Below are 72,089 nucleotides of genomic sequence, written 5' to 3'. Positions count from 1 at the left end.
TGTTTGCTCAGTTAGTGCAGTTGATTGATTAAGATACGAAATCAGATACAAAAACTTACTTTCTCTGAATAAACATACCTTTTTTCGCCGAATTCTGAATTTCTGACCCCAAAAATATAAGGGGTAGCCACAGTATGGAAAAAATGGTCCTAATAGTTTGATCAGGAGGGCGGCTACAAGTTTGGATCCCTTATTATTAATTTTATTTTGTGCGTATTACACCAAAAATCGAGAACTTGTATAAGAACTGCACAAATTTTGCACACAATTATAATATTCATTTATCGAAAGATAATTCCATACAAAAAACGTAGTCAATATTTATTATTTTTTATTAGTTAATTTAATAATAGTCGGAAATTTTTTAATTGCAAAGTATACAATTTTGACTCAATGTTAAAGAATATAATTTTGAATGACAAACTGCAAAATGTGAGTGAAATCGGTTGAATAGTTCCTGAAAAATCCACTTTCCAAGAAAAAAATTTTTAAAACTCTTATTTCTCTTAAACTATTCGACTGATTTCGCTCAAATTTTGTGGATCGCTCTTTAACGATAATTTATGATAACACATTCGTGTTATATATATAAAAAATAATACCAAGTTGCAAAACGGTTTCGAAATTTAGACACCGATTCAAATAAGTTTATTTTAAAATTTGGTGTAGTAAGGTAATATCATAGAATTATTTAATAATAAAGAAGCAACTCTTTTAATTGTTAACTTAAGTTCGAAAACAATCATAATCATGTACTTAATAATAGCATTTAAGGTATTTGCCAGTAATATTTATTCTTATTATTGTAAACAATACCTGGCAAATACCTTTAGTTTCGGTATTGAAAAATGGACTTCTAATAGCCAAAATAGCAATACCTTATTGGAGAACAATGCTTCTTTGCAATATATATATATATATGTATGTATAAAATAATACCAATTGCAAAAAGGTTTATAAATTTAGACACCGACTCAAAAAACTTTATTTTAAAATGTAGTGTAGTAAGGTAATATTTTAGAATTATTTAATAATAAAGAAGCAACTCTTTTAATTTTTAACTCTTAGTTCGAAAACAATCAAAATCATGTACTTAATAATAGCATTAAAGGTAATCAAAAATAACCTATGTATTAACTAAATAGGGGGCTTAGTATTTTGGTATTAAATCATGCTTTATATATTATGTATTATGCTTTAATCTTCGTTTAACAGTAATCTCTATTTTTGACTATACGACTATTAACGTTCAACTCCGTAGCTTTGTAATTTTAAACCCAATCCAGAAGACAAGGGAACTCTTTTATCAAGATTTGGGAAAAATTTGCCTTCTTGGAGAACTTTTTGATGAAACTAACTCACATTTGCGTTACATGGAAAGAAAGACCACGAGAACCTCCCACGGTTAGCCTGACGGCAAGGGGTCTCTAACCCATGATCCATCTACCACTGAGAACATTTCACAACTGCATTGTGGTCGGTGCAAGCCAGTTATCGCTGACATTCGAACCTCATTGGAAAGCGACCGCTTATCCTTTGAGCCATCAAGGCTCTATATCATATTTATGAAATCTCAGAAATCTTTATTCATTTTAATTTTAAAATATTTAGTTTAGTTACCATTTTTTTTCATTTACAGAAAATCAGCAAAAGCATAAAAAAATATTTTTGACTCACCTTTAGTTGCAACTTTCAATTTAGTAAGCACTTCCTTCGCCAAGCCAGCATTTGCTATTATCAACTGGGACCATTTGGATGACGATAATATTTTCATTGAATTTTTCAGGATGAAGTTCGCAACATAGGATTTCCACTCCTCTTGATTTTCTTTGTCAGCAATCAATAACAATTTACAAGCATTTTCCACAGACAAAACAAACTTTAGATATTTCAAGCATTTCTTTACCAATGGCTCAACCTGAAATTTTTTTGCAACAAATAACAAGCTTATGGCTTTTTCTTCGTCCATTTCACTGATTTTACCAGTATATATGTATTCTACTAAAGACTTCAAAGTTTTGGTTTCAACATCAGGAATGTCTACAATATCATCTGGTATGACAATAGTCTCGACTACTTTCTGAGCAGTGGACAATGGTCTATGACTGGACCCCTCTATGTAATATGGTCTGCCTTTCTCAAACACTTCCCTGAATACTGGTGATCTGATTGCCAGAATTGCTTTGTGGGCAGGTATTATTTCATTATTAACACGCAATTTAACGTCAGCAAAGGTTTTGTCCATCAACAAATTATAAAGGTCTCGGTGCAAATGTGAAATACAATCAGTAACGAAAACTACGTCTGAGTGTGCGTTTGGAATAAAATGAGGCTCGTTATCACAACTTTTCGATTCACTGTTCTTGGTCCAACATCCATTTTTATAATCAGGATTTTCATTATCAACTCCATCAGGGATCGATGGAGGATGATAGTCACTATGTTTTAATTCACTGCTCTTGGTCAAGTGTCCACTTTTATCCTCAACTACATTAGGGTTAGCATTCTGGAGCAATTGGAGAGGGTCGTCACCGCTTTTCAATTTCAAATTCTTGTTCTCTTCCAGATTTTTACAATAATTTAATTTATTAGATTGATTATGCTTAAAATGAAAATTTACTCTTATTTCTCCTCGTTCGAAGCATTCGGCTTTGTTAAGATGTCGTTTCGAAAAAAAAGGTGCTACAGGCAATGTTTCGGTGCATTTACTAATGGTATACCAACTGGTTTTTTCAAATACTTTCTTATTACTGGCATTAGTCAGGATTACAGTGCACCGGAATTTGTGTTCCCAGCTATCGTTAATATTGGATGAAAATTCAATTTGAATTCTGTCAGTAGTATACTTAAAACTTATTCTTAAATCTAACGGTATGGTTCCGACATTTATACGCTCCATTGCTGTCCAGTTTTTAAAGTCAGTAAACTGAAAATTCCAGTTAAATGACTCGCTATACCCAGTTATCCTTGTTTCAGCTTCACAATTTATGAACGCAAAATCGCTCGACAACAGTAAAAATCCAGCTTGTGCATATGCCAAGTGACATCGTAGAGTTAAATTTTTTTCAGTACATTTGGATTCTTCGTTTATTAGCTCTTTGATATCAATTAAATTATAATTCATTGTAGTTGTTGATTTTTCTAAATTAAGAGTAAAATCCTCTGATGATTTTAAAATTGTGCCCATGGAATTAATCAGTTCAAACCGATACTTCAAATCTGTATTCTTATTCATTGCTTCGTAGTCAAGCAGGGCAAGAAAACAGAAGATGTAATTTTTTTTCTCGTGAACATTTAATACCCACTCACTGTCTCCTAAACTTTCAGCTTTAAATGTGGGACACATATAGGAAAAGTCCTTCTCAAACTTACATCCTTTAATAGTCCAATTAATTAAAAAATATCCATTGTTTCGTGCTGCCATTTTCCACATTTAAGTAAATTTAAAGACTGATAATGAAAAGCGAGTTTCAAACAATGATTTATCACTAACACTCCATACACCAATTCTTCTGCTTTTCATTTGTTTGAAAGTCCATCACGTGGTTAACGTCTACGTCATTATCTTTTACTTTCTTGTTATCTTGTATGTAACGTCACATTATTTTGCTTCAGATGTTTTTTAGTAGTGGTTGAGACTTTTCAAAGCCGAAGATGCAAAACGATTTCCTTTTAATTACTCTCATTTATTTTTAAGAGTTGAGTATTATTTCTATTTCTATATTAATATTTTTGGGGTTAAGAAGATTTTTCTTGTAAATAAAACTCTGTGAGCTCATGAATTTCAGTATGTAAAAAATAATCATATCTTTGGGAAAATAATGGATACATAAAACCTTGCACATATTTTTGTTTAAATTATACCAGATACATTTTGCGTATACATGGAATAAGGAGTTAAATGGTAGAGAATCGATAAAAAAAGATATCGAAATTGATTTTGTGGAAGAAAAAAAAAGAATAATACGCTTGTAAAATTACACATTTAAAAAAAAAATAGAGACAAGTCACTAATATAGAATCAAAAACTATATCTATAACACAAATTGAAATATGTTCAACATGTTAATAATCAAAACATGTTAATAGATGAATAGATAGCATAATATTTTCAGATAAATCAAAATCTAAAAACATATTATTTTGAAGGTGTTAAATTTTCTAATGTCCCTCATAATGTATGTTAGCATGGATTAAGGTGTATAAGATCACCCTTAATATGTATTTCTAGCATCGTTATCAAAACTGAGAAGAAAAAGTGCACAAATTGGGGTAAAAATTAATATTTAACCATTGAATTAACAAAATCGCTATTAAAAATGACAAATTACAGGGGTACAGTAAGGGGTAAGTACAAATTACAGTAAGGGGTAGCCCAGGGCTCGAAAAACAGCCCGTCCGCCTGTCCTCGGCGGTCAAAAATTCCCCGAGGACAACGAATTTCTCGAATGCGACGTCCGAGAGGACGGCTATTTTTCTGTTAATTGACATTCCAGATAACTTGCCTTTGTCCTTTAAATTATTTCATAAAAGAAATAAATTATTTCATAAACGAAATACTAAGTTACTATTAGTAACCTAGTATTTCTTTTATTACTGTATAATGTAATTCTAGTATTTGTAATCCTAGTAACTACTAATTCATTGTGAAATTTATATAAATGCTTGTAATAAATAAGAGAAAATAATATTTTTATTTATTTAGAAACGAAGGGTTAGTTTCAAAGTAGGACGGGTACATTGTTGGACGAGCCGTCCTCGGAAACGGGTAAAATTTCTGAGTTTTTTCGAGCCCTGGGGTAGCCACAGTATGGAAAAGATGGTCCTAATAGTTTGATCAGGAGGGCGGCTACAAGTTTGGATCCCTTATAGTTAATTTTATTTTGTGCGTATTACACCAAAAATCCAGAACTTGTATAAGAGTAGACTGTAAAAATTTTGCACACAATTAAAATATTCATTTATCGAAAGATAATTCCATACAAAAAACGTAGTAAATATTTATTTATAATTATATATTAATTTTTTATTAGTTATTTTAATAATAGTTGGAAATTTTTGAATTGCAAAGTATACAATTTTGACTCAATTTTACTGAATATAATTTTGAATGACAAACTGCAAAATGTGAGTGAAATCGATTGAATAGTTCCTGAAAAATCCAATTTCCAAGAAAAAAAATTTTAAAACTCTATTTCTCTTAAACTATTCGACTGATTTCGCTCAAATTTTGTCGATCGCTCTTTAACGATAATTTATGATAACACATTCGTGTTATATATATATAAAAAATAATACCAAGTTGCAAAACGGTTTCGAAATTTAGACACCGATTCAAATAATTTTATTTTAAAATTTAGTGTAGTAGGGTAATATCATAGAATTATTTAATAATAAAGAAGCAACTCTTTTAAATTTTAACTCTTAGTTCGAAAACAATCATAATTATGTACTTATAATAGCATTTAAGGTATTTTCCAGTAAAATTTATTCTTATTATGGTATGAATAAATATTGCTGGCAAATATCTTTAGTTTCGGCATTGAAAAATGGACTTCTAATAGCCAAAATAACAAAACCTTATTGGAGAACAATGCTTCTTTGCAATAACTCATAAATATTTAATATAAAATATTTAAAACAATTATAATTTTTATTTTTCCATGTATAAAACATCCAGCTTTTTTCAATGTTTTCCATTGTAAAAACACAGTAAATTTATAATCTTCGGTTGCGAGAAATATAGACAAATCTGTCTAATCTATCGAAAAGTATTGCATTTTTCAAAGCAATGCACAGCAGTTGATGTCCAGCTAATAGAAAGAATCCGGTCCATAATCAATGCATCTGATTATGATTGTCATCCTAATATCAGCGATTTCCATCATTCTGTCCCACTTAAAATATCACAGATTCTGAATGTGAAAGTAAACACTAAATCGCCATATAATTCTGTTTCACTTTCACAACCCGTAACATAGTTAGAGTCCGGGTACATCTGCATTCACTTTCCAACCCGCAGTGCACAAAAAAAATATAAAAACCGCCCTGAATAACTTTTGATCTAATGATCGGAACTTCACGTTTCAAAACTTAATGCTAAAGGTTCGAAGGGGTAATTTCCAATATGCTAATTAATGTTTCAAAACGATATTTTAAGTTATGAAATCAGACATATAAACGTACTTTCTCTGCACACTTTTGTTTCGAAAGATTCAGATTTCTGCTCCCCTAAAATATAGAGGGTAGCCGCAATCTGGGAAATATGACCCAAATAGTTTGGTCAGGAGAGAGGTTCAAAGTTTGGACCCCCCTTAATACTGATTTCATTTTATGTGTATTTATTATATCTAGAGAACTTTTTAAACTAATTAAAAAAAATTGTGCTCACAATTATTAAATCCGATTATCGAAAGATAATTATAACTTTTAGTAAATATTTGTTATATTTTATTATTTCATTTAAAAGTCGAAAAACTTTTAAATTGCAAGGAATACAATTTTTTGGCAAAGTACAAAAATTTTATCGAAATCGGTTAAATAGTTCCTGAGAAATCAAATTTTTAAAAAATCATTTTTTTTCTGCTTATTCCGAGAAATTACGTTTTTGTGTCTGATTTCGTAGCTTAAAATATCTTCTTCACTAATTAATTAGCCAATCTGGGGTTACCCCTTTCAAACCTTTAAGATTTAATCCTAGAACGTAATGATCCGATCATTAGATCAAAAGCTATTCAATGTGGTCAGTTTTTTACTTTGCGAACACAGCACTGTTAATGTGTCATCCGCCTAGGTTGACACTTCCTGCAATAACTAGTTACTATTTAGTAACTTGTTACTATTAAATAATAAACTTTAGTCTCAATGCAGGTACTATAAATTAATTAATAAACCTGCATAGAGACGTAATCTGAATCTCAGACAAAGGTGTGTTTATTAAATGAAATTACGTTTGTTTGTCTGATTTCATAACTCAAAATATCGTCTGTACTAATCATTTAGCATACTTGAGATCGCCGTTTTGAATAATTAAGACTGAGTTCTAGAACATGAAGATCCGATCGTTAGATCAAAAGTAATTCACGGTAGTACGCTCTTTATTTTGCGCTCTGTACATGAGAATTTTTTCGTTTTGTATTCCGACACTTTCTGTTCCGGTCTATCAGTGTTGCGAAAAAGAATTTTTTCCCGCTCCCCCCTTTCTGCAACATGTTATCAAACATTAATTTATCGTTTAACTGGTGTATTGTCATTCAAAAAAATGAAACACTTTTTATCTAATTGTTTTCACAATGGTGGGACGGATAACAAATTAAACAAGTTCATATTAAGGGATATTTCTTATTCGTTCACCAGAACTTTCAAACATTCCGCTATCCTAACCCTGCTAAGCAATTACATCAACTATCAACAATACTTTTGCACACTTTTTTCAGTGACAGAATGGATTTTAAAAATATGGATAATTTATTCTCCTAAGAAGATAATTGATATTTGCCTGCACAGCCAACTGAACCAACTACGGGAATCGTGGTACTGAGCCGTTATCATTGGTTGACAGCCAAGATAAATCTTTGGGTCTAATACCAGTTTTAGTTCGATTAAGGTTAAAATCCGAGATCAAACCTAATTTTAAAATCACTTAAAATCAAATTCTCAGTTTTAAAATCCCATTAAGATTATTTTAAAGATTAGTCTATAGTTTTAATTACAGTCGTGACAGCTAATTAAATAAGAAAAACTATTTTTTTTTTTTGTAAAAAAACTTTCATAATTTTTTACTTATATATTAAGTATAGTAAATAGGCCTTAAAAACTTTTTTTCAGATTTAGTGGTCCACAAAAATAAAGAATAATGAATCGCTGACCTATTTTCTATAGAATGCAAGCGATTTTTGCCGCAATGGATTTTTTCTGCTAGAAACAACACATGTTAAATCTGAGAGAGTTCATTGTAAAATACGTTTAAAAATAATAAAAAGGTTTTTCTGAATATGTAGTGTATTACTATGAATGTGATTACAGTGATCCATGCGCTTTAATAGAAATATATAGTTTTCATTAGTCATATAAATCAATTATTCCTCGAAAAAACCACTCATAATAACCACTTTCATAATATGCGGAAACTGAAATGGAAAATTCTACAATGAGAAAACTTCATTAACTTCAAAAGTTAAGTTGGGAGCAGTCGACATGTTTCGAACATTCGAAAAAAACCCTCCAAAACGTGAATGATGAAGAAATAACAGAATTGAAGAAAGAAACGAAAGTTTAAATAAAATTCAAAAATGATTATATAATGGTAAAATTGCAAAACTAAATAAGAAAAAAATGCAGTAACCGTTCGGAGCGGTTGCGGCCAAAAGATTTTATTTTCAGGGACGATTTAAAAAAAATTATTGCAATTCTCTAAAAGACTCTATAATCATTGATAACTAAATTTTTGAACAGTTATAATTAGGATGGGATAACCTGGTTGGTAGGGCATTGGGCCCGTGTCCAAATGTTCGTGGGTTCGATCCCCGCCGATCGAAGATGCAATAAATGGTGACTGATAAACGTTAAATCTGCCGAGTCGCGAAGTCCTCCATGTTCCCATAAAAAGCAATACTACTGGGGTTTCTGATCCATGAGTTACCTTGTTTTCTGGATTGGTCCAAAATTTCAAGACTACGGAGTTAAACATTAGTAGTCATAAATCCGAAATTGGGTACGACGGCTAGAAAACCAAATATAAAACAGTTATAATTATGTATTCTGAGCTCATAAAATGTTAGTGAAAGAAATGGAGAAATCGGCTCGATAGAAGCCTTCAACGTAAAATGTACGGGAACAAATCGCTCTATCAACTGCACATTATTAACCAATAATTACTTGACTAACCAGAGGGCTCATTACTTAGATGTTTTTCCTCAATCTTAATAAAATGATGGCAATAAATTTTATCATGAAGATATTAAAATTCTCTTCTGAATTTACTAAAATAATGTCGTTTTTTTTCTTTTTGATTGATTCACACATATAGATAAACTGTTCGAAATTTTTCAGGGAAAATGGTTAAATAACAATCTATTTAAATGTTATTTCACCATATTTAAACAGGACAGTCAAACAACCATTAATAAGATGGTACTCAAACTATTTATAGTGAGAAAAAATTATTTATTAACTGCTTTCTCCTAATACAGTTTAACAACCGGAACTTTGTCGCAGCAGCCTAAAGCTCTAATGAAGACGCTGTTTCTTGTAACTGCATTATAGCCGAGAGGATTAATCTGTTAGTCTTATAACCTAACGAACTTGGGTTCGAATCTCAGCATTAACACCTCAATGTTTCCTTCATTCCCTTCAACGTATGAAGAGTTTCTACTGTCCTGCTTTCCCTAATTTTTGACCCTGGGCTGTTAGAATGCAATACTCTCATTTACGCAAAGATAGTAGCATCACAAAGCTGCCAAACTATCTGCAATATCCAGTTAATTTTTTTAACGATTTTGAAATAATGCTAGTTATAAAGGGTAAAAAAACCGTATAGTTATTTATTCATAGTTTTTTAATCATGCTTATTACCTTTACGGTTTCAAAACCATAAGGGTTCACTGTAAGCTGTACTGTTAATTGGATAGACAGAGAGCTGCCGGATATTTTAGCAATATTTTAAAACGAAAATTCTAACGGTTTGGATGTTTTTCGAGAGTTATCAACATGAAAGTGTTATTCCAAGTCTCAGAGAGTAGCTAGTTAGCCAGGAAAAAAGTCGCTTCAAATTTTACAATGCATTTAATAATCCGTACTTTAATTCTGCTATATTTTAACACGTCGTGCTCAAAAATTACAATAAAAGCGTGTAAAAGCGATTAATTTAAATAAAAACTAAACGCTTGATATACAACGATTTGAGTCTTCTGAATGAATCTTCACGTCCAAAATTCTTACTAATTTAGCAAGCTTTCTACAGTCATCTGAATATAATGCCTCTTTGGAAATCATAGGTCGCATAATGTAGGCTACTTTCCTTTATACTTTCCAACATAAATCTTTCACTTATACTGTCGTAGTGGTCCAGGGAAGCATTGGATTCTAAGCATATCATTGGAGCATTCGCCTCCCAATGAGATGCCCAAGTTCGAATCTCAGCGGTGGCTGGTTGATACGAACTCTTCTCCCGACTCGTACTGACCACAGTACTGACGTAAAATATCGTCAGTAGTAGACGGATCAAGTGTTAGAATTTCCTTGTCGTCAGGTTAACCGTAGGAGGTTTTCGTGGTTGCCCTCTCCATGCAATGCGGGTTAGATCCATCAAAAAGTCCTGCACCAAGTCACCTAGTTTGTTCCTTTTTTTGATTCAGAATTCACTTGACTTCTGGGTTGACTCAAAATTACAAGGATACGTAGTTGAACACTGATAGGCGTAAACTCAAAATTAGGTTGGCTGTTCAACGCAGGTTATGAAATAAAATACAAACGGGTGTAACCACATGTCAATTACTTCCAATGATTTTTTTCTTAAATTTTCATTTTCAGGTCCTCTTCAACATCTTCCAACCATCTTCTTCTCAGTTTTCCACTTGGCCTAATTTAACCAAATTTTTTATTAAACACCTTTTTTTCTTAGCTATATCAATTTTCCACTGAGTATGACCCAACGACCTACATCTCCTTCGTACAAGTCGTGTTTTTTTTAATACTTGAGGTTTAAAATATATAAATAACCATCCTACAGATATAAGGAAAAAATATAATAATTCAATTTATTACTTCTATTCACAGATATTAAAAAGAAATAATTTTTCAGACAACAGCACAATGAATTTATTAATTTCAACCAAATTTTATACCATAATTGCGTCGTAACTTAATCAAAATTTATTGGATACATAGTACAGTGTATACATGGGAAATTCCATCTGTTTTATAAAACAATTTCCATCTTACAAGGTAAATTCTCTTCAGTGTATTAAACCTAAAATATGAAATAAGACAGTTATAGCCCAGATAAATTACGGCAAATAAAAGTAATAAAAATTCTTGTTGTCGTTTTAATACGCGACAAAAGCATAAAAATAAACGAAATAAACCTGCGAATTCAGATAACTTTAGAAATGCTAATTTGATGACGTAACCCGCATCGATGATGGAGAATTGCGCTAATGGTTTTCTAAAACATGGTGGACTGCACTGCTAACATCTTAACCCCCTTGAGATGGGGTGGTGTACTGCACTCAGTGTAACTCTTATGACCATATTACTTCAATTATAACTCTTATTACTTCAATTATGCAGTGATACAATTTCTGATAGAAACATTGCCAATATTTTGTGCCAGAAGCTAGTGTGCTGTGGAGAGGGGGGATACGTCAATTAGTGTTCCTCCTTTTTTTGGTAATTTTCACTTAAAATTAGTTTTTTTTTAACATGTTGTAAGTTTTGATATTTCTGTAATTTTAAAATGCGAACTATATTTAAACTATGAAAAAAGAAAAACGATTTTTTGTACGTTTTAAGGTGACAAAGAGCGTTTAAAGTTCTGAAAATCGGTCTTAATTTTATTTAGACTGATGCAATTCTTTCAAGAATATTGGTTAAAAAGTTTTGCCAACTTATCATCCTAAATTAGTTAAAAAGTAAAAGTTCTGGATGCAGCAACAAATTTTAATTAAACTGTAAAATCATTACCTTAACACTTAAAACTTTGATTTTAATGAATTTTAAACCAGTCTATACTAGCCAAACTTCTACTGTATATTAGTTTTTTAAAAAATGATTTTCACGTAAAATGTTTTTTACCGTTAACACACTAAAAAGTTATTGATTACAACTCTGACCAGAAGCCCTGGTTAGAAAACATTATTTTACTCCAAAATCGTATATATTTGATTTAAATTGGATATTTTTCTTTAAATAAAATTTATCGGATTTTTAAAAATTTACCATTCAAAGCATCTGATAAAAAATTTTAGTAATACTATTGTTTAAAAGAAATGGAACTAGAATATTTAATGTTTCATTCTAAAATGGATAAAATTATTATATTATTACAAACTAATCACTGAGTTAAAAAAAAAAAAAATCATGATTATATTTTTCAGGCTCAACTTTGTAATGATTGTTAAAAGTCGGGAGGCAGTTTCTCAACTAGATACCTAATGAAAATTTATTAGTTTTGATAAGAAAACATAACTGATAAGATCGCCTTTCCAGTTTGAGGAGGTCTTGATACACTATAAATACTTATTCAATAAGATATAAAAGCACTGCATGTTAATTAGCAAAAAAGTATATAGGTGTAATTGAAATATGTTTTAAGCCAGAAAATTATTTTAATATATTGAATGAAAAACTACTTAAAAGCTTCATATCACACTTATTCACGTACAGTCAATTTTGAAACGTAATAATTTACCTGCACTTTCAATATTTCTTAGTAAAGAAATTCTCGTTATCAATAAAATCGGACTTAACCCCTTAACGATCAGTTAATTTTCACGAAATGGTCATAAAAGTGCCTAATTTGCCAAATACAAGTATTTGATTAGTCCTGACGTCTCATTAAAAACAAACTAACTATCTACAATTACCTTAAAAATAGCTTGGTACTACCATCTGGTGTGTAAAATGAGAAATAAAATGTTTTCCGGGCAAAAGAAATGAACTAGTTTTATTCTTATTGGTGCGTTACTACTGAACACTCCAGCTCGGAAATTTCAAGGGGGTGAGAAATAGAGGGCGAAACCTCACCCCGTCATTTTCTCTAGAGCGAGAAGGAAGGGATTAAAGAAATAGCTGTCAAAAGAATGTATTTATTTAATTGTATAGAAATAGTTTTTTCAATTAATATTTTTTCATCATTTTATTGAAATTATTGATTTATTTAAAAGAAAATCACTTTTGAATTGCATTTATGCATTTTTTACTGAAATATTGAAGGGGATAATATAGTAATTTCAATGCATATGCCTTTTATTATTTTGTAGTTAGAAAAATCACTTCTTTAATAAACATACATTATCAATTAAATTAGACTTTTAAAAATTCTTACCTTAAAGAATGTATTTATTAATTATACTGCATCAAAATATTTAAAATTTATATTAATATTTTTTTTCTAAATTAATTCATAATTAATGCTATAAAAACTATGTTCGTTTAAGTTAATGTTTTTTTAAAGGAAATTACATCTGATTTAAATTAGTGATTTAGTTAAAAAAAATTCAAATGATTTAAATTACGATTTTAATCATGACTAAAATCAAGTGATTTAAATTATGCCAACACTAACAGTAAGCGATCAGAAACTTAGTAATCCAGTAAACTTTTTCTATTTAATTTATGATGTTTTTAAAGAAAAACATTAAAATTGAATCACTTCGTCCATTTTTTTCATTTGAAATGATTTTTAACTAATTCTTTCTGTTTTGCTTTTTGTAACTTTGTAGTAAAAATTTTATTTTCAATATATTCTGAAAATTAATTTCAGGATGCTTAGAATCAAATATTTATTACAAAGTTACAATGAACAAAGAAGAAAGAATTAAAAAATTATTTCAAACGAGAAAAAAAGGAAAAATAAACAAAATAGTTCAACTTTATATTAATGTTTTCCTTAAAAGCTTCATAAATTAAATGTAAGATTTACATTTAAAATAAAAAAGCATACATATAAAAGAATATATTTTCTGAGGCATAGCTATACATCCATATACATACATATACAAAATTGTTAAAAAAAAATCTTTCTTAAGGCTGCTAAATCTAACTGACCGACTTCTATAAATTAGACAAAGATTTATACAAACAATCATATTTATATAAAAATATTTAAGCTAATGATTTTACTCTCATAAAATCTATGCATTTTGCCCTAAAATTATCATTAAATAAAAATGTTGAAAATGTTTTTAAAATGATAAGTAGTGAGTTACCGTATAAAAAACCCTCTTCTTATTAAAAAATAAAAAATTCAGAAGGAAAGTATCTATTAACTAATGGCATAACTAATGTCCTATGCTAAATTAGAAAAAAAATCGCGAAATAAAAATATCTATAAATAAGTGAGGGAAAAAATAATAAAAGAAAAAAAGCAAGTTCTTATGGCAGTTTTTAAACTGGCTGAGAATAGTTCGTTTAATGCTTAAATAAATCAATTTTAACTGTATTTTATTCTAATTGTAAATCTAATCCTGATTACAATACCTCAAATTTAATAACTTTAGCATAATATATTTTGATACATTTCTCGGTCAAGTAGAAATCGGTTGCCAAAATAGGGCTTGACTTTTATAAATTGCACCCCTTACATGTCAATGAGAAGAGAGACCTACATAGAGGCGTAACCAGCTGGAAGGGCAATCAGCATACTGTTAGGGGTGAAAGTTATAATTCAGGCAATTACTGAGCGCAATCCACCACTGTTGATCATGGATATTATTTGGCCAAGGTTGAACAAGATTGTTAACTTAGATGGTACTTTTCCAGCAGTCTCGTTCTACTCAAATGGACTATCGAAAAACCAAAGTGGCTCCGCATATATTGGTAACGCAATCTATAAAAATAATGGTTGAAGCTGTTTCACGCCACTAAGTGAATGCATCTGATTATGTCTGAACCAAGCCAGTTTATGAAATCAGATATTTGATTTGAAATATAAAGTATCATTTATCATGCTTGAAAATGATTGGTTTCTTTCAATTCAGATTTAAAAGTCAAAGAATTTAAAATGTTACCTATTAGCATTTTTTTAAATTTTTCAGATGCGATTAATAATGAGTATTTTCTTCTCGATTATCTATTTATATATTTCTCTTGTGTGAAACACTAAACTCCAGTGTTTCTCTATTTATTAGCAACACTGTAGTAATTATTCATTTCGTTTTATTTGTTAAAATATAAAGTATCATTTATCATGTATTAAAATGATTAGTTTCTTTCAATTTAACTTTAAAAGATTTCCCAGAAGAATTCAAAACTTTACCTATTACCATTTTCAAAACTTTTCATATGGCTTAATAATATATATTAACAATGCAATAATGTTTTCTAAGGTATCTTTACATCTCTATCTTTTATTTATATGGCATTATATCTCTTATGTGATCAGGTATTTCCCTACTTACTGAGAACACAATAGTAATTATTCATTTTGTTCTGCTGTCCTAAGTAATAATTTAAATAGTGTTGAAATATTAACAACATGTTAAGCATTTATTTAGAGTGATTTTGTTAGGTTGTCTTAAGTAATAGTTTAAATAGTGTTGACTAATTAGTTATACAGTATGTATTGATTCAAAAAAAATTCTATTTTTATAGAAATAAAATCTTAGTTACGAAGTAATTATCTAGATTTATTTCTTTATTTATTAATATGATCGAAATAATTTTGAGTTGCAAGGAATACAGTTATTAAAGGGAAAAAAAATTACATTAAATCTATCGAATGGTTATCGAGAAATCAATTTTGTTGTTGTTTAGACTAATTGGTCTAGTCAGCAGGCTAGACCAGATCCATGCGTCCACGGTCAGAAAATCCAAAACAGGAGGATGTCTTTGTCTCAAATCTTCTCTCTCAAGTCCCAGGCAAAAATTAATCTTTAAATATAGGACTCTTTTTTATTGAAAAAAGTATTTCTTCTCCACTTTTCTTTAAAAGATAAATGAAATGTCCTTGATTATCGTGATTTTACGATATTTATATTTTCTCATAAAAAATTTAAAAAATAAGTATACTTTTAATAATAAAGAAAAAAAGTGCCAGTCACTGATAGTTCACTATACTTTCTCTGAAGAAAAAAAATGAAAAAAAAATATAATTTTTCAATCTTTTATTATTTTTTAAGTTGTATTTTTTTTATTAGCCAACTTTTTGTATCTTAGGATTAAAAAAAAAGCTGGCATTTCAAAATTTACATTTTAATTTAAAATTAATTTTAGAATAAATGTTGCAAGCTGAATTATAAGCAGTATTACTAATGTGATAAAAGTTAATAAAACAACTATGTAACACAATCTGTAATACTTAATTTAATAAGTGGCTCTATGACAAACTTTTTCAAAAGTGTGATAAGGAATGATCGAATTTTTTCAAAAATGTGTTAAGGGTTGATCAAACTTTTTCAAAAGTGTGATGAATTTTTTTCAAAAGTGTGTGCATTACTTGTTTGATAATAAGGGCTAATAAAACAATTATACAACATAATCTGAAATACTTACATGTTTGGTTCTGTCGTCAAACTTCTTCGAAACTTTGATAAGGACGTCTGTTGCTAGAGTGTTATTTGTTTTTAATAACTGGAGCCACTCTGGTGAAGTTAAAATAGTTGTGGAGTTTTCAACTATGTAACCTATCGCTAATGGTTTCAAATAATCATTATTCATCATATCAGCTAACAACAGTACTTTACAGGCATTTGTAACAGACAGAACAGACTTCAAATAAGCAGAACATTTTTCTATCAGAGGAACTACTTGATACTTATCGGCAACAACCAGCAGATTCGTTGCGGTTTCTTCATCCATCGTATCTACTGTACTAGTATATATGTAATCAAGGAACGATTTTAAAGTTTTTGCATCCACATCGATTATATCCACGATACCTGATTTACCCTCTACCATGTCTTGATCAAACATGGCTGAGAACACGGGTGAACGGGCAGCCAGTATGTTTTTGTGGGCAGAAAAAAAATCATCATCAGCACGCAATTTGACGTCAGCAAATTTTTTATCCACCAGCAAACTGTGGAGGTCCTGTTGTAAATATGACAGACCATCAGCTTGTGGTGCGTCTTTGATACTGCAATCCTGATCAGAAGAAGAGCTTGTTAAAACAGCATTTGTTACCGTTTCGGTATCTTCGTATATATAACTTGCTGGACTGCAAAAGTAGACATCAGAAAATACAAAATTGAAAGTTAGCGGAAAGCTCCCTAGTTTTTGTAACTGCTCTACTGAGAATAAATGAGGAAATACTGCAAAACCTTCTTTTGTTGAGATAAATATCCTACTCTTCTTCGTATCTGCTACGTTTACTAATGTTGCGTGACATGTAAATCTCAATTCCCTATTTTCTTTATAATTTGAGAATTTAATTTGCAAATTATAGTCAACGGATTCGAATGTCACTTTTAATGGCTTGTCTGAAATGCAGATATCTCTACTTTCTGACCAGCCTAGAAAGTGAGGCATTTCAAAGGTCCATTCAAGTTCTGAATTTTTATGTAATTCAGTTTCAATTTCACAACCCGTGGCATAATCCACATCATCCAAACATCGAGGAAACAGATCAAGGTCCCATTCTATTAGGCACTGAAAAACTAGTGTATCTTCTGACCAATATGACATTTTCTGCAACAAGTCGCAAGATTTGATCATGATACAAGATTCCAGCAAATTGGATGTTAGAGTATCATTTAAAACTTTAGAGCTTCTAAAAATAATGTTATTATTAGGGTTCAGCAAAAAGAATTGGTAATTAAAAGGAACGTTTGACTTTTTTAAAGTGTGCTGTGGACGCAACTCGCACCTGACTCCACCGTCACCTAATTTGGGGTTAAGACACATAGAAAAAATTTTCCAATTAAAACCTCCAGCTACAAATGCAGAACTGTATATTATTGCGTTGTTCTCAAAATATGACGCTGCATTATACTTTCTAAATTTCCAAGTTACGAAAAATGTCTGCTTTTTCTGTTCAGACATAATTTTATTAACTCTGACATCGACAATACGTTTCCCAAGAGTGGTGATAAAACGAACTATAACTGTGTGAAACTGTTATCAGATGATTTTATCTTTAAACCAAGTTAGTCACGTTATAGAAGATAAAAATATGAACGTAGCTTGAAATAGGAAGGAAGAAAGTAAAAGAAACTCCTTATCAAATTTTTGTAATCAAACTCAAAAGAACATGATAAAGTTTCGTATTTTATTCAACTGTTTTTTTTTCTTTTTAATTTCAGAAAATTAACATTTAAAGTCAATAAAAAGCTTATATCTACACTACAAAAAAGTAGTGCATCTTATCCCCAAAAATGGTGACGGTTAATTTACACTAAGCAGTGTATTGAAACAACATAGATAACTCTTGGTTCTTGGCACTTCATTACATCAATCAATACATCACATTACTTCATTATAATGGTGGCAACCACTACACATTAAAACGGTGTATTTAAGCAACATAGATAACTCTTGGTTCCTGGCGTTGCATTACGTCAAGCACTTCATTGCATCAATCAATGCATTAGATTACTTCATTACAATGGGCGCAACTACTATACACTAAAACGGTGTATTTAAACGACATAGATAACTCTTGGTTCTTGGTGTTGCATTACGTCAAGTACTTCATTACGTCAAGAATTTCATTACATCAAGCGACTGTGGGAAAGAATCTGGAAACGCCAAGAATGAAGAGTAATTCCTGGTGCAGTGAAACGCTAAGAATGTTCTTTTACAAACTTGGTGTAAAATTACTGTCTTTATTCTTGATATTCATTAACATTAAAGTTTATAGTTACTGTAAAATATGATACACAAGAGAATCAGCAAATTTATTTTAACTAACATTATAAAATCGAATCATTAATTTAGGATACATATAATATCTAATTCGTAGCTTAAAATTAGTTTGTTTGACAAGCAAACACACAACACATAGGAAATAGTAGGATGAATTCGAACTAGGCTTAATAAAATCGAAGAGCATATCAAAAATCAAAAAGTCCTTTTATGCAGTTGACAGATTTAGGTAAGTCTTCATATTAGAACATAATTATCTCTATTTAACTACAAAAATTATTTTGTGCCTGTCATAATTCACTTCTGAATCTGTGAAAAGTTAAGAAGCGCGCAAGGCAGCTATGTCGAATCCGACGGTTATGCTTATTTAAATGAATATGAAATTTTTAAAGTAATTGTTACAAGTTCGTGACGACTATGTTGAAATTGATATGGAATAATAAAATATCGAAATTTGAAATAGCAAAGAAAAAAATTATCAACAGTTAAAGGATGAACCGAGTACAGCCTTCGGCAAATCATAAAAATTAAGGGGCAAATTTCAAACACTAGTTAACTTCGCCAAAATAAGACGTCAATGGTTTGGTTATTAACTGTTTTTTTATCACAAAGGTGCTTTTCTTTAAGGTTTATGCACCCTAATATATGGGCGAAAAACAATTTTGAGAAGTAATAACTTTTTTTTAACTAAGACAAAACAATCTAGCTACCCAGTAACGGTTTTCGAATTTTGTGCCATGGTGTTTTACGTCGTAAGTGCAATAGTATTATAGACAGAACTACTAAAAATAAATTAATACGTGTCAAGATTGAAAAATAAAAAGACTACTTATCATACTAATGATTTTTATTTATGGATAAAACTATAAAATGAAATAAAAATATAGTTTTAAAACGATTACAGAAAAATTATGTATAATTTTGCATAACAATGAGTCTGCGTGAAGCATGTAATCAGTGCCGGCGGGAGATGTTTTACCGTTTCTGATACTGAAAACGGCCCTTTTACTCAATTTAGGATATAAAAATCTGAATTTTAAAAATACTAAATTACTAATAGTCCTCGTATTATGTCTCTGGTGTAGTCATAACCCTGTAGAAAATAGCTTTTTATTCTTTAAATTAAAATTTTTCTACCAAACAATTATAAAATTTATATCATCCATGAATGTTGATTTAAGAAGCATAGGATGAAGATAAAAAACAATTTCAAGCAGTTAGCAAATTCAGTGACAGAATAATTGAGAATTTCACCTCAAGTATTCGAGAATAAGTATCTCTTCTTAAGTAATATTTTAAATTAGCATCATCTTTCATGACATACAAAGATACAAGCCTAAACATATCTGACGCAAACAGTTTTATAAACTCTTCAAAATAAACTATTTTTCCTGTTTCATTTTCGAAGGAAATTATTGCCAAAGAATTTAATCTTTTTTGTGTAAGTGTAGATCCTAAATATGTTTTTATAGTTTTTAAATTGTTAAAAAAGAACGTTCACCACTTGCTGCAGAGGGAAGGCTTGTTAACAAAATTCTTAAACTCATCTCCAAGTTTGAAAAAATATCGCTTAAGCTGTTTTGATGTATGAACTTTATGATATGAATTGGATATATAAGAACGAAAGAATCGGATAATGTAGTTGTGTTCATGTTGAACTAATATTTCAAAGGTATTTTCCTTTTAATATACGCCATTTTGCTAAAAATTATTTTGTTAAAAATTATTTTAAAAAAATGAAAAATTGTTGTCGTCGACTGTTGTAACACAATTTATAGGATTAAATTTTTATGAATTTATAATCTCATTCTCTGATTCGATCATTCTCTAAAATGTCTTTCAATGTTTCGTCCATAAGCAAATACCCTGCTATTTATTACTGACTCGTTAATACACCGTTCCTTTACTCACCCGAAAAGAAATTTACACGGTCTGTTGTGTTATCATAATGTCAGGGAAGTGAAGTGAAGTGAAGAACTATGTACAGGCAAGTTTGAGACGGTATGACACTCAGTCTTCCTTTTACAATTTTTTTAAATTTTTGATTTTTTCCATTTATTTTCAAAACCCCATCAGTAATTGATTTTGTAAATTAACGAAACTTGAATGATGAATAACTGTTTTTCTTAGATAGAACTAATTGCACATAACTGCAAATTTGAAAAATTGTCCTTTGAGAAAGAGCCGTGTTTGGAAGAGTTTATCTTTAACACAGAAAAAAGGAACATCTGTGTTCCATGCTGTTTTTCTCAACCACAAATTATTAAAATACTAAATATAATATCTGTTCTCTAAATTTGTTCTAAATTAATACAAAATAATAAATAAAGTTTGTAAGTTTAATGAAAAATCAGCGTAAAGGGTTAAGGATATTGATTAATCAATCATGGAAAATAATTCATCAAAAAATCTAACAATTTGATGTACATATTTTTGTCATGATGAGTTGATACTTACAAAGGAAGATATAATTATTAATCTATTTTCATAACAATATATTTTTCCATATTACCAGCGTTTTATTAAGACTTTGCAGAAAGCACCTGTTTTGAGCTGGAGTCTGTGGTGAATTCGACTTCCAAAAGGAGAAATATTTTTTGGAGATTTTTTTTTGAACTGGTAGAAAACTAAAATAGAAATTCAAAAACAAATTGAGCTCCTTTTTTAAACTTTTATCAGAATTCTACTATTTGTCTTTCTGACTCTTTGTGTATCTGTTTAAATTATTTATATCTAATGGTTGCAAAATATTCCTTTAATTCTGAATTAAAAATGCAAAAATGCTAATACATTACTTTTGCTCCTAGTTGGAAAAATATTTTCTGTAACTACAGAAAATCTTTTGAATAGAACTTTATTTATGTCGGACTAGAACTGCACAATGGACTATTGGTGATGGTCTGGGAAACATCCCTGTGGATGATCCGAAGACACTGCCATCATAATTTTTGATCATTTGCAGAGAGGATGCCTCTCTCGCTTTGGTGACCCTAAGACCTGCACGTGAACTCCAGAACTTCACAACAAAACAATTTAATGAGGGCCGATTGCGTACACCTTTGGTCCCTTCGAAAGCTGACCAAAAGTGGTCATCTTCAGTAAGTGAAATGGCCTCAGTGATCTACCGGGAACCATGTCAAACCGTCGATTCCCTGTGGAATTCATGGCATTTGGAAGGTATGTCTAAGGCTCTTGAATTTAGAGAATCCTTTTTCACACTGGCAGATCTCCTCCACATATGCTAAAAAAAAGGACCTTTCCCCCTGCATGAGATTCAGGCGCTTCCGGTCACCGTCTAGAGAAAAGGAGAACGTGCTTGGTGAGTATTTTTGCGGAAGAATATATTTCACCAATCAGGTTCTCATTCACCCTCGACGGTGATTGGAGATGCGTGAATCGCATGCGGAGCGTTGCTTCAATTAGTTCCTGACTTTGAGAGCCGTGGTAGCCCAGTAGTTAGAGAATCAGATTCCAGCAGAGGGTAGTTGGCGTTCGATCCTCGACTACTTTAAAACCCATCGAGTACATGTGACACACATACTCGATGTCTGTGGACTCAAAAGTACTGTGGTCGGTTACCTTACAATACCATGGGTATAAGAATCAGGAGGAAATCCCCTTTCATATCTATGTTTAAATTGAAGAAGTGGACTTACAAATGAGATCTCCTTTGCCGAGGATCAAAATTGTGATAGCATGTCTTCGGATCATCCTCAGGGATGTTTTCCAGACCGTCTCCAATAGCCAATTGTGCAACTCTATAAGGCGGCGTAAATAAAGTACCAACATAAGATAGGTTGAACTCCGACCCACCCCAGGGGGGTATACGGAGATAAAAGTAAAATTATTACAATAAAATTTCTCTAAAAACTAAAATTACAGTAAAATTTTGCCAAATGACAGTGGTGGTGATCAGTTAAAAGTGGATTAACTATAACACTTGACAATTAAAAACATGTTTTAAAGGCAATGAAATCCAATAGCGCCGGTGTATATGTCAAGAATTAAATGATTATAATAATAAGGAAACAAGAGATAAAAAAATCTCAAAACTAAAATCAAAGAAAGCTAAAAGTCCAAAGAGTAAATGTCTAAAAGTAAAAGTCTGACTAGAAGTCGATGAAGCCTAAAATCAAAAGTAGATAAAAATTCAGAATGTAAGGCTAGAAGTCGATTAGTAAAAATTAACGATGACATGCTCTATTGTTGGTTCATGACTGGGGTCAGTTGATCTGGGGCTAAAATGTCCTCGAGCGTCTGTTCAATAATTTGAGTCACAATTTTCCTGCAGGTCAACATAGCAAAGATTTGATGTTCCTCTTCGCAGTTATTCATGTCGGTTCCACGAAGTGCCCGGAATCTCGGACAGTGCTTAATTAGATGTTCAATGTCCTGTCTCACTCCACAGTAATTGCATGAAGCTGATTTTCTGAAATATTTTTGTTGATAGGTCCCGAACACTCCGTGGCCAGTAAGGAGCTGGTTTAAATAAAAATTAGCCTGCAGGCGCTTTATGCTTGGGTCTTTAAAAAATTTATAGGTTTGTCTTCCCTTGTCATTAGACCTCCAGTCATCTCTACAGCGGTTAAAAGTGATGTTCTTAATGTAAGATTTAATTTCGCATTTTTCACCCGAGATCTCAAAATCAATCTGGCCAAGCTTAGTGGCTTCCTTAGCAACCCAGTTGGTCTCTTCATTCCCTTCAATGCCTGAGTGTGCTTTAATCCAATTTATATTATAGTTACCACTCCACATGGCTTTGGTGTCTTCTATAAGTTTGAGGTATTTACGTGGGTCCTCCAGGCTTATGAGTGAAGTAAGGGAATCTGTGTAAATGCTTGCTATTGGAGAACCTGGTTTTTAAGCCATTGGAGCGCTGTCTGTATCGCAAGGAGCTCAGACAGATAAATACTGCAGTTGTTATTTAAACGCGCCGAGATGGTATTAATGGTTTTGCCATTTATCTTCATTACAACACCATATGCAGTTTTATTTATAACTCTACCATTGTTCTGAGTTTGAATTCTCGACCCGTCTGTGAAGATTTCAATGCCATGGTTAGTTGGAAGAAATTTCCACCAGGGCAACGCGAGAGAGTTTGAGGGATGACCCGGTTTGGGAGGTAGTAAGAGGTGATCAGGAAAGTACATATGATTTTCAAGCCAATTGATGTCTTCTATCCTCCATTTCCAGATATGTAGATCTCGTCAATGATTTTATAGTACATTGGTTTTACCCCGGCCAGTATCTGGAGTGCATCAGTTTTGACAGTCCTATAAGATTTAGTAATGGTAATAAGCGGAATTCTTTGAATTGATTTTAGTTTCTCTCTTATTTTGACTGTGTTTCTAAACCAGACACAGGCCGCATAGATGATGATTCTCTCGGTTACCTGGAGGTAGATCTTTTTTAGAACATGATGGTTGAGACCCCAGGTAACTCTAGCAATCCTCTTTAATTTGTGATTGAACATTTGTACACGATCCTTAACTTCGTCAAGATGGGGAATCCAGGTGAGTTGTAGATCCAAGATAACACCTAGATACTTTAGTGTTTTCACATTCTTTATATTTGCGTTATCCGGAAGATCCATCTTGACACAAGGAAGTCCAGCAATTCTTTTGTTAGATTTCGGAAAAGTGATTAATTTGGGTTTTTCCTAGCTAAAGTTGAGTTGCTGGATTTCAGCCCAGTTCAAGATCGTGCCGAGAATTTGTGTAGCCAGAGAGTCAAAATGATACAAGATGGTACGCCTCAAAAGTAAAAACATGTCATCAGCGAAAATGATAAGTTTAAAATCAGTAGAATTAAAGTTATCAAAACGGTTAAAATATTCCTCGTTAAAGATATTAAAAACTTGATTAATAAGGATCAGCCATAAAATGGGCCCGAGGGAAGAATCCTGCGGAACACCAACGTTAAAAGCTCTTCGAGTTAAAATGTGACCAGCACTGTTTAAGTACCAACATAAATAGTACCAACATAAATACAGTTAGTGATTTTGAGCTTTATGCCTGGAAGTCGCAGTGCTAAAAGATTATAGATATTAAGAAGGAGAAGAGAAAAAAATTGGTAAGTAAATTCCTTTATTATAGCTTGTTTTCGGGAAAATTGAGATATCAACGACCACGATTTCTTTAACAGTTCTTTAACATATATAAGACTATTTTTAAACCGAAGAAAAAATGAGGATAAATAGTTTTGTAATTAAGAATAAATAAAATCAGTTATAGATGAAATAGCTTTACTACCAATTTTCTCTCTTTTCTATCTTAATTTTTGTCCTCAAAAATATGGATACAGGGTCAGCCTCTTATTACGGCTCACGAGGACCTTGATTTTCTTTACTTTCTCATCATTATCTCCAAAGCCTGTATGTGGCCTTTAGACCTGAGTCGGGGATCCAACGCCTCTGTTATCAATTTGTAGCCAATAGTGTTACAAATTATTATTAAAGCGAGAGAAAAAATACTAACGAAGTCATTGAATCCCTACTGAAAAAGATGGAAAAGCAAACATTAAAGACTTTTTGATTTCCAGCCAAAAAAGAGGATTTTTTTAGGGATTATTAAAAACACTTTCACATTTTCAATAGGCAATCTGTTTTTGGTGTTTTCATCATTTCTTCCTCACTAGTGATTCGGCAGATTTCTAATGCATTTCACTTTTTTCGTTGAATTATTAATGTGAAACTTTTATGGCATACTTTTTTATTTCAATTTCAACAAGATTTAATAACTTGTATTAGTTAAAATGTACACAAAGTGACAATTTAAATGTTTATATACCTGATTTTTTAAAATCTATATACAATTCAGTTTATAACAAATACTTTTAACAAAGTTTAACAAATGTATGTATTTGTTTTCGAAATAACAGTATTTTACAAAAATGAACATAATACAACTGATCTTTTCTTTTGATATAATTTATGTAGTTTGCAAATTGGGATGATTATATCTTCCACTTAATAATCCAGTTATAAAAATTACCTACCAGCAAATAATCTTCAGACAAAATATTCATTTCATAAATTCAAACCTGAAATACGGAAAAGAAAGTTAGAAAATTAAGTTTCGTAAGAAATATAGTATCAGAAATTGGTGTGGATAATTGCTTGTTTTCGGTTAGGCCTACTGAAGTTTTGTTATTGCTTATTTGTTATTTGCTTACAGTAGAAAAACGTTTGAGGACAAAAAACAGTTTTTTCCCAGCTTCTACATAGCCACTCGAATATTTCATTGTAAATAGAATAGATGTCGCAAGGTTGCGGTATTTCCCGAAATTCCAAACTTTTTTTTTCTTCGTCATCATGGTATCTGCAATTCTTGATTTTTTTCAAGCCAGTATATTTTCACTTTTTACTGAAACTTACTACGATTTTTGTTTTATAACGTTTGTTGAACAGCTCACCCATTTTAAAGTGTACGACTATCAATGTTCTACTGAAAGTCCTAGTAATTTTGAACCAAATCCAGAAGACAAGGGAACTCCTGGATCAAGTTTTGGGAGGAATTTGCATTTTTGGAGGACTTTTGGATGAAACCAACCAGTATTTGCGTTAAATCGAAAGAAAAACAGCGAAAACCTCCTATGGTGAGTCTGGTGGCAAGGAGACTCTAACTCATGATCCGTCTACCACTGCGGATATTTTATATCAGCACGGTGGTCTGTGCTGGCCGGGAGCAGAATTCATATTGAACAGCCATCATTGGGATTCGAACCTAGTCCCCTCAATAAGAGGCGAGCGCTCCTGGGCCATCGCGGCTCTGAGATGCAATACTGTAGAAAAAAGGGAAGATTTTCCATAACAATAATAAAAAAGAGGGGAAAAGTGTGGTGAACGGAAAAACACTTAACCTTGAGATGCCATTATCTATTTATCTATCATTATCTATAGAGTATCTATAGAGACGATGAAGAAAAACGCTTGTATGCAGTTGGATATATTGTTAATGTTTACTGCAACTTTTCTTACGTAAAGTAATTATTTTACTTAATTTGAACTGCTTAAAAAATTGTTGGGGCAATTTTTATTACATAACAACCAAAATTAGAAAAAAATATCACAATAAGTTTGCCTTTTTAAACATGTTAAAAGATATTTTTTTCAAACATTAACAAAAAATGGCACTATTTTGCAATGTGAAACTACATTTCTTATTGTTTCCTATCTTAAGTAAACGAAAATCATATTTAATCAACATGATTCTTTGAATATTAGTCGAGACTAGGGGGATTTTATCTTTTACTTGCTATGTATGCCAACTCATAGAATTGATTTCAAATTATTTTCGGACTGGTTTACATTTAGTTTATCCAATATACATTAGACCACACGAAATACGTATGATATATACACCAGCTATTAATACTATATTAGCTAATCTTTTGTTGGGCATAGTATGCTATAACTGAACCGTAACTGTTATATAAGAAGTTGCAGTAGTTGTGTATTCCCAGTTATGTATTCTTACGATTCCTATTGTCATGTTATTATTTGGTCCGCTGACATCTCTTCCTATTAAAATTCCCTGTTTCTCCCGAATCTCTCTTTCTTTTATATTTTAATATTCAAAAATTCAAAGATTTAAATTTCTCACATTAATTAATTTTTTTCTCTTCAACATAAAATTAATAAAAGTCATTACGTTATTGTTTTCCTGTAAAAATTTTTAAATCCCAAATTTAAAAGTATAAATATATATTTTTTAAAGTATTCTACAGATATCCTTTTCTGTAATATATATTTTTCTTCTTTAATATTCTTCTTCTCTGATCTTTCATATCTTTCACTCAGGTATAATCGCGTTATAGATTTTAATTGTTTTCTAAATTAAGTGCTTAGAACTAAGAGAGTTGTTTATTTATTATAACATAATTCTGTGATTTTACCATATCATGCTATATTTTAAGATTAACTTATTTGAATCGGTGTCTTCAGCTATTCTTTGGTGTACGTTAGTATGTTAATATGTTATTATAAATTACAGTTAAAGAGCTTTGTTAAATGTTTAAGAAAGTAGATTTATACGAGATCTTTCATACGTTTTACCAACCAAATTTGTTTAAAAATAAATATTTTATTTTATTTGGGAGCGAGGTAATAATAGTTTTATTTATTTAATTCACTACTTCTTTGTTCAAAATAAAAATTATATAGTTATATTCTGAAAAAACATTCGTTCGTGGGTCAGAATTAAGTTAAAAGCAAAACTACTCAGTATGTCAAGTTAACCATGTCCACATTTAAGTTAATCATTTATTTTTTCATACTGATTACTTACGAATGCATTTGTGACTTGCCCGTATCGGAAAAAGTTAGAGAAATAAATGTTAGATGTAACTATATTTATAAATAGTACATTTATTTTAAGCAAATAATTTCAACTTTCGTTAAATAAATCTGTTTTATGCTAAGGAACAACANAATTTATATATTACGAATTTATTTGACGATTTTTGATTTATTTCACGAAATTTTTGCTTTATTAATGTTATTAGTTACTCATTGAAAAATGAGTCTGAGTCGTGCTGTTACGTTTCAAGATTTTATACTATAGCACATTTCTAATAGGTTTAACGAATTACATGTCATTTATTTGAATTCAAATTTATTTTAATGACTTAGTATTTACAAAGTAAGGTAAAAAAAAGTTTAAGAACAAAAAAAATTTAAGAAAGCAGACAGCTGTTTCGGATGCTCAAAGGGTAACCTTCATCAGTGCAACAGGATTTTTAAGTGCAACAGGTTCATCAGTGCAACAGTTCATCAGTGCAACAGGATATTCTAAGAGAGTTGTTTATTTATTATAACGTAATTCTGTGATTTTACCATATCACGCTATATTTTAAGATTAACTTATTTGAATCGGTGTCTTCAACAGCTATTCGTTGGTGTACGTTAATATGTTATTATAAATTACAGTTAAAGAGCTTTGTTAAATGTTTAAGAAAGTAGATTTATACGAGATCTTTCATACGTTTTACCAATCAAATTTGTTTAAAAATAAATATTTCATTTTATTTTGGAGCGAGGTAATAATAGTTTTAGTTATTTAATTCACTATTTTTGAAGTCACATTTTTAATCACATTTTTTGAAATATTTCAAAAAATCAGCTTCATGCAATTACTGTGGAGTGAGACAGGGCATTGATCATCTAATTAAGCACTGTCCAAGATTCCGGGCACTTCGTGGAACCCACATGAATAACTGCGAAGAGGAACATCTATTCTTTGCTATATTGGCCTGGAGGAAAATTGTGACTCAAATTATTAAACAAACCCTCGAGGACATTTTAGCCCCAGATCAACTGACCCCAGTCACGAACCAACAATAGAGCATGTCATCGTTAATTTTTACTAATCAACTTACATTTTGATTTTTTATCTACTTTTGATTTTAGACTTCATAGACTTCCAGTCAGACTTTTACTTTTAGACATTTACTATTTGAACTTTCAGCTTTCATTGATTTTAGTTTTGAGATTTTTTTTTATCTCTTGTTTCCTTATTATTATAATCATTTAATTCTCGACATTTACACCAGTGCTATTGGGTTTCATTACCTTTAACACATGTTTTTAATTGTCAAGTGTTATTGTTAATCCACTTTTCACTGATCACCACCACTGTCATTTGGCAAAATTTTACTGTAATTTTAGTTTTTAGAGAAATTTTACTGTAATAATTTTACTTTTATCTCCGTATACCCCCCTGGGGTGGGTCGGAGTTCAACCTATCTTATTTAATTCACTACTTTGTTGGAAATAAAAATTATATAGTTATATTCTGAAAAAACATCCGTTAGTGGGTCAGAATTAAGGTAAAAGCAAAACTACTCAGTATGTCAAGTCAGCCATGTCCACATTTAAGTTAATCATTTATTTTTGCATCCTGATTATTTACGAATGCATTTGTGACTTGCCCGTATCGAAAAAGTTAGAGAAATAAATGTTAGATGTAACTATATTTATAAATAGTACATTTATTTTAAGCAAATAATTTCAACTTTCGTTAAATAAATCTGTTTTATGCTAAGGAACAACAGTTATTGTGAAGCATTCCTCAGGTTTGATGAACAGGGAGCTTAGCCCTCTAGTAAGTAAATATTAGTTCGCAAAACTTTTATGACAATATTATTTAAGTGTAATTAAGGATTAGAAAATTTAAGTGCTACAATTATAATAAATTGTTAGCGATTTTTTTGTAATCATTAATAACAATATTTCCAAACCCTGTTCGCAATCTCTCTTACCACAAGCAAAAAAAGGAGCTTTTTTTGCTTTTATTACAACTGCTGTGTAAAACTTGTGCTTGATACATTAAAAACATTAAAATAAAACATTTAAAAAAAACATTATTATGGAGGCAGTGGTGCAAATTCCTAGTGCATTTTTCGTTTGTAGTCAAAGAGGGATTACTGCAGATATTTGAAGCAAAATCTTGATTTATTACCAAACCTCTTTAATGTTAAATATAACAATATCAGCAAAGTAAAATATCAAAGTAAAGGTGAGTTTTTATAAGGCAGATCTATATTTTATGTGACAATTTTCGGGATTATTAACGGTTAAACTGAGGGACAAGAGGGCAAACAAACTACCCCCCCCCACACACACACACACCCTAACGCTAAGAATTTTAAATTACTAGTGAATGAATAATTATTAACGAGCTCTAAGAAACAGAGGAAGAGACCCAAAGTTTGCGATTTATCGATTGATAATATAGCCAAAAACAAGGCCAACCCCGTGTTATAATATTAAATTTCAAATAATCTGGCTACAAAAAACAAAAAAAAAACAGTGAGAATTTAATATAACCCAGTAACCAAAAAACATTTTGTGGTTAGAGAAATAAAGTAGCTTTAATAAAAAAATGAAGATGAAAATTGATTTTAATAATCGAATAGTCTCAATAGGTAATTGATAAGTTATACACTGGTATGGAATTTCAAAGTTAACCGTTACTTTGGTTGTTAAGAAAAGAACAAATTTATTTGTATTTGCTTTTTATAAAATATGATAAAAATTACATAATTGATTTAATTTAATTATATTATAATTAAGAAGGATTTGAAAATTAAATCTATGAAATTGAAGATATTTTAAAAGCTAGGAAATGTTAAATGCCTATAATGGTATCACAATTACTTATGGATAGCTTAGTAAAAAAACTAATATTTATTATGCATTGCTATTTCTTTGGATTGTTATATATTTTCACTTACTTATTTTCTTGCTCCACCTTCAAACCTTATTGACATTTTAAGGAAAACTTCGGATGCCAATGTAGTATTCATTTTCAGCCACTGTGCCCATTGAGGAGACGACAAAATTGCAGCTGAATTCTCTGCAATGTAATCAATCGCAGCTAATTTTAACTGTTCATGATTGATCATGTCAGCGATGGACAATGCTTCACACACATTGTTGTGAGCCAGAGCAGATTGAAGAAAATTGAAGCATTTTTGAGACAGTGGTGGCACTTCATACTTATCCGCCATCACCAAAAGATCCAACGCAACTTCAAAATCCATTTGATCCACGTCCGCAGTGTAAATATATTCGAGAAATGTTTTGAAACTACTCGCTTCCACATCTGTAATATCAACAATCCCTGTATTGCTTTCCAGCATGTCCTGGTCGAACATGGCCGAGAACACAGGTGAACGAGCAGCCAGTAAGCTTTTATGAGCGCAGAAAGTTTTGTTGTCAACTCTCAGTTTGACATCGGTGAATTTTTCATCTAAGAACATGCTTTGAAGGTGCTTTTGCAGATGGAATAAACAATCATGATTAGTTGCCTTATTGTCTTCGGTTTTAGAATTAGACTCTTTTTCTTGAAATTGTTGGGACACTTTTACTGGATATTGAAAACTTTTCTCGCGGTAGTTTTGGCTCTCTTTGTCTTGAAATTCTTCTTTATTTGATTCCGTGACTCTTTTTTTTAAAGTCACAATATCGTTTGCCTTAGAAATGCTGCTCCTTACAGCTTTTTTACTTCTTCCCAAATATATTTTATTATATTTTACCATCGATTTGAACGAATTTAAAACTTCGCATTTTATCATTGTTTCAGCGCAAATTTCTGCTTTTTGTTTACTGAAGTTAAGGACACACTCATCTTCCTTATTTTTTTGCCGAAATTCACTCATACGCCGAAATGACACCAGCGTAGAATCTTTGGAGTTTACTAGTGACACTTCGAACCAAGCAAAAAGTTCTTCACTTTCTACATTAGAAAGAAAATTAAACTTTAAAGTACTTCCGATATACTGAAAATTAATTTCTACCGGTACTTCAGCCAAATTCACAAGTTTTTTTACACACTCATTAGAGTAATTGAAAGGCCATGAAAGTGAAAATCTCTCGCTGAAATCCATTGTCACTTGACAGGTGGAAACTGGTTGCGTCACGCCATCTTCACAATCCATGTGGCAACGAATAGTTACTGTGTCTTCCAACCACGAAAACATTTCAAACAGTAACTCATGACGTTGCATCAGAAAATATTTTTCTGAAAATTTGCTTTTGGCAAAAGTGTAACTTAATTGTTTAGAAGCTTTCAAAACTACTCCTTCTGGATTTGTGAGTTCGTATCGAACACTGATTTCTGTATATGGATTCCTTGGTCCTTCTTGGGTTATGTAGCATCCAACTTGATTTTCATCATGAAAAAGATGTAAAATCCATTTAGTTTCTTTTACGCGATCTGTTGTGAATACAGGAGTACTGATGCAACGATCACGCTCACTGTCATAAAAGTTGAAGTGTCTAATCTTCCAAACGCACACAAAACCTTCAGACATTTTCTGTTGAAAACCTACCCAAATTGCGAGTAAAAAACAACATATACTAGAAAAAATAATGATTACCACCTTAGCAAATAATTCTATTTATTTGCACGAAATAGTGTATTTAATCAAATCTTATCTGTTTCGCTCTTATCTATAAAAACTCAAACGTCACTATTTATATCTAACCAAAATGAGACATGCGTTTTTACAATTTCAATTTCAATATCTTAATTTTACGTTTGATTTGAGAAATTAACTCAACCTATAAATTTATTATCAAATGAGTCTTACTCAGATAATAATAATTATTGGTATGAAAAAACTATTGCTATTATTCCAGATTTTCCAATGTTAATGCAAAAGTTACTTGCAGAAATCATTTACTTTAATTTTAGATCTAAATATCTTTAATTTGTATTATTTATTTATGTATTTTTTGTTTCTTTAATTTTTATTTATTCATTTTATTTATTGATATTTAATTATTTATTTATTTATAAATATATTTTTTTTTGTTTTTGCTTTGTGCTTTTTCAAAGCAGGTTTAGCAACAGTTCATTAAAATATTCCTTGGTTATTGTTTTAAAAACAATATTGTCTAAATTTTAAATTTTCTTATGTAAATGCAAAGTGTTTATGTCTACTATCAGAAAAATATTACTCCCCAAAATTTTTCACTTTAATTTTTCAATATCTTTGCTTCTTATTATTTATTTATATTATTTATTTATTTAATAATTTATTTTGCTTTTTTGCTATATTGTGATTTTAGACACATTTTGCGAACGCTGTTCCTCACCCCAATAAAAATGATGACAGAAGACTGATGATGGAATATGGGAGTTTTAGCGTATCTAAATTCATTTAATACTTCGGTATACTAACTATAGATGGCGTGTGTGAATTGTCATGTATTTATCTCAGAATGTGAAGTCGCTAGAATTTGCTATTTTTTGTTCTCTATACTTTTTGTCAAAATAGAAAAACGGATTTCATCAACATGCTAAACTATAATTCGCAGTTGAACTTTAAGGCTGTTTCTTAGATTTAAATGATAAAAATAACTTGTTCAATGTCATAATTCTTTATTGTATTATCAATTCTGTATTAACAATTTAAAAACGCTGTAAGATACACTACTCTGCTCTGTTTTAGCAACAAAAAAACAAACAAAAAACCATCATGAAAAATCACGAATCTGTTTATTGAAAATTGTATAGGGATTGGCATGGAATAGAATAACTTATAATTAGTCCTAGATTTATAAACTGCTAAACTTTTGGCAAAAACACCACGCTCTGCAGGCAGTTGGAATTCAACTGTTGGGCAACAGAGTTGAAATTAGTTGTTCGAAAATAATCATTTTTGAATATAAACATAACACAAACTTTTTTTTTTATTTCAAATTGTTTTAAGAGCTTTTATAGCGTACGTTACGTTTAGTTTTGCTAATAAAACAACTATAAGAAATCTAATTTGAAATTATTGAAAGAAACGGCGCAATAAAAAAAAGAGTTCCGTTATTAGTTCAAAAAATATTAATTGTTAAATTTAGACAAAAATACGGTGGTTAAATTCGACGCGTTGGAAGACTTAATTTCATTTATAAATTTATTGAGATTGCTTTTAAAATTTTAGTCTGTTCGACGGTTATTGCAATTTTAAGAGATTTTGTAACTATATCTTTCACATTAAATCTCCCTCGAGATTTTTATTTTATAAGCTCACACTTGACTTGATTTCAAAAGCAACAACAAATAAAAATAATAAGTAAAATATTAAAAAATGATCGCAAGAAACATTTGATGTTACCAGCTATCAATTCTAATATTTGTATCAATGCTTTTAAAAAATATGAATGACCCTGGAAAGATAAAAATTATTACAGGTTTGTACAGGTACAATTGTTACAGTTTGTACATTGTTTGTAAAGGGGACGGACAAAAATATATAAACGCTTCAATATCAACTCTATGTAACCAGTATTTCTCTTAGCAGTAAATATTTTGGAAGATTTTCACATGGCCATACTGTTGGCATAAGTCAGGAAGCTTTTAGGAATGATGACATTTTCCTATAACAAATTTGGATTGATCACAATGAGGAGAGAAAGTTAACAACTTCTTTCTAGGGTTCTTCTTGTGATAGTTATAAATGAAAGATTTTAACTCCTTCCATCTCGATCCCGTGAAAATGGCGGGGTGAGGTTTCGCGCTCTATTTCTCAATCCCGTGATGTTTCCGGGCTGGAGTGTTCGGTAGCAACGCGCCAATAAGAATAAAACTAATTCATTTCTTTTGCCCGAAAAACATTTTATTTCTCATTTTGCACACCAGACGGCAGTACCAGGATATTTTTAAGGCAATTGTAGATAGTTAGTTTATTTTAAACTAGATGTCAGCACTAATCAGGGCTTCAGGGATAAAAAATAGACACTTTTATGATCGTTTTCTTGGAAATTAAACGATCGTTAAGGGGTTAAAGTTGTATAGTGATCTTGATGAAGATAAAAAGCTTTTAACTTCCTGCGATTGTTTTATTCGATACTAATTTTACACGAGTAAAAAAGGCACCATTTCTAAAAGCTTCAAGCCTGTTCTTTCGACATGTGATAAAAGTTTTGCCTCAGAAAATCTTCAAAAACATTTGCAGCTAAAAGAAAGATTGTTTACATAGGGTTAGAATAAAAGTTTTTCCATAAATATTTGTCCAACCTCTTTTCGTAGTCGTTATATATAGTTAATAAGAAAAATTATACTAAGTTCTTCGTATTATGGAACACGTATTACATTCCAAAGTATTTTTTTCTGAGTTTAATTTACTATTTTCAAATCCAAATAATCGTTCATTTTGTTACGATTAACATATTAACAAAATGTTCATGTAATTATTAGATGAATAAATAATTTTCTCTTAAATATCAACTTTATTATCGTATTATTTTATAATGAAAAACAAAGATGGAATAAAGGCAAACACGAAGGTTGGTGAGCGCAGCCTACTAGTAAATTAAAATGATACTAAAAAACTTTTGACAGTAATACAAAGAGTTGATAAATAAAAAAAACTGCAAAAAATTATATTCTGCGTAAAATAAACTAAAAACTCGTTAAAAAAAGGCATAGTAGAGATAAGATAACTCTAACTATGTAAAGGTACAATTGTAAAAGTACGATATCGCGTATCGAAATGTCACATGACGAGAGAAAAAACACTGTAAAAGATAAAGATAACTTTTTTCCTCTCTTTCAGAATGGAATATTCGTTATGCTTATTAATTTCAATCAGATCTTATCAATTAACTTCAAATCTTTTTTAAACTTGTTTGGGATATCGTACTGAAAATGTCGGAAAAGGAAACGAGTGAGTTCATTTTCACCTGGAGAATTAAAAATTATTCTGCTTGCTACCAAGCAAAGGGTGAACATATTGAAAGTCCCGCTTTCACAGTAGAAAATTTGCCTGGAAGTCTTTGGTATTTATATTTCTTTCCTAAAGGAGTCTCTATATTGGAAGGAAGAAATCACGTTACTTTTTGTTTAAAATGGGTAGGACCTGGTGGTACATTTTTGACTCCTATTGGTTTCAGTTTAGAAATAGTCGTTGGATCGGACATCGTTTTAAAACGTATGGAGTGCAAGCACGAGTTTACAAAGAAACATAATATTTGTGGCTGGATAAAATTCATGAATATCGAGGAATTAGCTCAGGGAATAGAATTTTGGAAAAAGGATCTCTTAACTGTACGATGTCGGATGAAATGTGATAAAGTGAAAAAACAAATAATTTTTGGATCAGATGCTTCCACTATAATTGATGTAAATCGACGCTTTTTGGGATGGAATGTTACAACTTCATTGGAACATTCTGAAAGTTTAGTTTTTCCCTTTTCCGATGAATATAGTTTTGAAATCACTTTAGCATCATTTGTGGAAGGTTTAAAAATTTTAGTTCGATTAAAAGAATGCGATGAAGATTTATCTCAACCAATAACGTTTAAAATAACATTTTACGATAAAAAAGAATGCAAAATCGTTTCGAAGCATGCCAAATATTTATTTAAAGATGCAGAAGAATGGGAATTTCCCAATTTTATTTCAAAGGATTTGCTGGAATCTTGCAAATTTGATTCAAGTAACTACAAGTTCAAATTGGAATGCGAAATTTGCGTCATAAAAAATAAGATATCGTTTAATGATGTTGAAAAATTTCATTTTAATACTTCAAATGTCACTTGTGTAGATACCGAATCCAAGGCTTTACCGGTTACAGCAATGCAAAATGATTTCCGAAACCTCTTCGTAAATAAAAAGCATTATGATGTAACTGTTAAAGCTGGAAACGAGGAATTTCCTGCCCATAAACTCGTACTCGGAGTGCGCTCACCCGTTTTCGATGCCATGTTTGACCAAAACATGTTGGAAAACGAAACTGGCGTTATCAATGTAACGGATATCGATGGAAAAACCATGAAATCCTTTCTAGAGTTTCTTTACACTGAAAATGTGGATAAAATGGATTTCGAAAGTGCCAAAAATTTATTACTTGCTGCTGATAAATATCAAGTACCTTCATTAGTGAACGCGTGTGCTTCTATTCTGGAATCAGTTTTGTCGCTAGAAAACGCTCTTGAAACTATCTCGATTGCTGATTCTGTCAACTGTGAGTGCTTGAAACTGTGTGCATTAGATTATATAATATCTAACGCCGGTAAAATATTGATCGACCCCAATTGGAAGCCCTGGATCAGAGGGAATCTTGAACTAGCTACTGATATCTTATCCAAAATGTCTACTGATTTGGTAACAAAATACAATTGAAATTACTTAGTTTTACTTTTTCGGTAAAAAGAATAATAGTTTTGCCAATTTCTAGTTTTAGTTACAAATCTAAAGTTTCATTTGAATTCAAACAAATAAATTACAAATCTAATTATATATTTTATTTTCCGATTAATACCAAGTATTATCATTAGCAAACGAGTATGTTTCTCTTTTGCAGTTTCCTTTGAGTTTAAACTAATAATTTATCTAATAAGATTTTCTATGAATGTGTAAAAAATGTTCTTTAAAAATTCTATTGTTTAATCAAATGACTGTAGTTAAGATTTTTGAATGGTTTTAACAAGAAATTTTGAAATTTATTTGTTTATATTTTAAATTTTGTTATTATATTCATTTTTTAATCAAAGCAATTATGTTAACAACCTTTACTTTTAGTATTTAAATCAGCACTAATACCAGTAGTTTTTTTATTACTCATCACATCTTATTGCCATCAATAAATTTTATTAAATGGAATAAAATTTCAAAGCACTGATGTCGTAAATTTCTTGAAAACGACTTGTTTTCCTGTACGATGTGATGTACGATGTGATCTTGACATTTTCAAATCAACATTATTTAAAAATTGAATAACCGGAGAAATATTGAAATAATTAAAATTATACATAAATTTGTTATATTCATTTCAAAAAAGTAAAATGAAAAATATGTATTTTGATTAATTTTATTGATCAATTAAAAATATGTTCATATATGTATGCCGTTTTTAAAAATAAAAAATTAGGTTAAATTTAGAATTTTTCTTTATTTGTAGCTTTAGTAAACGTACAGTATTTTTAAAATCAATTTAAAATGTAAATTTAATGAAAACTTGGAGGAAAAAATAACACAATTTAAATTGCATTTTAATTCATTAATATTAAAAACTCCATTAAAATTTTCATAACTTCAGTTTTTTAATCATTGCTTGTGATTTCTTTTATAAAATGTTCTATTTTCTTTTCTTTAACGACTTTTTTTTCTACAGTTTAACGATTACACTCCAATTTTTACTTAGCTTTCTTCAAATATTTTTTTTGTTTTAATGGTTGAAAATATGATATTTGATATTTAACCTAATAGTTTTCTGGTAATAAGGCCTGAATAAGACTGCTTCATTTCTCCCTGGCGCTTCGCTAAAACAATGTTACTATATTTTATCCGATAAAAATATTGATAATACTAACGAAATTCATTAAACCAAAAAAAAGCTAATGATAAGATGTATGAAATCAATTTTATGATGAGTTGGATACTTTATATGGAAGAGAAGTGATCTATTATCTAGCAATAATTTTTAATACCATCTCCATGGTATTAAGAAGTATTGAGTTTAGTTTTGAAATAAAGATATAATTTCTGTATATTACATATGATTTAGTTACATTTTACCTCCATATGTAAATTCTATTTTAAAAAATACATGGAGAGCGCTGCTGTTTTGTTTGTTCACCCTTGCGTGACATTTTGTTTCGCAATTCATGTAAGTTATGTAACATTCCATACTTAGTTCGAAAATTATTAACTGTTAAACTTGTTAAAGCTACCATGCGATCCGCTCTGCAAGTGGAAGAAATGCAAATAAAGAGTTGAAATTTAATTTGCTTAAGGGGCCATTTTTATTAACAAAGTTTATAAACAAATTATTATAAATTTTTTAACAAATTTCAAAAAAGGTCCGCTTATTATTTCTTACTAGAAGTTAAACAACAATTCTCGAACTTTTAATCATGAAATGTTAATTTTGTTTATTCATCATACTCCTTGTACAATTTTTCTAGTAAACGTTCGTAATTATAAAGCAAAATATAACGTTAAGTTCAACGCTCGAAACAGCGACTGCGTTAGCACGTTTTATTGCAGAAAGAAATGAAATATTCATAATTTAACTTAAAATAATGTAATCAACGCAATTACAAATTTAAAATGACACGGAACAGTCAAATCCTTCCTTGGTTTTGGATAGAATTGCTTCTACCTCTTTATTTCTATGTCTTTTGAGATTTTTTATGTGCAGTTGCGAATAAGTCTTAATCGATTACATAAATAAATCAGGGCTTTAAAAGGACGCTATACCAAGGGAGAAAATATTCATCGCAAATTCTCTTCAACTTCCATAAGTAATTGGAAATTTAGAGAGAGAGATCAGGTCAACCTAGAGTAAGCCCTGAAATTTCACGTACTGAAAACAAAAATTTTAAATATCAAAAGAAAAACCGATTGAGAGAGGGTGACTAAGTATTGAAGAACTCAATTTTTCTATACTTTAACTTTTAAATTTCTTAAGTATAGACTTGAAATTTTAAATTTTTAGTTACTATGGTTACAGCCGGTACATTTCAATTGCTTAGTAGTCATTTTTTCCTAAAATCTAATAAATCAGTGATTGATATCGATAAGCATTTTCCTTAACAGGAACTTTTCGAAATATTGTTTGGATTTGAATTAAATATATCTATACATTAGAAATAGCCTATCTAGTATATATTAGAAGTTTATTCAATTACAAAAATATAAATGAGTGACAAAATATACTTAAACATACTGAACTTAAGGAACCATATTTAAAAGTATTTGGAGAGGCTAAATACAACTAATGTATACATTACAACTTTGAAATGTGTGAATTGTTAAAAAACGTTCCCTTCACGTGAATCTTTTCCATCATATTCATGGAATATGACCGATCAAAATTTTGAATGGAGACATAAATTATTTTACTGAGAATTCTAAATTCCTTCTTGAGTCTTTCTGCATTGATGCACTTACATTGTAAAACGATTTTTAAGAAAATAATGGAGAAAAGTAACACTTTGTTTATTTAATTTAAATCACCACTCTTTTTTGCTGACTTGCCATGTAGCAAACTTTTTTTTGGGTCTACTTAAGCTGTTGATTTGCAGATTAAGAGAATTTGCAATGAAATGTTTATCCCGCGGTACAGCGTTCTCTTAAAAAGTTTTGCTACACGGTGCTTATTCACTCTTCCTGAAAGGTTAAATTTGCTTTCCCAAGGACATAAAACAGATACAATTTAAATGTTTACAATAATGTAGACGCTTTTTTGAAAAGCTTACTTTTGAAGTAGAAAACAGTTTCTTAAATATTTCATTATTCTGGAGAATTTCGACAGCTAAAGAATTTTTAAAAACTTCCAGTCTTAATCAATGTTAACGTCAAACGTGTTCCGTACTTGGTGTTTCATAATAACCACTCTGATTTATATTTTTTTAGGTACTTTTAAAACAATTAACTCAAAAGAGTTAACACAACAAAGAAACACAAATTAATACATATCTTAACGAGGAAAGAAATGTCGCTGCAAGTTTTTTGAAATGTCGCAAATGTCGCAAATCATCGAAATCTGATTGAGGGACGAAAGAGGTTGAAAAGCAATGTAGCTAGCTTTGATGCTTTTCTTAACAGTGATTCGAGAGATTTCGATTTCATTTTTTTTTCCTCCTTTAAATATTAATCTGTAATCTAGAACGTGTATACTTTCAAGGACTCAAAATATATATAATAAAAGCAGAGATTATGGAACAACCTTGTTGTCACTCAGCTGCGATGGGGCACTGTCATGGTGAAGGTTTATGGCTCGATCCTCAGTGGCGATTTGAACGCCGTTTTGCTTCAGATCTATGGGCACCTGCTTGTCTGGGACATGAAGATGGCTGTTTGCTGTGCCGTACACATTACCTCAGTTTTGACGAACGTTAAACAACCATATACTGTAAACAAATACTATAAACAACCATCTAGATGCGGAAACTGTAGACGCCTTCTTTCCGAACATCTGGGCCCAAGCACCAGTGACCCATGTTGATGAAATTGCAATGGCCCTCATATCCCAAATCGGTGAGATTATCCTGCACTAGTAAATTATANGGTTTTTTTTCTTGCTTTAAAAGATCCAAAAAAAATCGAGTTAAAGGGAGTAAAATTCGAGTAATCGAGAATAATTAACATGAAATTGAAGATAAAAGGGTCGGGACCTCATAAAAAAATCGAGTTATCGTACTTCGAGTTATAGCGAATTGACTGTATATATATATATATATCTGTGTGTGTGTGTGCGTGCGTGCGTGAGAGAGAGAGAGAGAGTTAATTAAATAATCATTAATTTAATAATCATTATGAAATTGTCTATTTAATTGTCATGCATAGTAAAAGTCTTGTCATACTAGGTCTAGTTAAGTACCACTGACCGGTATACATTTGCCCGGTATACCCTACACTGATGTTTTTTCAAGGTTCAGTGCCACTGCCCGGTATATTCTACACTGATGTTTTTTAAGGTGAAGTGCCATTGCCCGGTATATCCTACACCAGTGGTCGGCAAAGTGCGGCTCCAGAGCCGCATGTGGCTCTTTGGCTCCTTAAGTGCGGCTCTGGCACAAATATCCACAGAAGGCGCAATAATATTTTCATTAAAAAAAAACTTGGTAAGAAAAAAATTACACCTTATTTTGATAAATTAAAATTCTTCTATACATCGAGAACATGTATAATTTTTTGTTTAAGTTAAAAGATAGATAGGTAATTAAAATTTTATATTGTTGTAAAAACACGTAACAAACATCGAGTACGTAACGAACACAAGTGGTCTGCTTTGAAAGACCTGGAGAAGGAAGACATGATCATTTTCAATGCTTGGAATAGTATTCCTGACTCTTACGATCAGCTGAAAAAGCTCCCGTTTGCTGTTCTTTCCCTTTTCGGTTCTACATGTATATGCGAACAATCTTCTTCAAGCATGAACATTATCAAGAGTAAATTGAAAAGTCGTCTTATTGATGAGAACTTGGAATCATGCCTAAAATTAAAAACAACAAGATACAAACCTGACTTACTCAAACTTTCCAAGGAGATGCAAGCACATTGTTCGCATTAATAAACATTTATTAAGTATGAAATTTAGTTTTATTTAGTGTACTACTTATTTAGTGTAATAAAAGTTTTCTAAACAAGCAGATTTGGCTCCCAATTTTTTAAAAATTGTTGTAATGTTCATATTTGGCTCTTTGGCTAATAAGTTTGCCGACCACTGTCCTACACTGATGTTTTTTAAGGTCAAGTGCCACTGCCCGGTATACATTTGCCCGGTTTATCCTACACTGATGTTTTTTTAATGTCAAGTGCCACTGCCTGGTATACATTTGCGCGGTATATCCTACACTGATGTTTTTTTAAGGTCAAGTGCCCCTGCCCGGTATACTTTTACCCGGTTTGCGTGGTATAATGATTTTTTCTTCCTACTTTGACTGATCTTCCCATGCCAATTCGCGATTTGTGCGGCCAATTCCCGAAATCAAGAACAATTTCGGACTTTGGCCAGCCATCCTCGCCCAATTTTCGATCTGGCCGCGAAATTTCTAATATATATCAATAAAAATATAAATGAGCGACAAAATTTACTTAACATGCTGAACTTAAAGAACTCTATTTAAAAGTATTTGGAGATGCAAAATACTATTAATGTATATGTGACGAGAAAGTATGAAATGCCATCATTATATGGGTACTTCTCACGAAAACTGTCATTTTTCAGTTCATAAAATCCCAAAAAAGTAAAGTGAATAAAAAGCTCTGAAACTTTTTATATTAATAGAAATATGTAATGGCATTATAAAGAAAATATATGTCCTATAAATTATACTTAATATTTAAATAAATTAATTAATTTCACTATTTAAAAAGTGAGGGAATGATACTTTATTTTAATAAATGTTTTTCTCTAAGTTACAGCTACCTCAAGTTTGAAAATGATAACATACTAAGTACATCTAACATTTATTATAATTTAGTTTTATATATTTAATAGTTTTTACAGGTTTGGGAAATAAAATTGGCTGGCACGATTGAACAAAAAAAATTTAATAATATACTCATCTTGAATCATTCTCTCACTTCAGCATCATTCCCTAACTTTACATACACTTGTGAGGGAATGACAAATTTAATAAAATTTAAAAATAACAGTTAGGCCTGATTAATTTCTGAAATCAATCACGTACAATTATATTTATATAAGAAAGCAACATATAATTATCCACTTTCTCGATGAAGTTGTATTTTATTTTACTCTAAAAAACGACATGAGGGAATGACAAATGTAAAAAATGTTACCTGGTTTGATTCATTCAAATTTATTCCACAGCAAAGCTTCTTTAAGTTGAAGATAGAAGCATACTGCAATTTTGTTCTATGATGCTAGTTGTTAACTGCTAAAGTTTTTATTAAAATATTTTTATTCTAAGAAGATTGCAAGTGAGGGACATTGCTGTGAGGGAATGACGCGAAGCACTGGGGACAAAGTTTAAAATAGTGCTGTGTTAATATTTTTATCAGAAATTAAATTTAAAATTGATTTTCTGAATTCTGTATTTCAATATTCTGAACTAAAAAACACGAATTTGTACATTTTTTTATTTTTATTTCAGAAACAATTTTTTCTTTTTATAAATCAACAGTGGGGACAAGTGAGGGAATGACATATTGGTATATTTTAATTACCTAAAATAAATAAAAAATAAAAATTGATAATTTTATTTTTATTCTTTTGTTAGCCTGCATTCTGAAGGATACTTTCCCTGAAATTTTTTCTTTCGTAAGTTGTAAAACAAACATAAAGTATACTGGGGACATGAAAATGACTGTTTTTGTGAGAATGACCCATATATAATGCCTGACGTTTTTAGGCAAAGAATGAAAAATGAGAAGTATTACATACTTTCCGTAGGCATTATATCTAATGCCGGATGCTATTTAGGCAAAGTATGAAATAAACGTCCTGATGAGGTTATTATGTAAATGATGTGCATGTTACTGTGAATGACCGAAATCGGTGGTTGTTGTATTTCACCGGTGAATGTTGACAATCACATAGTTGCTTTGGTGAATGTCCGAAATATTTATTAACATGCGATTTGATATTAATTTATTCGTGGATATAATTGTATTTATTCGATATTTTAATACTTACTGACGATAAATTAGAAGAAATATCAGTATTTGGAGTATCAGGCAAATGTATACCAGGCAATGGTTTTTTAAGGTCAAGTGCCATTACTCGGTATACATTTACATTATCTATTAAGATTTAGTGACAAGGTGGATTTGAGCTGAGCATACAAGACTTTGCGAAAAGAAAACTTATAATTACCTAGATTCAAGATTGTTTTCATCTTGAAACTAGTTTTAATAAAGGTTTTTTTCACGCTTGAAAACCCTAAGTCGACTTAAGGTTTTTACATAAAAGATTGTTTTCCAAGGTTTTGGATTAGGCTAATGGCATAGAGCAGAATATAATATAAGAATAGAGCACATTGTCACAAATCTCGGTTTAAGGATAGAAGGTTTACACGCAAACCTCATTTCAAACCTTTTTAGGTTTGCTGTTGTTGTTGTTGTTAATTTACGTCGCACTAGAGCTGCACAATGGGCTATTGGCGACGGTCTGGGAAACATCCCGGAGGATGATCCGAAGACATGCCATCACAATTTTGATCCTCTGCGGAGGGGATGGCACCCCCGCTTCGGTAGCCCGACGACCTGCGCGCGAATTTAGGTTTGCATTAAAAGGTTTCTGCTTACTAGAAGTAAACCTTATGTTGCTATCTGAATAGAACCTTCTACACGTGTCTTGGCAACACACCTAGTCTAAAGATTTCCAGAAACCCCAGGCCTTCCACAAGGCAATATCATTCTCCCCGCCCTTCTTTTTTTTGTTTTATCTTAAAGACATTGACAAAAATCTTCCCTCTCGAATTCATATTCTTGTACTTGCAGATGACATTCACATTTATAACTCTGCAAAATATTTTTACAGGGTCATTGCTGAACTCAAAAATGCCCTCATCGCCATCGAAACAAGGTGCACAGACTGGAAAATGGCTATTTCATCCTCAAACAGTGCAACTATTTATTTCTCCAACAAACGTCTCTCGCCTCCAATTCAGTTAACAACCTGTAACGAGCAAATTATCCACGTAAATTCCCTAAAATTCTCGGTATCTATTATACTGCAAGTATTTTTCTTTCCTCTGCCGTTTTCAATGGCTAAAAAAATTTTAAAAAAACTAACGCATTTTGCTGCATCTCTGGCATGCAATGGGGGTCTCGAACCTATCACCTCATTCAGATTTTTAACGTTATAAGGAGAAGTACGTTAGAGTATGCCAGCCCAATCCTCTTCTATGAGCCAAAATCACAACTCTGAGTAGTTGAAACAACCTATAACTCTAGCCTCCAAGCAGCAAGAGGTCTGTGAACCACCTCCTTTTTGGGTGCAAAAAGTTTGAACCTCATAGAACAAGCACTGTGCTTTTTAATCGGGGTATTCCCACTCTTCTCTCACCGTCTACTCAGTTATGACCAACACGAAAATCTTTTAAAAACACTTGGTGTTCTTTTTGAGTTTAACTAAACGATTCTAGTCACAAACCTACAAATTTCACATTAATGCAACAGACAATTTTTTAATTTCATTGAAGTTAGCCTTCCTGATCGCCTGGGGAAAAAGTGTTTCCGTTAACAGTTTCCACTGTTGAATGTTCGCTCCCCAAAAGTGTTGGAATCGTTAAGTTTTGATATTGAATGTTTAGAAAACTGCAAAGTTTGCATTGAGTAAGTCCTTGACGATCATTTTGTATCTTCACTTTATCATTATCACCAATTCAACTTCACCAAAAACGTACTGGAACTGCAAAATTTCATTCTTCGATTTCTCGGAGAGCTTCAAATTTTGCATTAAATTAGTTTAAAGTTTCTTCATTATGATCATCTTGTATCTTTACTTTACCATCAACATCAACCGAACTCATCATCTTCCACCGAACTCACCCTTACAGCACAGAGGATAAAAGCAAAAAGCAATCTTCCTCTTCCTCCAACCCAAGAACCCCATCGGATTCACGGATAGACTGGCCAAACAAGCATCCAACGCACCTCGAGCCATTGTATTTATCTTCCCTGAATACTTGTCATATTCAGCTTACTTAGACTGAGAGCGCGAACTCAGTAACCTCTGGATTAACTCGAAATACTGCTAACGCTTGCCCTTTGGTCACTCTGTTAATGAAACTTCTCTAAATCAACTCCCAAACCCAAAATACGACAATTTAATCCCACATCTCCGAAATAACATTATCCAATTAAATACAATATATGCAAAGATAGGACTCGTGGACTCCCCTTTGTGTGATCATTGACGCTTCCCAGAATCGGTTTACCACTTCTTCTTTGAGTGCAAAAGATTCGAAGTTCTGCGTGCCTCATTCGAGATATTCTCTCTTTCCTCTCACCATCTTCTCAACTATGACGTACGTGAAAATCTTTTTTAAAGCTTTGTGTTCATTTTCATTTTAAGTAGACTATTCTAGACCCCAGCCTAAGGACCTCTAATAAACACAACAACAAAATTTTAATTTCATTGGTGTTAGCCTCTTTGATCGCCTTTGGAAAAGAGTGTTTTCGTAAAGAGTTTTCCTCGGATAAAAGTGTGCCTCTCCAAAAGTAATGGAAATATCAAATTTTGATTTTGAATCCCCGGAAAAATAAAAACCTTTCATCGGATTAGTCCTTTACGATCATTTTAAACCTTCACTTCTTCATTATCTTTAATTCAACCTCTCCAATAGCGTATTGGAACTATTAAATTCTGTACCTTAATTTCTCGAAAAACTGCAAATTTTGCATTGTATTCTTCATGAACATCTTATACTTTCAGTTTTCCATCATCATCATCAACTCCACTCATCAACTTCAACCGAGCTCCTGCTATCACACAGAGGATAAAAGCGAAGATCAAAGTTTTTTTTTCATCCAGCACAACCCAATTCTCTTCTTCATCCAACCGTATGACGCAGCAAAATTATTTTATTTCAACCGCAGCTTTGCTCATAAACCGTGAAAAGAAAGGCAGAGTAGAGGGAAGGTAACTCAAATTATGCAAATGTACAATTCTCAAAGTCTTCTGTAAGACATTACGCATAGAAGTGTCACATGACAAGAAAGAAAACCCGATAACATTTTTTTTCTTCTTGAACTTATCCGGCAAACCTTTCTTATACTTGTTTGGGAAAACGTACTGAAAATGCCAGACGAGGAAATGAGCGAGTTCATCTTCACCTGGAGAATTATAAACTATTTAGCTTGCTATCAAACAAAAGGTGAATGTATTGAAAGCCCTGCTTTCACAGTAGAAAATTTGCCTGGAAGTTTTTGGTGTTTACGGTTCTATCCTAAAGGAGTCTCTCCATTGCAAGAAAGTGATGACGTCTCATGTTATTTAAAATGGGAAAGATCTGTTGGAAGCCTTTTACCTCCTTTAATTGATTTCAGTATTGAACTAGTTGTTGGATCGAACATTGTTTTAAAAAGTATGGAGTGTAAACACATGTTTAGGAAAACTGAGTCAGATTGGGGCTGGAAAATATTCATGAACATCGATGAATTAGCTGAAGAAATGGATTTTTGGAAAGAAGATGACTTAACTCTACGATGTCGGATGAAATCTGATAAGGTGAAAAAGCAAATAATTTTTGGATCAGATGCTTCCACTATAATTGATGTTCACCGACGCTTTTTTGAGTGGAATGTTACTACTTCATTGGAACATTCTGAAAGTTTAGTTTTTCCCTTTTCCGATGAATTCAATTTTGAAATCACTTTAGCATCATTTGTGAAAGGTTTAAAAATTTTAGTTCGATTAAAAGAACGCGATGAAGATTTCTTTCAGTTAATCATGTTTAAAATAACATTTTACAATAAAAACGAATGCAAAATCGTTTCGAAGCATGCCAAATATTTATTTAAAGATACAGAAGAATGGGAATTTCCCTATTTTGTCTCAAAGGATTTGTTGGACTCTTGCAAATTCGATTCAGGTAATTACAAGTTCAAATTGGAATTTGAAATTTACGGCCCAAAAAATGAGATATCGTTTAATGATGTTGAAAAACTTCATTTCAATACTTCATATGTCACTTGTGTAGATACCGAATCCAAGGCTTCACCGGTTACAGCCATGCAAAATGATTTCCGAAACCTCTTCGTAAACAAAAAGTATTATGATGTAACTGTTAAAGCTGGAAACCAGGAATTTCCTGCCCATAAACTCGTCCTCAGAGTGCGCTCACCCGTTTTCGAAGCCATGTTTGACCAAAACATTTTGGAAAATGAAACTGGCGTTGTCAATGTAACGGATATCGATGGAAAGACCATGAAATACTTTCTAAAATTTCTTTACACTGAAAAGGTGGATAAAATGGATTTTAAAAGTGCCAAAAAGTTATTGCTTGCTGCCGATAAATATCAAGTACCATCATTAGTGAACGCTTGTGTTTCTATTCTGAAATCAATTTTGTCGGCTGAAAACGCTCTTGAAACTATCTCGATTGCTGATTCTGTAAACTGTGAGTGTTTGAAATTTCATGCATTAGATTATATAATATTTAACGCTGCTAAAATTTTGATCGACCCTAATTGGAAGCCCTGGATCAGAGAGAATCTTGAACTAGCTACTGATATCTTATCCAAAATGTCTTCTGACTTTTTAGCAAAATAACATTGAAATTGCTTAGTCTTACTCTTTTGGTAAAAAGAATAATAGTTTTGTCAATTTCTAGTTTTAGTTACAAGCCTGAAGTTTCATATGAATTCAAACAAATAAATTACAAATCTAATTATATTTTTTATTTTCCGATAAATGCCTAGTATCATTATCAAACTAATTTGTTTCTTGTCTGATGTTTCGTTTGAGTTTAAGTAATTAAATTTATCTAATAAAACAATTTTGTCTACTCAAAATTCTAGTGTTTAATCAAATGACAGATTTTAAGATTCTTGAATTGTTTCAACACGGAATTTCGAAATTTGTTTGAGTACATTATTTTAAATTGTAATATTGTGTTCATTTTTTAATCAAGGCATTATGTTAACAACCTATGATTTACTATTACCAAAAAAAAATTTATTTGTCATAATTATCGCTATCAATAAATCTTATTAATTGCAATAAATTTTAAATATATTGATAACGCAAATTTTTTGAAAATGATTGTTTACTTGAAGTATGTGATACCGTGTAGAGGTTTTCAAATCAACATCATTTCTCTGAAGCAAAAAATTGAGTATGCTGAGAGATATTAAAATAATTAGTAATTAAAATTTTACTTAAATTTGTTGTATTTATTTTGAAAATGATATATGATGAAAAATTTTCAAGCATTTTAATTGGTTTTATTCATGTAATTAAAATGTGTGTTCATTTGTACCCTTTTTAAAAATAAAATATTAGGTTGGAATTTTTTTTTTATTTGTGGTATTAGTAAACAGCAATTTTGAATTGATTTTAAAAGCTAAATTTAATAAAAAATCTGTTTAACAAAGTAACTCAATTTAAATTGCGTTTTAATTAGTTTAAAATTCTGTGTTAGAATTTTCTTAACTTCATTTTTATTATTACTACCCGTGATTTCATTCTTAAAATATTTTAACTACTTTTTTTCCGCAATTTCATTATGTTGAACGATTATTCTCTAATTTTTACTTAGCTTTCTTCAGATTTTTTTTTGTTCTTGGCACTTCATTAAAATAATGGTACTCTATTTAATCATATAAAAATATTGATAAGACTAATAAAATTCATTAAACAAAAAAACAAATTATAAGATGCATGAAATCAATTTTATTGAGGAATTGGATATGTCATATTGAAGAGAAGTAATCAATTATCTTAGCAATATTTTTCACCATTATTGTATTAAGACGAATTCAGTTGTTTGAAAAGAAATAATTTCTGTATATAACATTTAATTTAATTACATTTTACGTCTATATTGCAAAAATACTTAGAAGAAGCTGCTGTTTTGGTTCTTCAACCTTACACGACGTTTAGTTTTGCCACTTAAAACTTGGAATTATGATTTTGAAAAGTTTATAGGGTAAGTTATTTAACATTCGATATCAAGTTCGAAAATTATTGAATGTTAAACTTGCAGTAAAAACTGCCTTTATAGCCGCTCGGCAATCTTCAGAAATGCATTTAAGGAATTGAAATTTAATTTGCTTAAAGGGCCATTTTTATTAGCAAATTTTATTAATATATTTCAAAAAAGATTCGCTTGTTATTTTTTACTACAGGTTTAACAATTGGTAGTTTTCGAACTAATCATCAAATGTTAATTTTTTTTTAATCCTTCATAATCCTTGTGCAATTTTTTCTAGTAATTTCGAGATTTCAAGTCTTCCAGTTTTTGCAGCGAGGCAAAATGTAACGTTAAGTTCTACACTCGAAACAGCCGAACTTCGAATTAATATAAGTAACGCAATTACAAATTAAAATTAGACGGAGCATTAAAATGCAACACAGATTTCGGATAAAACTACTTCTACTTCTTTAATTCGATGTCTTTTGAGATTTTTTATGTGTTGTTGCGAATAAGTCTTAATCGATTACATAAATAGATGCTAGTTTTATAAGGACGCTATACCAAAGGGAGAAAATATTCGTCTCCAATTCTCTTCAACTTCCATAAGAAATTTAAAATTTAGAGAGTCATCCTAGAGGAAGCCATGAAATTTCAAATACTGAAAAAAAAAATTCAAAACGAAAACTCATTGTGAGAGGGTGACTTAGGATTACGCAATGGGTAAGTTCACTCCTAATAATTTGTTTCGATTCTGATATTTTGACAATTCATAATTTAATGAAATTTGTTCGATATTTTGACATTTTATAATTTACTTCATGGCCTACTCTACGTTTTCCAGAACTCATTTTTTCTATGCTTTAAATTTCTATACTCCTACACTTTAAATTATGTATAGACCTGAAAATTTAAATTTTCTGTTAGTAGCCAGTAGACTCCAATAGCTTACAGTCCCCGGCAAAATTATTAGACTCACTATAAGATTCTTAGTAAAATCTTAATTATCAGGTGAAATTATACAGCAATATTGTTTTTTCGCGGCGGAAACCGGAATGCATTTGTTTACGTTATTGTATCAATTGGTTAGCATTGAAATGCAATCAGTTAAAAATAAATACAAATAGTAGGAATTTAAAAAATCGCCTGAATAAAAACCCATTGCATGCATGTTTAAACATAAAAGTATTGCATAAAAACTTAAGAAAAAACATGCAGTTATTAAAGCACTTCAGTGCGTTTAATAATTGGTCTAATTATTACAATATACTCACACAAAACCTGATATAATAAATAGTTATTGTTTAGATAATATATCGTCTAATTTATCCATCGTGGAATTTATATTATATATCTTCTAATTTAACCAATTGATACACGAACGTAAGCAAATGCAAAACCGTTTTCAATTGCGTAAGAACAATAACGCTGTATAGTATCACCTGATAATTAAGATTCTACACAGAATCTTATAGTGCGTCCAATAATTTGGTCAATGACTGTAGCAGTCATTTTTTCCACAAATCTACTAAATCAGTGACTGATATCGATAGGACCTTTCATTAGTCAGGGACTAATATATTCTATTATATTAATATTTATAATTATACTAATATATTAATACTTTCTTTGTTGTCCTGCAGTGGACTGATCGTAAAGACACCGTTCCCAGTAGAGCACCGAAGTCGAGTATCACTGGCTTTGGTTAGTAAGCGGGTGGGGGAATATTTCGATCAGCTTGCGTAGGGCCCGAAGGTGTGCGGTATCAGCCCTCATTAAATTGTTCTACCATAAAGTGCTCGACTTCGCACGTAAGTCATCGGGCTCCCAAAGCCGGGGAGTGATCCCCTCTAAAGAGGATCAAAAGTGTGATGATGTGCCTTGGGGTCATTCTCAGGCATGCTTCCCAGACCGTATCCTGTAGTCCATTGTGCAGCTCTAATGCGATGTAATTAAACTACCACTACTGATTCAAGGACCGAACAGGAGTGGCTGCTTGTTCTTTCACCGGGTAATGTGCACCTACTTGTGCAATCGCCCTATCTGCTTACTCCCAGCGGGGCGATATTTTAGTTTTGTTCTCACTGTATGCAAAGAATTCGTAGATTACATTCACCTCTTATTCCCAAGATGCGAAAGCAGGTAATTTTAATGCAGTGAGAATGGCGGTGAAATGCACGCGATTCCAAAATTTGTGTACTTTACTCCAGTAAAAACAAGGTAGAAATATCATTGCCAACAAAGATATATATCTTATTTCCTTTTCAATTTTTTAGTGAGGATTTATTAAACGGCAGAAATAAATAACCAGAAGTGTTTCTGTTAAATCAAACTGAAACTGCTTTAATATTTATCTCTGGTAAAAGTTCTAAAAAATATAAATAATTTAGTCTTTACCACCTCGTTTGATCAAGAATAAAAATATTTAACTTTATTACAATGGCTGAACCAAATAAGACTCATAAAATTAGCAATGATTATTATTTAGAATCAGAAGATGACGGACAAGTCATCCTCCCATCATTTAAAGAACATCAAGTATTTTAGTCTAATAATTTGTTTTCTTAATTTTAGATAAGAATTGGATTTGGTTCGTAAGTGAATGTTTTTTAAAACAAATTGTGTTCTTTGTATTATTACTCCTTAATGGATACACATTCACTTCTGTCAGTGATTTTTGAAATGTCAAAAAACATATGAAATTTATCTTGCTTTTATATATGTTGTTTTTTCTCATACCTTATATGTTTACATATGTACATCAGAGAATCATACAATCATTATCAATCCTAGACGTTGATTAAGTAACATGTGAACGATATATTAATGTTTTCAAGGTAAAAAAGTAAACCGTTAATTATTTTAATTATGGATATCACCTCAAGTATTCTATAATTAATATTTATTATAGATAGTATTTTTAATGAACATAATCATTTATTGCATACAAATATATACCCATAAACATTAAAAAAATTTTTTTGGGTGCTTTAACTGTCGGTAACTATTTTATAGACTCTTCAAAACTAGTTGTTTTTGCGGTTTCATTTTTGTAGATGCATTATTGTTGTAATTTGCATTCAATATATCTTTTGTTAAATATCAATATAAAAACTATTATTGCGACCGCCGTAAAATAATTTATCGATTCAAAGATTGCCCACAAACTGTCTTCCAATGGTTTGCCCACAAAAAATTCATTGCTATTTACTGCTGACTTCTATTAATTCACTGATCCATTGATTGGTATACTTTCATTCCTCATTCTTACTTTATTCACTCATTGTATCTAAAAAATTTCACGAGGGCAGTTTTCATGAGGAAGCAACAAGCATACTTGTGATAAATTGTTTATGAAATATATCTTATAAATAACAGTTAAAAATGATTAAAAATTCATTTCATGAATTTAATAATTTTATCATAAAATTTTGATTGCAAATACGAAATTTTGTGTTTGCAAAATTTCTTTATTGCCATGTATATTAAATGTATCCCATTGTACATATATGTACAATGGGTATATACAACATCATGAATATGCTAAACTAACATATTGTTTTAATTTGCATGAAAACTAAGAAAACTCTGTCTTGGCTCATCGAATTTGATCCCGTGTGATGTCCGTTTCTGTCCCACATTCTGCCTCATAATGAGACTCCTAATGCCAACTGTGGGAGACACGCTGAATATTTTTAAAACAGGGAGGCATGATTCAAATATTCGACATCATGTACTAGACACTTGCCTCATTTATAGTCGAATGCAGATGTATTGAATTTACAACAGCATGAAAAGAAGAGCTAATATTTTAAATCCAAACTTATTATTAAATGCAAGTTTCAAGGTATAGTTATTACTTTTTGACCTGCTTTATCAGTGTCCCTTTCATCGTCAGTCCAACTGGCCTTTTGATCATGTTTTCAATTGTCTTTGTCAAATTTCCACAAGGCTTTTAAATTCCCTATATTTTTAATATGATAATAATGAATAACGAGTTTTGAATTGTACATTTTAATTATACTCTTTGACATGTGCTGGTTTCATTTTATTTTAAGTCAAAGTTTTCTATTCTTCTTTTTGCAGTTATCGTTAAACAATTTTCTCATCGTTTTAGATAGTTCTTTAACATTTCGAATAGATCTTTTACTTGAATAGTTTTGAAATTATAATAACCCTTAACTCAAAAAGATTAATTTAGTGCCTAAAACACGGATGCTTATTAAAAAATTACAATGATTGTTATCATTTAGTCTGAATACTTGGACTTGCAGTCAACTTGTCTTTTGTTATTTTTTTTATCTGCATTTATGAAAAATTAACAAACACTTTTTAAATTGTAGAAAGATAATCTACGAATTCCCCATGGTATAGTAATATCAGGTGAAGCATCGGAGTCTGATGATGAAATCGATACTCATCATGCCATTCCTTTATCAGGTAACGTTTAACGTGTTCCATACCTGGCACTTCAGATTTTTTTCCTAATATTTTATCCTTTTTTTATGTTAAACTATTTTGTCATAACACAATATTTGTTATTTTGTTCAAATACAGATTAATTTCTTAAATGTGAGAAAATGATATTACAAGAGATATAAAGAAGCCATATAAAGAAACCCTTCAATATATCAATGATTTTAATCTAATTATTATAATCAGTAACTCAAATGCTTTAAGGAAAAGGGTGGTTAAGATAACCTTTCATGATTTTATGTCTGTTCATTTAAAACTGTCCCAAAATGAAATATTTCTTTTTTGTTAATGGTATTTTTTTACTACTATGAGTTGTCATGACTGTTGGATTAAAATTTGTCTATGTCTTGTCCGCACCATACTTAGCCATTCAGATGCTGTTTTTTATTTTGCAATAGGGTCTACTTGTAGAAACGCCTTAGTTTTGTGAAAATAAAAAGTGTTTCGAATCTAAATTTACAATGTATGCAACTTCACTGCTGCCTTGTTTGAACTTATTAAATAAGCAATTTGAGAATAATTAGAAATAGCGAGGATCTGTCTAGGTTTTTTTGAGAGGTACCTATTTTATGAAAATTTAAACATAATTTGTGAAACATTAAAAATTATATTAAAAAATCAACACAAAAAATATGGTAAAATTATGGATTTATCGTTTCTCAAGGGATACAAAAATAAAATTTTAAGAAAAATAATTTTGTGAAACTATTGTTTTTTCTAAAGTTGAATTTGTGAAACTACCATTTTTCCTAAAACTGAATTTGTAAAGGTACCGCTAAATGATAAATTCGGCCTGGACAGACCCCTGAATAGTTATTTTTATCTTAGCTTATAAAACTTCCTCAATAGATAGTTTTGTAAAAAGTTAAATAATTTTGCCCGTTTTGAAATTTGGATGATTATTTTCATCAAAATAATTCTCTTATTGAAATTGGTTTGAAAAAATGATTTAGTTTAAAAAACATTCTCAAAATGATTCTGAATAAAAGGAGCAATAAATATGCTAATAAAGTAATAAAATAATTATGATTTTTTTTGTTATTTATTTTTGATGTATTAGCAATTTCATTTGCAATTTTTGAAAGTAATTCCTACCTAAATTACTGAAGCGGTGGAAAATATCAAATTAATTTTAAAATTGAGATTATATTTGTAAACTACTGCCTTTTTATAATACAGATTATATTATAACAGATAAATTTTTCTAAATTGACTCAGTAGAATTATTGCTTGAAATAAAAAAAACTTTATACCTCTTCCTCTTTAATTTGATTTTTTACAGTTTAATTAGCTTATAAGCTTTCTGAAAAAGAAAATATATGAATTAAATTGTTTTATGTATACTGTGCCCCCCCCAAAAAAAAANCCCCCCCCCCCCAAAAAAAAAGAGGGGAAAAAACGGGCCACTCTGAATAGCTTTTAATGATCGGATTTTCACTTTCTAGGACTCAATCTCAATGGCTCGAGGAGGTGATCTTAAATATGTTGAATAATAAATGCGTGCAATATTTCAAGTTACAAAATCAGACGCAGAAGTGTACTTTCTCTGACTAAGCATACCATTTTTTTCCACAGATTCGGATTTTCGACCCCCAAAATATAGGGGGTAGCGACTATCTGGGAAATATGGTCCCATTTGTTTAGTCAGGAAAGACCTACAAAACTTGAAGCCTGTAATGTTAATATTACCAGGATCTCGCTATATCTCAAAAAAAAATTTAGCGTATTAAAAACACATTTCAGGTAATTATAAAATTTTTTTATACAAAGATAATTCTATGCAAAAAATAACTTTTAGTAATAATTTTTATTATTTTATTTAATAATGATTGAAAAGATTTTGAATTGTAAGGTGTAAAATTTTTTGCATCATTTTAAAGATTGCAATTTTGCATGGCAAAATACAAAATTTGAGCCAAATCAGTTGAATAGTTCCTGAGAAATTGAATTTCAAAAAAGTCAGATACTTAAAGTTCGATTTCTCAGGAACTGTTTGACCAATTTCGCTCAACCTTTGTATTTTGTCTTGTAAAGTTACATATTTTGAAAGGAAGCAAAAACATTTTATACCTTCCATTTCAACATTTTACGACCATTATTAAGTAAAATAATAAATATTTACTAAGAGTTATTTTTCACTTAAAATTGTCTTTGGATAAACAAATTTTATAATTGTGGGCAAAATTTTTCAAATCTCTTAGAAGTTTCTCGAGATATAGCGAAATACGCAAACAGTATAATTAGCATTAAAGGGTCCAAACTTTGAACCGCCTTTCCTGTCCAAACTAATGGGACCCTATTTCCAAGAGTCAGACTACCCCCATCAAAAAAAGTCATCTTTATTCAGAGAAAGTACGATTTTGGCTGAACTTAAAATATCGTCTGTTTTTATTACTTAGCATATTTGAGGTTCCCCTCTTCCATTAAGATTAAGTCCTAGAACATCAAGATCGACTCATTGGATCAAAAGTTATTCTGCATGTTCCTTTTTACCTATTAGTTAACAGCAGAAAAAAAATTGAAATTTTTAGCAGAAATTTCATAAAGAGTGTATTCACTCAGGGTAAAATGATGATAAGTAATACTACGATGTGCGAGATATGTGTCTAGATACTTATTGTTAAACTCTGCTTCTGATAATTGAGATCTTATTGTACCTTTTTAAAGCTTTTTCATTATGTTTGAAACTAATCTCACTTAGCATCTCAGAAATATGCTTCTTCTTCAGCTAGTGATCTTTCTGTATCACCTTCTTGGGAAAAAAACTTCACTGAACCTTCAGAGAAGACATCATCGGCTGGCAGCTCTACAACCCAACATAATACGTATGTATTGTTATAATGTTTGATCTATATTCTAAGTTTATTTTTAGTGATGGGTCAACTTAATTGTTCTGTATAAAATAAAGTTTTCAATATAGAAATTTTAAGTGATCACAAAAAATTCTCTGAAACATATTTTGTTTTAAATTATCTATTAAGATAAAGCAGGCATGAGATTCTTTCAACCTTGCAGAATTTGACTCACTTTAGAAGAAAATGCTTTGTTAGATGTCAATTTTTTCTTTATATTTATACATTATTGTTTTTTAAAAAACTTTTTTCTTATTTTCTTCTTTTTAATAATGATTAAATATATAAAAGCTTAACAGTTGTTTGACTGTCAATGTACACTTAATAGTAAAAAAAAAAAAAAAAAAAATGAAAACTTTCTGTAAGTAAATAATATTATTTTCTTTCTGTGTAAAATCATGCTTTTACTTTTTTATGCTCTTGCTTTTTTTGCTTAATTATTAATAAAAGTTTGCAATTTTAAAGTATCTCATGTAAGATTTTTCAAAATTTGACATTCAGACTTTTAAAAGCATAAGTTTTAAAATCTTTTAACCTAAGCCTTAGTCAACTGTGTTCATCACATGAAATTATTAAGCCATTAAAAATTGAGTATCAAAAGTTATTTAGTTTCTTTTTTTCCCGTCTATTATATGTCATTTCATAGAGTTATTTTTTTATTTGGTATAATATTATTCATTATAACCTTTTGCTTTTTTTTTTTTTTAAGGTTGCTGCATAAGAAACTTAGTAAGTAAACATTTAGCAATTCTCAAACCTTAGTATTTATTGCAAAACTCTCTGTTTCTTTTATTTTTTTATCCACACTTCTAATTTTGTTCATTTTTTCTTCATTCCTCAAATGATCTTTGTGGAAATTTCTATCTTATCACTGAAAATTAATTAGAAATACCTACATAACTGACATAAGAAATGTTTAACTAATTTCAAAAGACATTGCTGTTTTATGTTACTGGCGAAGTATGAAACACCAGCATTCTATAAAGGCTTAGACATTGTATGCTATGCCAGACTTTTTTAGACAAAGTATAAAATATGAGAATTATTACTTACTTTCCCTAGGCATTGCATATACCTAGGCATTCTATAGAATGACAAATTGCACAGCATGAAAAAAGGTCCTAATAAGGCTATTATATAAACGACGTGAATTCCTCATATAAACAAAAACTAATGTGCATGCCATTAAAAAGTTTTTTTTCATGACACATAAAGAAAAATAAAGTTTTACAAAAAAAAATTATGCTTTTATTATGGGACAGAAAATTTTTATACACATATCAAGAAATTAAAATCAACTTACTCGTTTCAACATGGTAAGTAGGAATGACATTTTGAATTATATTCCATTACATTCTAAACGAATCAGAGATGTATGTCATACTTTGCCAATTTCTCATTTTGGCTCTCTAAAGAATGCCTAGGAAATGTGTGAAATATTCATACATTGCCAACTAGTTTTAGGTATTATATACAATGCCTAGGTATTCTGTAGAATGCCAGATTTCAAACTTTGCCAGTAGCATACTTAATATTAAAATTTCAAAATGTAGAGTTGCTTGTTAAAATTAAATATCTTTTCATATTACATGAGATGTCACTGAAATTTTTAACTGATTCAATAAAGAAAGCGTCTTTATATAGGTATTGATATTAAAAAGAACTAAGCAATTTATGTATTTATTTATTTATTATTATTTTTTCCCGATATTGAGCATCTATTTCTCTTCTTTTTTTTAATGATCATCTGAGTGTAAATTCAACCAGTTAAAAATTAAAATTATTTCAAGTAAACCATTCAAAATAATTATATTCCTGTTTATAAAGACTCTTCTTGTGCCTATCAATTGAAAGTGTATAATATATTTTCTGCCCTTTTTTCTTTAATAATGAGTAGGTGCCTTTTTTTCTTAATAATGAGTAGACTTTCATAAGTCATATTTATTTGAAAAAAGAAAAAAAATTACGAACAATGACAATCCATTGCAACTATTTTCCTGTATGTAAATTTAGGTTCAAGGAAATTAACTTAAGTATGCTAATTCGTTTGTGCATACTTTTAGGTTAGATATTGGTAAAAGAAAAATGTACTTCCTTTACCTTAAAATAACTCTACATAAACACTAGGATGCATAAATTTGTACTTTCTTTTTCCTTTTCTTATATTGAATCATCTATGGAGGGAAAAGTTGTGTATTAGCATAAAATGTTTCTTTCTTTTTTCTTCTTTTTTTTTGGAATTGAAAGATAGTTAGGTCTTCTAATTTTGTCTTATATCTCAATAAAATAAATATCATGTCATTTACTACCTTATTAATTTATAGGAGAGAAAAATCAAGTGTTAAGGAAGAATATCGTTGAACTTGTGACACAACCATATGAATCTGCTTCAAAAGAAATACACAATATTTCTCAGCAACTAATTAAATCACAACTACTAGTGCAGGTATGTATTTAATTGTTTGAATTCATAGTCATTTTTGAAACTGCAGTGCATTTTTAAAACTTTTGAAAAACACATAAACATTATTACAATAAAGAATATATAGTTATAACTATTAATACTTGTTGTTACAAAAAATTAAGTAAATATATTAAATTATTCAAATTAAATTCTATCTGTATGCATTTTCCAAAGCCTATTAACTCTTTCTTTCTGAAAAAAAATCAACATTTGTTAATTAAGTCAATTATTAGCAATTAATAATAAAAATTTTTATTACTACTAAAAATTGTCCTACATTTATTTTTTAAAAAAATTATTTTTATGTAAGCGAAATAGAATTTAATAATCAAATAAAAACCAAAATTTTAAATGCATACTTATCTGGAATCAAAGAGACAAGTGTAAAATTTTTTTTCCCTTCTCACTTTGTGAACTTCGACAATGAGCATGTAGTAGTCGGTAGAAATTTTTTTCTGATTCTATTAAGTTAGGCCTAATAACCTTGGATCCATCCCTCTGATGAGTACCCCATTCAAATTTGAATTTAAATAATTTCTTTACCTAGTGATGTATGTTTTTCAATTTTAAAATATTTAATATGTGGAACATTGTAGTTGATTAAGATTAAGTTTTAATTTAAATTATATTTATTAACTAATAATTGCACATTGATTACTCAGCATGTGCACAATGATTTTCACTCCGAAAATCCCAGCCAAATTTTATATTTTTCCTAAAAAACTATCAAATTTATTTGAAATTGTTATTTTAGTAAGGTAAGTGCGGCACCGAATTTTTGAATGCTCTAATAATCTTATTTTAATTATGGAATTAAATGAAATGAATTGTTGTAAATTGTTGGCAAACTATGTATCAAGAACTATAATATTGACCAACAATATAGTCAAGATTATGTTTTAATACAATTTTGTTTTAAATACTAACTGATGTTCATTAATTGACTATGTCTTATACTATTTTCTTAACTATGAAATAACCAGAGTGTGCTGCACATGCAGCCCGAGACGTTAAACCTCAAAGATTATGTATAATCCCCTAAAATAATTATTTTATTAGATTATTGATTAGATCCAAATTACAGCATGAACAAGCTGATTGAAATTGTTATTTGATCTTTGAGCATGTGTCCTGCATGAACACATGACTGATAAAGAAAATTTTATGTATGAGCATAAAGTTAATTTCCTTAATTTTGTTTAATTACTCTCAATGCAGCTTTTAGTTTTATCGAATTGTTGTTCAGATTACTATAAGGTCCTCTTATATATCATTTTTATTAAATGATTAATGTGAATGTCAAAATATAATATTTGTTAGTTAGAAGTGAAACTTAAATTAAGACAATAAAGTCGAATATATCTTTTTCTTACATGTGTTAGAAACCAAGCTTAATCTCATATACAATTGTTCTCTTTTGTTTCATGAATCTGATCTTATCTGTGAAACACTTGTTGATAGTTGTTTCTTCTTTTTTTTTTGTCCTACTTGTTATAAAACGAAACAAATATTTATAATTATATGATAATAATGTATTTCAGCTATGCAAATAATAATTATTGGTTGAACTTGCAGTTTTTTTATAGATATTATTGCATTACTTTTTTTATATAGACTAAATATTCATTCAACTTTATTTATAATAAGTAGTTATCCAAAACATATAACATCAGGTTAAAACAAATTCTAAATAAAAGAAATGTTTATATAAAGTTTGACATTTTTAAATTTTAATAAAATAGCAAGTGCACAAAAATGTAATACCTTTTACTCTTATTTCTCTGTACACATAATGGATCGGTTTATTCTCAGAATCATGGAGAAGATTCATTTTTTTTTATTGTTGAAAAATACTGACTAATAGAATTTAGTCCACAGCATTATAAAATAGATCAATTTTTGTTTTTAGGTAATTTCAGTATACTATGAAAATGTAGAAGAAGGCTGCACGAGGATGGAGATAATTCTGTATTACATGAAAAAGAATGTTTTGTTTAATAGATTCTGATTAAATTTTTGGCAAAATTATGAAATGTTAAAACAAAAATTTGAAACTTAATTATTTTAATAAAATATATAAATCTTTATCATCCGGTCAACATTTTGTTTTAGCTAACTAATCAGTGATATCTCCAGCGCTTGCAAGGGCTATAATTATGATCTTATAAAATTTATAATTTGAAATAATAAATCGCTATTTTAATTGGTTTACTCCAAATTGAATTCTGAATTTCATGTAAATATCAATTTTTAACTGAAGGACATAAAATCAGAAATGTTTCATTTGCAATAGAGTCCTATGTTAAGGTAGTACTGAGAGTTCTCTGTACAAAGAAAAAAAAAGTTTCTTATTCTTTTTTTTCTTCAAAATTTTGTTAAACAAAAATTTTGTCAATTAATTTCTAGCGCTATTTTTGCTTTCAGGAACTTAGAAACACCATCAGAAGATTAACAAATGATTTATTTGATATGGAAGATAAAATGGAAGCTTTAAGAACTGGATCGTTTTTGCCCAACATGTATGAACCAACAACGTCTGAATAATGTTGTCTGTTTGTAAGCCTTTATTGTGAAAGATCTAGTGAGTTTATGTGGAAATTTTTTCTTTTTGTATCACCTTTTCACTGAATAGCACAAGAAGAAACTGGTTTACCTTTTACGACAGCAACCCTATTGGTCTTGAACCAAGAAATGAATAAGAGTTATACTGTTGTAATTTGTTTCATAAATTATCTTTTTGTGAGAAAAGAAAAACAAATGCTTTCATGTAAAATGCAAAATTTAATACGTATATTGAAGTCTAAATGATAAAATGTCATTCATGTATGTAAACATTCCTGCACATACAGTTAAATAATAGCTGAATTCTATCACTGGGCAGTGATACCGCTACACGCAGTTATGTGTTAAATTATGCCTAAACTTGTAGAGGGAATGTGCAAAAATAAATTATGATGCCTTTCCTGGGACATGTAATAATCCAGTGCGATAAAAACTTAGCTGGTCTCTTGTTTTATGGAGGCAAAATTTATTAATATATAACAGTTTCGTTAGTATTTGAAGGAGAAAAATAGAGTGATTTTGAGTTTCAAATTTCATCATTATTTTTCCTTGATGCAAGAGTGTTTGATTATTAACTAATTAACATTGTTGTCCGAAATATAAATTATATTGTTGTGAAATTCTTTGTTTTTTCTATCAATCGATAGAATAATTATGAATATAATAGAGGGCTGTTGAGGTAGAGAATTCATATTTAAAATAAGTACCTGTTTTTTAGTAAAAAGGGAAAAGGGTTCCTGAAATATGGATATCCAGGTCTGAAAGGAGTGCCTCCCAATTACTGTATTAGTAGCTGAAAGTTTTGATACATATTAGACAATTATTTAAAAGAATATTTAATTTACATAAAAAATAAAATAGTAATTTTTCAATTTTTTTTACAGCTTTGCAAGTATAATTACTATAGAATAGCATCGATTGAAGCTAATGTGTTTGACTTCATAAAACTTAAATTCCCATTGAAACTTTTAATGATGAAAATCAGCGAAACTTTTTAACTTAAATTTAAATATAAATAAATAAGAAAATTAGCATTTTTTCATGGATTTCCAAAATGTTAGTAAAAGTGAAAGAAAACTTATGCTGTTTGTCAGTTTAAAGCATATTAAGTAGTATATATTTATTTCCGTTGGGAACAAACACTCTTTCCCCCCTAAATGCATAGATTGGTGCCTTTTCACATTCTAACAAATCCTAAACTACTTAGAAGGTCTAGAAAAAATTCGTTTTTTAAATAAATGTAAATAAGAACCTGATGTTGCGCACTTCACAAGGTTTGAAATTGACAGTGGCCTGGGATCACTAATATCTAAATCCAATATTAAAAATTATTACTATCCATTAACACCCACTGCTGGTCTCCCAGATCAGCAGGGATAGTACGCTGTTTAGGTTTTTTGGCTTCATGTTTTTATGGAAAATTGGATTATTTCAACATAATTGCAAACATTACACATTCTCTGAGAGTAATTTTTAATATTTTGAAAAATTTCTAATCGAGATACGTTAACAAAACTTTCAAAATGCTTACGGACTAATATATAATCTTTTTTTCACTGGTCTTTTGAACCTGTGACTAAATTTCTTAATGTCTACCTTTGCTAGAAATTGAATGATTTCTTTGAAAACAGATACAAACCATTACCACTGGTCATTTCTGATCCTCTGGCTTAAGACCATTTATTTCACCTGAAGTTCTTCTAAAGTAAGGTACTAGTAAAGTAAGCTACTAGTTTTATTTCTGTTATGCATAATACTGATGACCTAAGAAATTTTAATGTTCTCATATATTCTGGATAATTGATTCTGGTTTTGTAAATTTAATGACAATGATTGCTGATTCAACTAATGTTTGAGTTTAGAAACCAGCAGACACTGGATTACCAAATCATATTAAAAAAAATTTTATTCCTTAAACCCTCATAACTGTGTTTCTTCTTGTCTTCTGGGTTGGATTCAAAATGAAATGCTTATGTAGTTGAACACTGATAGCTGCAAATCTGATATGGATCAGATGTTTAATGCTAGTGATTGAGAGAAGAAAAAACATGTTTCTTTATGACACATTGTATAAATGTATAATTTTTATCAATGAGTGTGATCATCCACTTTTTGTCCATTCTATGAAACATTCCATAATACAACTGTTGTCATTTCACTTTTCTTCTGTGATTTATTGTAATGTATTCTTATTAGTATAACTATCAACTGTTTTTGTGATTAGGCTGATTAGTTGATTTTTACACATTGTAAACAACATGCAAAAATTTATTTAAAAATATTTTTGCATTGCTTTTGATTATCAAACTTTCATGTACTTATCTGCATGATTTGAGAGGACCATCTGAAATATGCTAGTTAATTAGAAACATTGCTATGTAATTTAATAATCAATGTTAATTATGCTTAATAAAATTGTTGTTACTTTTTGTCATATTATGCTTCATAATTCTTCTATTGGATTTATTAAATTTATGGTATGCAAACAGAATAACAAGAATAAATGAAAATTCATAGTTTTATCTAATTATTCTATAATGCACTGGTATAACTTCAGGGAGGTATACATAATTATCACCAATATTTCTTTTATTAGAAAGTGGAACTTCTGTAGTATATACAATGTATTTTCTTATTGTGGCAATAATTTTTATTTTTTAAGCTTTAAAAAAAAGAAATAAAGAAAATGATTTCTCAAATTTGATAGTGTTTTATCAGGAAAAATTGATTTATATTAAGGAAAATAGATTTTTGATTGTAGATGAAATTTATACCTTGTTGAAGTTGTTTGGTTTGCGTATACCATAAGTTGAGGATGTTAATGAGTTCAAGTTAGTTTCGATCCCATTAGTTGAAGGGTGTGGATGTTTTTATCATAAGTTGAAGGACCTCGATAAATTAATCATTCGTTGAGGAGGATGCTGGTTGGTGTAGTCATCCATATATTATTCAAGTCTGATGTAGGCAAGCAATTATTTAACAAAAAGTCATAAATTGCTTAATAAAGAATTAAATAATAATAAATAAAAATGTTTTTTTTTAAATTTATGTGTAATCATATGAAGCTCCAAAGTAAGGAAATGATTCATACAAATAAATTTAAAAAATAGTACAGAGGGTGCGAATGCAGAGCAAAACCCCAGTCACCTCCATCCATCAAGAAATCAAAATGCAAGTGTAATGCGTACGTTGAAATAGTTTTTGGCAAGGAAATGTAAAGAATTGTATTGGCTATTAATTGATTAAATTTTCTTAGCCTTATGCATTCAAATGTGTTGGCAGAAAAGAAAGCGGGAGAAATAATAACAAATGTTAATGAGATCAAAACATTAGCAACCATATCACGAATTTTGAATTCTATGCTAATGTGTTAGGCAGAAGTAAAGGGAATCTCTAAAAATAGATTTATTCTGCACTCAATTCAAGGTGTGGTATAAAAGGAATACAGATTTGTATTAATGATTTTTATTTATTGAAAAAGGATTTTTTTTTAAATGATAGGAAATATGTTATGCATTTTTCAGCATGACATGTTTTGATGACATAAAATTTAAAATCTATTCGATAATTGAGGTCTAGAACTGTAAAAATAATTTTAAAAAATGAGTCTAGTCATTTTGGAATAAACTTGCTTAAAATGTATCCTCAGTAATATATTAATCCTTGCTTTGTTCTTTTAGTCCTCTATATTGTTTGAAAAAATCTTTGTTTTTCCCCAGATAAAATTCTTTACATCTTATTTTCACGAATCATAAAAATTTATATAGTTATAATATATATTATTTCTAAAAATATTTATCATTATAAAATACCTACTGTATGTAAAATTAAAAACTTGTATGATAAAAATTCTAGGCATTTTTTGAAAAAAAAATTTTTGTCCTGTAGGAAGAAATTTGTTATTTTTAGGTTGCTGCCCTCTGTTAAACCAGCATCAATTAAAATCTTTCATTTTGATGGGTTGTGAAATTATTTTCCATAGGTATTGTATTAAATGTAAGTAGATATTTTTTTTCATCCAAAACTTATTTTAAACTAATTATTAAATTATGTAATTTTAACATTCCTATCAGTTAGAAATTGAAAATGTAAACTGGTTTAAAGAAAGACCAAATTTATTCTTGGTGCTGAATGATTGCAAAACAGGAAGAAAATCTAGGAATGATTTAAAAGTTTAAAGCAACAAAAAACCTGATATTTTTTATATAAAACAATTTTTTTTTTACTTAAATGTCAAATATAAGTGCACTGGTGTCCAGAAGTTAGCGAAATTTTCACACTTATTCTATTTAAAAGTATGCTTCACTTTTCGACATAGTTAATCGAAGCGCTTTTATACTAAGCATTAGCACCAAGGGCGCCGGCAGCGGGGTGCAAGGGGGTGCACTTGCACCCCCCTGGCTCTTATTTTAAACAATTAAGGAGATACAGAAAAACAATTCTGCTATAAAAAATTTTATTAAACATATTTTTATTGAAAAACAAATAATTAAGTTATTATTGATACATAACAATTAAAAAATTGCTTATTCAAACAAGAACTGTAATCGTCTTGTTTGCTGTCCAGATCTGTTTATAACTTTTTTTCAATGAATTCTGAGTCATCTTTGATTCTTTTCTTATGCACACTGAGCATGCACTAACTTGGCAGATTTCTAAGCTATATATTTAAATTTCATTCAATAAAATGTAAGTATTTTATATTAGTTTAACAAACGTGTATTACACAAACTGATTTCTCAAAACTGTAAAATTTCATCAACACAATAAATACCAATGTTAAGCGTGCACAAACACGTTACTATACGAAACTGCTGTTTGTAGTTATTTGTGTTTCAAAGTCAGTAGCTATGCCAGCGCCATCAATACAGTTTCTTGTGGCAAAATTTGCAAGTACAAGAAATTCGTACTTTTTTAAATTAACAGATCAAAGTATATGTAATAACAAAACAGAATGTAACAACAGAATATTTTAAAAAAATTATATATTTTTTATTTTTTTTTTTGGGGGGGTAGTTTGTTAGAGGGTTGCACCCCCTTTTATATTATTCTGCCGGCGCCTTTGATTAGCACTTATAATTTTGTATAAATATTGATATGTATGAGAGTAAGACGTATTAAAAAAAATGAATGAAATTCTAAAAAAACCAATCTGGAAAAGCTAGGAAGTGTTTCCCCCCCCCCCTGAATATTTGTGGTCACTTTAAAATACACATTCCTGATATGGCAACAGGACTGATAATATGCTTTTATATGTTTCTCACCTAAAAAACAATAAAATGCCCTAATTTGTTATCACTTTACGATGGGAAAGTTAGGAAGAGTGAGGCAATAATCCTCAGAAGATTCTAATGCATTTACTTCCACCTAATTTCTTCAATTTTTATAATTTTTTTTAGCTTATTGTGTCACAAGAAGGTTCTTGATAGATATATCTGTATTGGATTTACAGCTTCAAAGTTCCGCATTCCTTTCCACAGGTATCACCTTTCCTAGAAGAGATAAAACTTGTGACAAATTAAGCTTGTTAATTTAAATGGCTGTTAAAAATCATTCCACCCAGAAAAGAGATCAGTCGTTTGAAATACAACAGAAGCTTTTGTTGATATTTTTAATTTAAGATTAAATTTTCTTAAACATTGAATTGCTTTTTAATTTCAAAATTTTCTTTTCACTTTTAATGTTAATTATTTGATTTAATAAAGATGCAAGGAAGAGGAAAAGAATTTAATGCTTTCTTTTTATCTTACTGGATTTGTGATTTAAAAATTTTTTGGTCTCTTAAATTGTATTATGAAAAGAAAAAACTCGTGTGTTTTCATGATCACATTATTTTAAAATATTAAGTTTGATCCTTGGTTTATATTAGTTTTTCAGCAGATACATTAACGAATCCTACCTGATTTATATATATATATATATATATATATAGCATTTTATTTAAAATGAATTTATAAAAAGAAAAAATTATCACAGAATTGTGAAAAGAGTGAGGATGGACGCATATTGATTTACTTTTCACAGAAATGTCAAAAATACTTAATGTTTGTTCTTAAAAATTGAATCGAATTATTACAAGTTTTAACGGAGTGTTGTGCATTTTTAATTCTTTTAGCGGCCAGGATATACGTAGACTCCCCGTGTGACTGATGCACGTAATGGTGACTGATGGTGAAATGGTGACTGATGCACGTAAAATCTGTCGAGTCGCAAAGTCCTCCATGTTCCCATAACAAATCAATACCTCTGGGGGCACTGGATTGGAGTCTGGTCGTTCTCTGGTTCAGGTCAAAATTACGATCTGGTGGATGAATGAATATGTCCGCCCTATAAACAGGTGTGGCAGGAGTCGAATTCTTGGCCATAGATGTCGCCACTGGAAAACAAGAACAATCTCACAACTCTGCCTAAACAGACATACGAGAGAGAGAATTCTTTTAGCATTAGCATTTTCCAATTTATGTTTTTTTTTTTTTAATGACTTTTCCAGCTTTGTAATTTTTACATTTTTGAGCTTTTCTGATGTTAGAATCAATGCAAGAAATTTTAAAAATTTATTAGTGGTCATATACGAATTTACGTTTGTAATGTGATTTTGTTAAGGGGTTTCTTATCTTACCTACTTTATTAACAACACATCTTCTAGGGGTTGAAGCAGGCTTTCTTTTGGGGTAGGAGCCATTCTAGGAGCGGAAGGGGAAAAAAATTTTTTTTTTTTTTTAATCTGCATGTTTAAATGTCATCTTTACGAAGATTATTTTCAATTATGAATAGTAAACCAATCTGAAACCTCCAAAAGGAAATAATGAAAGAAAATTATGATCCAATAATTTAAAACAAAATATTAAAAAAAAATCTTACTTTTTCTATATAATCAAACGTTTATTTTCATGAGAACAAATGAACTTATTACTTCTTTTCTTATTAAAATCTTATTTTAAAAAATAATTTGTATTATTAATAAAAAAGAAGTAATATTTGGCTAATCTGATAATTTTATTCACATTGAGGACAATGTGAAATGCACAAAATGGTAAGTAAAATCGTAAATGTTAAAAGGAATTGATTTGTTATTTATCTGCGCCTAATATTCTGAGGTTTTTTTCCCCCCTCCAACCACTTCAGACACATTTTTATTGAGGCTTTTCCCACATGCCGGAAACGAAATCAACTATTGTAACCCTAATAAATTCAAATTTCACTTTTCTTATGGTCCTTTTTAATGCAAAACAAGCATTTTATTTAGCCCCCGGGAAACTGTTTCGTTATTCTTCTGTACTGATGCTGAAAACGGAAATTCATTTAAAACGGTATAAGTTATACCTGGCAAATACATAAAAGGCAGTAGCAGTTAACCTTAAAAATCAGTAACTACTAAATTAAAATTTAACCTTCTTTACAAGCATTTTTAAATCAAAATTACAGTTCATAAATAAGATATACTTCAGTTCAATATTGAATCATTATCAATAGATAGGACTGGGCAAAGTGAGGAGTTTTATAATGTGATATATTGTCTGTTAGACATGATATAGCTATATACTACGCAATTAGAAATCTTAATTCATTCAAAAATAATCAAATGAAATAAATCTTTAACGAAAGGAAATGTCAATTCTAAAAAAACAGCTTCAATAACCTTTTCATTACATCGGTCCACATATGTGGACCTTAGCTTCTAAAAATATGCTATAAGAAAAATTGTTTTACCCTCACTATTTCATTCGTGCATGTTTAAGCTTTCTGGGTTGTCCAATAGATAAAGAACATGCTATTTACTTGGGTAAAATTCAACATAAATAGATGTTGTTGTTGTTGTAGTTCATCTACGTCGCACTAGAGCTGCACAATGGGCTATTGGCGACGGTCTGGGAAACATCCCTGAGCATGATCTGGAGACATGCCATCACAATTTTGATCCTCCGCAGAGGGGAGGGCACCCCCGCTTCGGTAGCCCGACGACCTGCACGCGAAATCGAGCACTTTACTGTAGAACAGTTTAACGAGGACCAATACCGCACACCCTCGGTTCCTACGCAGACTAATCCAAGTGGTCACCCACCCACACACTGACCGCAACCAGTGATGCTTGACTTCGGTGATCTGCTGGGAACCGTGTCTTAACGATCAGTCCACTGCGGGATCAACATAAATAGAAGTGATTTTCGAAAAATGACGGTAAATCCACGTGCTTGAAACCGTAACTAATTTGGAATATTTTATAATTTAGTTATTCTGAAAAGAAAAGTTTTTTCATGCAACTTAGTTGTTCTGTGATCTGTATAAAGCTTTCAAATTTATATTTACAAAATGTTTAACAATAATATAGTATTATGAGTATTTCGTTTTATATCTATTTAGTATTGTTTTTATGCGGATTCTAATTAATTGTTAATTAAGGTAGAGTCCGCAAAAAAAAACGAATCACCCTGAATAACTTTCGTTCTAATGATCGGATTTTCACGAACTAAGTATCAATCTTAATGGTTCCTGGGGGTGACCTCAAATATAGACTAATTAATTAGTGCTAACTAGTAATTAAGTTACGAAATCAGACACAAAAACGTAAATAAACATAAATTTTTTTTTACATATTCGGATTTTTAACCTTCAAAATATAGGGGTCAGCCGCAATCTGGGAAATATGGTCCCCATTATTTTTTTCGCTAATAATCGTTTGCTATTCTTTTTATTTTTATTTCTTTCTAACTATAAAATACAATATTTCCTTTTTAGTCGCTTAATAATTTATTTGAAATTTAGTAAAAAAATTTCAATAAAGCATTTTGAATGAAAAACACTTTATTCAAGGAATGTAGGTAATGTTATGGTAGTGTTAGACAAGGTAATGTTATAAAATAGGATATATGATCTTCTGATAAAATATACACCAGTTTGTTCTTATTTAATGTGATTATTTGTTATTTTTTGATTTTGTTTTTCAATAACTGATATATTTCAATAGTATACATACGTATGCATAGATTTTGAATAATATATTTATCAATTTCTTGAATATATATTTTATAAATATTAATAAAAATACGTAGTCAACATTTTTAAGCAACTCTCAGAACATGTCAAATAATTTAACATCTTATAGGGTAAATTAACGAATGAATATTGTTTTAAACTTTTGATGATTTAAATAATAAGTAGTAAGATAACCAAGTGAAGGAACAGTTCTTACCAGTGAATAAACACTAAATTTTCCAGTGAATGAACACTTAATTTAGAGAAAGTTTGATGCTCGTTAGGAATCCTAAGGCCACACAAATGTCTAAAAACAAGATTTTTCTTGGAATTACAACATATAACCACAGTTAACGTGGAAAATGCTACTTTTTTTCAGTCATGGAATGGAAAGTAAAATATGTTTGAATACATAATTTAAAAAAAAAAATGTTTTTCATTTTTTTTCTCACAGTTTAATAGTCCGTTCTAAATTATGAATGTTTATCATTGCGTAATCCGATGATGTTTTTATTACTATTATAATTATATCACTTTTTTGTTTACTCTTTTCCCTATTTTTTTTTAAGCTATTTTTTAACCTTTTTAAGTATTTTTTTTTCTCTTCGTCATATTTTCTGCTTTAACTTTTTTTACAGCTCTTTCAATCTCTATAAAGTTTCGTTCTTTTTCTGAAGTTAAT

General features: G+C 30.2%; 3 protein-coding genes across 4 annotated transcripts in view; 1 reads left to right on the top strand and 2 right to left on the bottom strand.

Annotated features, from left to right (window-relative positions):
• The window catches only part of LOC107444714 (TD and POZ domain-containing protein 1-like), a 20,749-nt gene extending 17,133 nt beyond the window's left edge, over positions 1-3,616 (bottom strand). The window contains exon 1 of the mRNA XM_016058925.3: positions 1,678-3,616. Coding sequence (XP_015914411.2) covers positions 1,678-3,433 — 1,756 coding nt within the window. The 5' untranslated portion in view covers positions 3,434-3,616. The remainder of the gene's footprint in view (positions 1-1,677) is intronic.
• A 7,189-nt stretch (positions 3,617-10,805) lies between these two features.
• On the bottom strand, positions 10,806-32,417 carry LOC107444711 (uncharacterized). Its single transcript, XM_016058923.3, has 3 exons — positions 30,760-32,417; positions 16,213-17,772; positions 10,806-10,969 (listed from the first exon to the last, which is right to left on the bottom strand). Exons 1-3 carry the CDS (start codon positions 32,335-32,337, stop codon positions 10,964-10,966), a joined length of 3,144 nt encoding a protein of 1,047 aa, XP_015914409.3. The 5' UTR covers positions 32,338-32,417; the 3' UTR covers positions 10,806-10,963.
• A 19,931-nt stretch (positions 32,418-52,348) lies between these two features.
• On the top strand, positions 52,349-64,868 carry LOC107444709 (Biogenesis of lysosome-related organelles complex 1, subunit 3). 2 transcript variants are annotated; one of them, XM_043054174.2, is made up of 6 exons: positions 52,349-52,618; positions 54,424-54,520; positions 57,285-57,381; positions 58,118-58,137; positions 59,733-59,854; positions 62,297-64,868. In XM_043054174.2, the coding sequence occupies exons 1-6, from the start codon at positions 52,520-52,522 to the stop codon at positions 62,414-62,416; spliced, it is 555 nt and encodes a 184-aa protein (XP_042910108.1). In that variant the 5' UTR covers positions 52,349-52,519; the 3' UTR covers positions 62,417-64,868. The 2 variants fall into 2 exon arrangements, with proteins under 2 accessions (XP_042910108.1, XP_042910107.1); XM_043054173.2 differs by having other exon boundaries at positions 52,374-52,618; positions 57,258-57,381.
• The last annotated feature ends 7,221 nt before the right edge of the window (positions 64,869-72,089 follow it).

The sequence above is a fragment of the Parasteatoda tepidariorum genome, chromosome 2 (assembly GCF_043381705.1).
Source record: "Parasteatoda tepidariorum isolate YZ-2023 chromosome 2, CAS_Ptep_4.0, whole genome shotgun sequence".
NCBI classification, from domain to species: Eukaryota; Metazoa; Arthropoda; class Arachnida; order Araneae; family Theridiidae; genus Parasteatoda; species Parasteatoda tepidariorum.
This window is presented reverse-complemented; position numbering and strand designations above follow the sequence as displayed.

Bases quoted from the DNA above. Each gene is read 5' to 3' on its own strand.
- LOC107444711 (XM_016058923.3), bottom strand. From the start codon at position 32,337: ATGTCTGAAGGTTTTGTGTGCGTTTGGAAGATTAGACACTTCAACTTT. The intron at 17,773-30,759 runs TAAGTAAGTGAA...ATCTGATAACAG, and splicing joins TTGAAGGTGGAGCAAGAAAA to TTTCACACAGTTATAGTTCG.
- LOC107444709 (XM_043054173.2), top strand. From the start codon at position 52,520: ATGGCTGAACCAAATAAGACTCATAAAATTAGCAATGATTATTATTTA. The intron at 54,521-57,257 runs GTAACGTTTAAC...AATCTCACTTAG, and splicing joins TCATGCCATTCCTTTATCAG to CATCTCAGAAATATGCTTCT. The intron at 58,138-59,732 runs GTAAGTAAACAT...ATTAATTTATAG, and splicing joins GTTGCTGCATAAGAAACTTA to GAGAGAAAAATCAAGTGTTA.